The 72,089-nt window shown below is 43.8% G+C and overlaps 1 protein-coding gene across 1 annotated transcript; it reads right to left on the bottom strand.

The window, feature by feature from the left end:
* Nucleotides 1-11,907: 11,907 nt before the first annotated feature.
* Nucleotides 11,908-68,568, bottom strand: RFX8 (regulatory factor X8). The gene is made up of 11 exons (XM_063078864.1): nt 68,497-68,568; nt 34,871-34,981; nt 34,245-34,298; nt 31,776-31,889; nt 30,699-30,849; nt 27,869-27,927; nt 26,332-26,485; nt 23,623-23,717; nt 20,539-20,653; nt 16,877-17,187; nt 11,908-12,238 (listed from the first exon to the last, which is right to left on the bottom strand). Exons 1-11 carry the CDS (start codon nt 68,566-68,568, stop codon nt 12,062-12,064), a joined length of 1,413 nt encoding a protein of 470 aa, XP_062934934.1. The 3' UTR covers nt 11,908-12,061.
* Nucleotides 68,569-72,089: the final 3,521 nt, after the last annotated feature.

The following is a 72,089-nucleotide window of genomic DNA, read 5'->3' as shown; positions in this document are numbered from 1 at the left end:
TCTGATATTAACCAGTAAAGGTCTAACACCACCAAAGAACACCTATAAAACCTAGAAGAGCCAGAAGCCCCTCAGGCTCCCAAGCCGGGGTGGGAGGAGGGCTAAGGGCCTCAGCCATGCCCCCCAACATCTGCATCCAGGCTAGTGATGAGCACCAGGCTGTTGCCAGAAGCACCCTGGGCTTCCGGACCCGGGCAGTTGGGGGCCAAAGGCCTCAGCCACATGCCCTGACATCTGCATCCAGCCCAATGATGACCATCAAGCTGTACCCAAAGCGCCCCAGGCCCCTGAACTGGAGTGGTGGGGGACCAAAGACCTCAGCCACACACCCTCAACATCTGTATGCAGCCCAGTGAGAATCATCAAGCCACTGCCAGAAGCACCCTGGGCTCTCAAGCGAGGGTTGGGGGTGACTAGGGCCTCAGCCATGCTACTCCAGTGTCTTCATCTAGCCCAGCAATGACCACCCGGCCACCACTGGAAGCACCCTGGGCTCCCAAGCTGGGGCAGTAGGTGGCCGAGGGCCCCAGCCATGCCCCACAAAGTCCACATCTGGACCAGTCATGATTGAGCTGCCACTGGAAGCACTCCAGGCCCCTGCGATGGGGGTGAAGAGGGCCTCAGCCATGCCCCCCTCGAAGTCCACCTGAGCCACGGCTAGAAGTCCCCTGGGATCCCCTGCTGGAATGAGGGGGTTGCCACAGGCCTCGACCACACCCCGCTTCCTCCTCCTCTCACTCTATCCTCCTTCTCTTTCCCCTCTCCCTTCCCCGACAACTGCTCTGCAACAACATCTTAGAATGTAAAAATAATAATAATAAATAAATTTAAAAAATAATTTATTCTGAAATTTTATGTATGTTTTTAAAGCAAAATGATTCAAGCATTTATCTTGCTTTTCCTTTATGAATTATATTTCAAGGTAACCAAATCATCGATGAGGGAAAGATTTGTTTTATAGATGAATTCCAGCTAATATGTCTAGAAGGAATTATACAATTAGAAAAATCATTTTGCCACTTCTAATGAAACAATCAGGGAAAAATCTTCAGTATAGAAAATTACCAAGTAAACTATTGGTGTGGAATCTTATAACAGATGGATCAGTCTGGCAATCCTGAGTCTACCGATTAATCTTAATTCTTTAATTCTTTGATTAATTCTTTAATTCAACTCTTTAGATTGAGAATTAAAAGTGGAACAGTGACTGTCTGTCCCTCTTTTAATTCTCAATCTAAAGTAAGCCTAGGCTGCTATAACAAAATACCATAGACTGTGTGGCTTAAACAACAGGGCTTTATTTCTCACAGTTCTGGAGGCTGGAACTCCAGAATCAGGGTGCCTGCAGAGGGCTCTCTTCGTGGTTTGCAGCCAGCCGCCTTCTTACTGTACACTCATGTGGCCTTTCCTTGGTGCTTGTGCGTGGAGAGAGAAAGAAGAGATCACTTTCTTCCTCTTCTTATGAAGTCATTAATCCCATTCATGAGGGCCCCGCCCAAATCAACTAAACCTAAACCTGTTCACCTCCCAAAGGTCCCAACTCCAAGCACCATCACATTGGGGATTAGGGCTTCAACAGATGAAGTTTGGGGAGACACAAACATTCAACCCAAAATAGTGACAACAGGTATTTTCCTAATGTGATGTGATACAGTAGGATGTGGTAGGAAGAGCACAGGATTATCTATGAATTATTTTACAAAAAAGAAAAAAAAATTGAACTGGAAACTACTGAAGCCTTTAGATCTAACTTCTAATTTACAGAAATACAGAAAATAATGGCATAAATTATATGATTTAGAGTATGAGATATTCCAAAGGACAATAACCTAGCTTCTTCAACAAATAAATGGCATCACAAACTAGGGCTGCGTGGTTATAGGTATAAAAAGACTTGAGATATAAGGCAAAATGCAATGTACGGGTCAACTGTAAAAAGCCATTTTTGAGGTAAGTGGAGAAAACTGACTATGCGCTAAGTACTAGATGATATGAGAGAATATTTTTACTTTTATTAGGTGGGTTAAAGGAGTTCTGGTTAGGTAAAAAATTCTGTTACAGAGCCATACTGAAGTACTTAACTGTTGTAATAATTTGCAAATCATGTACCTGTCAAGGGATTTGTATCCATAATATATAAAAACCATTTACAACTCAGTAACAAGGAAATAAATAACCCAATTTTAAAATAGGCAAAAGACTCAGATAGACATTTCTCCAGAGAAGACATGCAAATGGCCAATAAGCACATGAAAACATGCTCAGCATCATTAGTCGTTAGGGAAATGCAAATCAAAGTCACAATGAGATGCCACTTCACAACCACTAGAATGGCTGTAATCAAAAGGCAGGTGATAAATGTTGACGAAAATAGGGAGACTCTGGAACTTTCAAATATTGCCGGTGGGAATATGAAATGGTGCAGCCATTTTGGGTAACAGTTTGGTAGTTCCTCAAAAGGTTAAGTACAAGGTTACTATACAAGCCAGAAAGTTCACTCCTAGGTGTATACCCAAGAGAAATGAAAATGCACGTCCACACAAACACTTGCACACAAACGCTTAGAGAAGCATTATGCATAACAGCCCAGAAATGGAAACAACCTAAATGTCCATCAAATGATGAATGGGCAGATAAAATGTGGTCTACCCGTACAATGGAATATTAATTGTCAATAAAAGGAGCAGTTGCTAGAGGCTGGGAGAAAGGGGAAGAGGGAGTGGCCGTCAGTGCATTTGGGTTTCTTTTTGGGGTAATGCAAATGTCCTAAAATTAGATCATGGCTGTATTTGCCCTTTTCTATTGCTTATAACAACATACACGGAACTGGGTGATTTATAAAGAAAATGAAATTTATTGCTTACAGCTTCTGAGGCTGGGAAGTCCAAAGTCCGTCTGGTGGTGGTGACAGTGGCCCAGGGGTCTCACACTGCAAGATGGTGGAAGCAGAGAGAGCAGAGAGAGAGAGAGAGAAAGACAGACTCTCCACTTCTTCTAAAGCCCTCAGAACCACACCCCTGACCACCATTTCTAATCCATTCACTGCTGCACGGTCCTACAATCCAATCACCTCTTCATGGTCCCACCTTTAATTACCATAATAGGATTTCCCATCCTCAGCAGTTACAGTGGGGATTAAGCTTCAATGATGCTGTGGGGGCATCCAGTCTACAGAAATGGCGATAGTTTGCACAACTCTAAATATGCTAAAAATCATTGAATTATACATTTTGAATAGCAGAATGTTGTGGTATTTATATTATATCCTTAAAAAAAAGTCTTCAGAAACTGCTCTGGGGCAAGCTTTTGGTTACAATTTCTCAGGACGGCTTTCCCTCACTCTGATCTACTCAGCAGCTTCCTTTGTCATCCCCTGAGGGGCAGGTAGGGGCAGGTTTACCTCTGACTCACCCTTTCCCAGAGTGCAGCCCTTTGGGTGTTCTGATTTATGATGGGGAGGGTCTGCTATTCCACTTCCCCGCCCTGGGAGGGTTCTGGCATTTGACGGCTGCCCTCTGCACCCTAAGAGATCAGCAAAACAGAAGCTGGGATTTGTGTGGATTGGAAAAAGCAGCCCTGCGGTTCAGCTGCTCTCACTGTATCCCACTTTCTCTTAGGTTTTGACCAACATTCTTTTCTATCTTGCCAGCTTTTTGATGTTAAGAAGATATGATATATATAATATATTTTTATATGGTAATGTATATGATATATAATATATTTTATATGATTATATATGATATATATATATTTTCTATATATATATAATATTTAATAGAGAATATTTAGTAGGTTCCAGCTGATGAGTTGGTTCAAATAAAGTAGCTGTTGTATTTCTAGAAACCAATAATGACTTTAAGTCTTTTAATCCCTTTAAATTCATGGCCATTAACTTCAAGGGGGACACTGGGGCTGCCTGACAGTGTGACCCACTTCTCTGATTCCTTCTCCTGCCCTCATTAGAAGCCTCACACCTTCCCTTTCTCCTCCTTTCTTCAGATCTCTTTACAAATTACACCTTGCAGGAGAGGCCTTGCGTGAAAGCCCTGTGCGAAGCAGCGCCCCCATCGTCCCCTCTCACTCTATCCCCTTTATTGTGTGTTATTTTCGCTGTAACACTTATCCCCACCTAAGACATGTTGCTTTTATTTACTGATCAGTTCGGTGTTGGTCTTTCCCTACCAGGAATATAAGCTCCCTGAGAGCAGGGATTTGCCTATTTTATTCATGGATGATGCCTACTGCTTAAAGAGCACCTGGTAAAAGAATAAATACATGTCAAAGACAGTACTTAATTTTGGAACACATCGCTGTAAGTTTTAGATCAAATATCTGTGTCTGGAAAATCTGTCTGCTGCCAGAATGTTGGTGGGCTTCCAGCTTCTCATCATCATGACTGAAAATTGATGTTCCAAGATCTATGTGGGTGTAGCTGTTATCACCGGGAAGAAAAACGTGACATGCTTCTCCTTCTGCAGGCACCATGCCGCCAGTCAGTCCTATGCCCTGGAAGTCTCTGTCTGTACAGGGTCTCATGATCATTCCTGTTGCAGAAATGCTATTGCCTCTGTGCATACTTGAGGATCAAATGTTTATGTTTCGTATCAAGTTAAGGTGTATGGAGGAAGTGCTGTAGTAATGTCCCAATTGATGATGCCATGGGGGTGACTGTGGAATCTGCACAGATGGTCAGGGTCTCACTGCTGCCTGATGACCATGAGCAGGTCATTTCCACTCGAGATTGTCTCTCTAATGATGTAGACATTATGTTGAATGAATTGAACTTGATAAGATGTGTGGCAGAGTGACTTGATTGACGACTCCAGTGGTTGGACACCTCCTTGGGTCCACACCTGTTAGTAATCCCCTCTCTCACTGACTCTGAGCTTGGCAATGTGACCTGCCTTGGCCAATGGGTTAGGAACACACATGATGTTCTTAACAAGCAGAGGTGTGAAAACATGCTGTGTGTTTCCACTTCTGCTCTCTTGGATGCCCCCTCTGCCATGAGAACATGCACGGGCCAGCCTGCTAGAGGGAGGTGGGAGCCACACGGAGGATCCCCAGGCATCCTAGTCGAGTCATCCCAGACCAGCCAGCCCCCGTCCAACCTATTAGGGACCTGGGATGGCTGAGTGAGCCCAGATCAGCAGAACCATCAAAGTGACTGTGGATTAGTGAGGAATAATAAGTAAATGGTGATTGCTTCAAGCCATTAAGGATTAGTTTGAAATACCATGATAGTGAACTGATCCATGGTATAAATGGAAAATAATTTTGCAACCTGCTCTGTAGATTATTTCTGGCTCTTGGATAAAAAACCAAGTTTGGGGGAGGGAGGGAGATTTCCTGGTCGGGTTTATGTTCACTTTCAAATAATAGACCATCAGTCACTTTCAATCACAGGAGTCATCTCTGTTTAGCAACTAAATATCCAGTGCAGTGTAATCATCAAAACATCAAACTTTATTAAAGATCAAACTTCTCCTCTCTCCTGGCTGAGAACTGCTTTTGGACTTGAGGCCTGTGGTGGGAGAGGTGGAGGTGGTTGGATTCTCTCTGTCCCTGCTGGGCCTCCTGTCTCAGCTCATCAGGAAGGGGCACTGGGAGTTAAGAACAAAGACATACCCATTGCAGTTGCAGGTCTGTTCTCACACCACTGCTTGTTGGCCCTGGTGCCTTTTTGAACTGAGTGTTCACTCTTGCGAATCCTTCTGTGTGCTTTTTAGCTCTTCTCCCACCAGGAACCTATAATCCAATCCCCATAACGTGGGCAGTGCCTTTTATTTTTAAGACACATTTTCATATGTAACATTTGCAGAAAAGTAATCAAATTGTCCACTTTGAGACATTTTCACAAGGTGAACATGCTCCACTGGATGGCTGTCTCCCAGACTGAGAACTGGAATACTGTGAGGGTCCCTGTCATAAATTTAATATGGCATCCATCTTCAGGCCTGATGTAAGTTGTTTGAAACCCAGTTGCACGTCATCATCTTTGACCTAAAATTTCTATTCCCTGTGTGGTTGTGATATGGCCAGCTTGTTCCTCATCCCACTGCCCCAAAACCCAACACAGCCCACAGCTGTTGACCACAATGAAGTCTAATGGTCAACACCAGAGTCATGCAGATAAGTGCCCCCCCCCCCCCCCCCGTTCGTATGTTTCCTTTAAACTATTGAATCCACAGACCCTGAGGGGAAGCCTGAGGGGTAACGCCCATGAACCTTGATAAAGGCTGGCCTCACAGGTCCTCCCTCCCTCTTACCTCCAGCCCTGGTTGAGCTCCCTGCCACCTTCAGACCTCTGGTTGGCCTCCTGACCGCCTAGCCTCTTGCGGGGGGGTGGGGGGGGGTGGGGGGGGTGTCTGTATGTAATAAACTTTTTCTGCTTCATGCATTTTGGTTTCACTTCCTCATTGTGTCTCCTGACTGACACACCTAACTCTCCTCCCCCACCCAAAATGGGCTCTCCTAGAGAGTGGCTATCTTTGCCACTTTAAAAAAAAAAAAATTATTGAAACATGATTGTACATATCTGTGGAGTACAGAGTTGAATATCAATACCTGTGTACAATATGTGATGCTCAAATCAGGATAATTAGTATATTCAAATTATACAATGTAATTGTTTTTATGGCCCTTTACCAATTCCTCCCATACTCCCTGTCCCACTCCCCCCTTTCCCACCTCTGGTAACCTCAGTTCTGTTTTCTCCTTTTGAAAATTCAACATATTATTGAGATTGTTGTTTCTTCCTTCCTTCTTTCATTCCTTCCTTCCTTTCTTTTATTTTATAATTCCCATTTATGAGTGAGGACATTTCTCTTTCTGTGACTGGCTTACTTCACTTAACATAATTTTTTCTAAATTCATTCTTGTTGCTGAGAACGGCAGTATTGCATTCTTTATTATGGTAGTATTCCATTGTGTAAATATACCACATTTTCCTTATTCATTTGTCTGATGATGGACATTTATGTTGGTTCCAAGTTTTGGCTATTGTAAATAGAGCTGCAATAAACATGGGACTGCAGGTATCCCTTCAACATGATGATTTCCATTCCTTTGAGTATATACCCAGCAGTGGAATTGCTGGATCACATGGCAGTTCTACCTGTAGTTGTTTTAAGAAATTCCATACCATCTTCCATAATGGCTGCACTAATTTACAATCCCACCAACAGTGTAGAAGAGTTCCCCTTTCTTCACATCCTTACCGGCATTTGTTATTGTCTGTCTTTTTGATAATGGCCAGTCTACTTGGGGTGAGATGATATCTCAGTGTGGTTTTGATTTGCATTTCCCTGATGCTGTGTGATTTGGAGCATTTTTTAATGTGTCTGTTGGCCATTCGTATGTCCTCCTTTGAGAAATGCCTATTCAGCTCCTTTGCCCATTTTTTAATCAGGTTACTTGTTTTTTTACTGTTAAGTTGTTTGAGTTTCTTTTATATTCTGAACATCAATCCTTTGTCAGATGCATAGTTTGCAAATATTTTCTCCCACTCTGCAGGTTGTCTTTTTGCTCTGTTGTTTCTTTTGCTGTGCAGAAGCCTTTTAGTTTGATATAGTCCCACTGGTTCTTTTTTCCTTTTGTCACCTGTGCTCTTGGGGTCATACTCATAAAGTCTTTGCCTAATCCTACTTCCTGAAGTGTTTCCCTTATGTTTTCATTTTAGGAGTTTTATAGTTTTAGGTCTTATATATAAGTCTTTAATACATTCTAAGTTGATTTTGTTATATGGCGAGAGGTATGGGTCTAGTTTCATTCTTCTGCATATAGATGTCCAGTTTTTCCACCACCGTTATTGAAGAGGCAGTCTTTTTCCCATCGTATGTTCTTGGTGCCTTTGTTGAAGATCAGTTGGCTTTAAGTATGTGGGTTGATTTCTGGGTTCTCTGTTCTGTTCCATCTGTCCATGTGTCCATTTTTATGCCAGTACCATGCTGTTTTGGCTACTATAGCTTTGTAGTATAATTTGAAGTCAGGTAGCGTTATGCCTCTGGCTTTATTTATTTTTTGCTCAGGATTGTTTTGGGTATTCATGGTCCTTTGTTTTTTCATATAAATGTTAGGATTGTTTTTTCCATTTATGTGAAGAATGTCATTGGTATTTCGATGAGGGTTGTGTTGAATTTGTGGATTGTTTTGAGTAGTATGGACATTTCCACAGTGTTATTTCTTCTAATCCAAGAGTATGGAATGTCTTTCCACCTTTTGTGTCCTCTTTAATTTCCCTCAACAGTGGTTTGTAGTTCTTGTCATAGAGATCTTTCATCTCCTCAGTTAACTTTATTCCTCAATATTTTATTTTTTGGGTGACTATTGTAAATGGGCTAGCTTTCTTGATTTCTTTTTCTGGTGGTTCATTGTTGGAGAATAGAAACACTACTGATTTTTGTGTGTTGATTTTGTACAACTTTACTGAAATTGTTTACCAACTCTAAGAGTTTTTTTGTAGAGTTTCTAGGCTTTTCTATATATAGGATCGTGTCATCTGCAAAAAGGGACAATTTGACTATGTCTTTTCCAATCTGGATGCCCTTTATTTCTTTCTTGTACCTGATTGCTATGGTACTAGCCATACAATGTTATGGTATGGCTATAACATTATATGTTACCTGGTATATGGTACTTCCAATACAATATTAAATAGTAGTGGTGAGAGTGGGCATCCTCATCTTCTTTCTGTTCTCAATGTAAAAGCTTTCAGCTTTTCCTCATTCAGGATGATATTGTTGGTGAGTTTGCCATATATGGCTTTTATTGTGTTGAGATACTTTCCTTCTATACCTAATTTGCTGAGAGTCTTTACCATGAAGGGATGTTGAATTTGTCAAATGCTTTTTCTGCATCTATTGAGATAATCATATGATTTTTCTCCTTGATTTTGTTGATGTGACCTGAATATGTTGAACCATTCTTGCATCCATGGGATGAATCCCACTTGATCATGGTGTATAATTTTTTTTAATGTGTTGCTGTATTCTATTTTCTTATATTTTATTGAGGATTTTTGCATCTATATTTATCAAAGATATTGGCCTATAGTTTTCTTGCTTTCTTGTATTTTTGTCTGGCTTTGATATCAGGATGATGCTGGCCTCATAGAATGAGTTTGGGAGAATGGCCTCTGTTTCAATTTTCTGGAATAGTTTGAAGAGAATTGGTGTTAAGTCCTCTTTCAATGTTTTGTAGAGTTCTTCAGTAAAGCCATCCAGTCCTGGGCTTTTCTTTGTTGGGAGACTGCTGATTACTGCTTCAATCTCATTGTCTGTTATTGGTCTGTTCAGGCTTTCTACATCTTCTTGGTTCAGTCCTGGTAATTTGCATATGTCCAGAAATTTATCCATTTCCTCTAGGTTTTCAAATTTATTGGCGTATAGTTGTTTATAATAGTTTCAAATGATTCTTTGTATTTCTGAGGTATCAGTTATAACATCTCCTTTTCATTTCTGATTTTTGTTATTTGGGCCTTCTCTCTTCTTTTTTTAGTTAGCCTAGCTAACAGTTTGTCTATTTTGTTTATCTTCTCAAAAAACCAATTTTTTTGTTTCATTTATCCTTTGTATAGTTTTTTGGAGTTTCTATTTTATCTATTTCTGCTCTGATCTTAGTTATTTGTCTACTAATTTTAGGATTGGATTGTTCTTATTTTTCAAGTTCTTTGAGGTTTAGCATTACGTTGTTTATTTGAAATGTCTCTATTCTTCTGATGTATGTGTTTATTACAATAAAATTCCCTCTTAGTATCGCTTTTGCAGTGCTCCACAGGTTTTGGTGTGGTGTGTCTTTATTTTCATTAGTTTTGACACATTTTTAAAATTTCCTGTTTAATTTCTTCTTCGACCCATATGTCATTCAGGAGCATGTTGTTTAATTTCCATGTGTTTGTATAGTTTCCAGAGTTTTGCTTGTTATTGATTTCTAGTTTTAATCTGTTGTGGTCTGAAAAGATACTTGAAATGATTTCAATTTTTAAAAATTTGTTGAGATGATTTGTGACCTAACATGTGGTCTATCCTGGAGCATGTTCCATGTGCTTATAGGAAGAATGTATATGCTGGTGTGGTTAGATGAAATCTTCAGTAGATATCTGCCAAGTCTGATAGGTCTAAAGTGTGGTTTAAATCCTGTGTTTCTCTGTTGTTTTGTTGCCTAGATGATCTGTCCAATGCTGAGAGAGGTGTGGTCAGGTCCTCAACTATTACTGTATTTGGGTTTATCTCTCTCCGTAGGTCTAATAGTGTTTGCTTTATATATCTGGGTGTTCTGACGTTGGGTGCATACATATTTATAATTGTTATGTTTTCTTGCTGGATAGATCTCTTAATAATTATATAGTGGCCTTCTTTGTCTCTTTTCATAGTTTTTGGTTCAAAGTCTATTTTATCTAAGAATAGCTACTCCAGCTTGTTTTTGATTTCGATTGTGTGATATATCTTTTTCCATCTCTTCACTATTAGTCTGTGTGTGTCTTTACAAGTTAGATGAGTCTCTTGAAGACAGTGTATAGTTGGGTCTAGCTTTTTAATCCAATCAGCCAGTCTTTTTAGTGGGGAATTTAATCCATTTACATTTATGGTTGTACGTGAAAGGCATTGTCTTACTCCTGACATTTTATAGATTTTCATTTGGATGTTTTAAGTATCTTTTGTTTCTTTCTCTCAGATTATGGACACTTTTGACAGAGAGGCCTCAAGACCAAATTAAAAAGAAACCATTAACAATAAAAATCACAACTGTCCCAGAAGCCCCTCCCTCTCCTCTCTGTTGCCACCTACCCTCATCCCTACCCTAACTTCTAACCTTAGAGAGAAACAATTGAAATTGTTTTCTTTGATGAACCTGGGCATTCAAAGACAGAATGCCTAGAATGACCTCTGCTAGCTCTCAGCTAATCAGTTTACCCCAAAATATACAACCAAAATTCACTGTTCCCAGACTTACAAATCCTGTGGTTACCTTTGTTCCACGACTCAGCCACCAACTGTCTACTTACATGTGAGCAAACACATAACACAACGTCACTAAACAGTGAGCAAAAGAATAAAGTTCTCAGAGCTATTCTCTGACAAAGAACAACTACTCTCAGGTAGCTAAAAAAAAAAAAGATATTATATCAAATATAGTTGTAAAGGGCTCTAAAATAGAATTACCTTTTTAATCATAAAAATGAATAATTCTTAATGAATCTAGGGACATTCAGTTCCTGTTTCTTTCAAATTTTCAAGCTTTTAGGGAAATTTAATTCATTTCACATGTGAGTTTAATTCATTTCCTATTTGAATGTAAATTAAATTTAGTTCATTTCATATGTAATATAAGATCAATAAAATATTCTCTATTTTCAATTATATCAGAAATCATGTTAAGCATTATTTTAAAATTCCTTTTAAATATTATAATCAGTTACATAAAATGGATCTGGTGTAACAATGGTCTATTCTTAGTTTTAACAGTTTTTAGGATTTTGCTACAGAAAGTGAACTGAAGCAGGACATGAACGTTTATTGCAAACACTGTTGCATTCAAAATTCTACCTCACTTTAAGGAAATTGGGATGGTGAACAAAAAGTGTTTAATGGATGAGTGAGTATGTATGAGTGATATCAAATTAGTTTTTTTGTTTCTCACTGCCTGAGGAAATCTTTCTACAAACTTTATTTGTATTGGGGCCCTACCAAGGGGAAGAAAAATGTTCCCACTGGCATTTTACTACCTGTACCAGTTTGTAGTCTTCAAATTTTATCTTTCTCTGGAGACTTAACCATTTATTTACTCCCAGCAAGATTTCTCAAATTTCTCTTCTGTTAAGTTCCAAAATAGAAATACTTTGGAAAGCCCCAAAAGAAAGCAACTGAGGCAAAAATTATTTTCCCAATCACTTCATATGTTTAATCAACCCAACTCTTTGAAATACATTTACACGTAAAATAGACAATGCATCTATTGTGTACATAAAATCTTTCATATTAATACAGAAACTTTAGCATTTAATATATTTTTAAGAATGCAAGTCTACCAGTTGTCTCATGCCCTATTAAAATAAACAATCTTACATATTAGCATTGTTTTCTCTGAAATAAATATTTTCAGAGCTCTGGGGTACATCTGATACATGAATCACAAATTTTTGTCCATCTTTCAAGGTGACAAGGGCTTCTTGCCCCACAGGAAGACCGAGTTCAATGGTGCTTTGGGTGGCCTTGTCTTCCAACAGTATCTGGATGAACTGCCAGGGGAAAAATGTTTAAAAGGATAAGATTAAAAAGAGAAAGTTATACTATTCCCTGTTGCAGGAACCACTATGTGAGTTTGTCTACATACTCTTGCCCCCACCCTTGAAGATCATGCATTTATTCCTACTAGGGGAGATCCTAACTTCTCAGGGGGACACTCAGGCTCTGGTAAGGACTTCCTGGGATGACTCACAATCTTGGGATGATGTGAGAGGGACATGGGGAGCAGAGCAGGTGGGCTCTCTTCTGGAAAAGGAATGCGGACCTGCAGTGTGTGAGAAACACCCTTGAGGCCCCGTGAAAGCAAACCAACACTTCCTCACAGACACGGAGAGAGCAGGTCAGTTGTGAACAATGGGACGGAGCTGGGGACAGGCACCACTCTGGCTGCCTTCCCTATGGATCCCAGTCCCTGTGTTCTCACCAGTATCTGGAGCCGACACGGTCAGCTCAGGTTCCCACATAGACTCTCCCTCCACCATCCATCAAATACACCATTAGATAAGGGGAAAAACCTGTTAAAACAGTCATCTGATATTGGGTAGTAACAGATTTGAGAGATTCACAGGTCCTAATTTAGCTTAAGTGCCAAGTCTCACCAGGAACTTCACCTGCCTGAGCAAGTCTTCCTATCCGAGAACCAGGGATAATCCGCCACCTTTCTTTTAGCTCTGGGGGAACTTGGAAGACTTGCAAACCCTTGGACATGATTACTTTATAACCAGTAGAAATGAATTTTCTTGGTCTGATTTTATAAATACTCCCCCCCACCAATTAACGTATTTTGACAAAGATTTGCACACGATAACTTCAAATGCAAGGTTAACGAAAGTTCATTTCTCATTCTTTCTCTCTAAGTTTGACAATAATCAGCACCCAGAATGATGTTTATCATCTTTCTCAACAATCGTCTTCACCTTTACCCTAGAGCTGAAGAGTCCCTATTTTTTTAAAGATTTTTTGCTCTGCTTTAATCCTTGAGTACATGACCTAAAGTGAAAGCCATGGTTTGTTCTTTAAAATTATTATTTAATATCATTATATATTTTTACTTTATTCTTTTTTTAAAATTTATTCTTTGACCAGTAAGGGGATTGCAACCCTTGGCACGGTGTGGACTGCACCACGCTCAGCCAGTGAGCGCACCGGCCATCCCTATATAGGATCTGAACCCTCGGCCTCGGCGCTACCAGCGCCGCACTCTTCCGAGTGAGCCACAGGGCCGGCCCAATTTTTTACTTTATTCTTAAGCTGGCCTTGGCATCTTACTATTTTGAATGTCGCTAGACTGTAATGAGGGACAGATGGATATGGTGATCTGGAACGATCTGGAATGCTGACGAGTTGTTATGGTAGGTGCAGGGCTGTGCTACTCTGTTCAAAGAGGCTGCTGTAGATGTGTAGCTGAGCAGGGTGTTAACTTGAAGCAGATGAATGCAGATGGGGCACAGAGGGTGTGCTTTATTTGTTGATGATGAGTGCAAATGCCAAATAATGAATGCAACAAAAATTAGAAGAGCTAACTTTTTGGTGTTTAGATTGTTTAAGTCATTATAGCTAATTCAGCAGGCATGAATGAACAGAAGCAGGTTTAATTAATCTCTAATGTACATTACCTTCGATTATCCGACATTCATCTGCTTATATTGCTTTAATAGGCAGTTCAATTAGGTATGTAATATCTTCTCTATTGTTTCCACCAATTAAATATAGGTCAAATCCCATTGCAATGAACTTCAGAGAAGCTAATGGATTGGGTGGAGACTGTTACGGGAAGGTGCTCAGATTAGGAGGTTTTGTTAGAGAAATAGTAATGATGACTAGTAGTTATTGGTACTAACCATTTCTAAGAAATATTCTAAGCACTTTACAATGATTAACTTATTTAAAGCTCACACCAGCCCTACGGAAATAGATGTTATTTCCATAGATTAAGCAACCTGCCCAAGGTTCTCAGCTATTAAGTGGAAGAAGCGTAATTTGAACCCAGGATTTATATACCCAAATTGCCCTCTTATCAGACTTGAAGATATTTTTAATATATTTCTAAGTCACCACTTTTGGAATTAAAGCACATGGTAGAACACCCTACGGGGAGAGAGGGGGTGATGGGAAGGACAGTCTCGGAAGATCATCTGTAGGGTGAGTCCCTGCTCCCCCAGTTATTAGTGAGGTGGCCTCAGGAAAACTCCTCAACCCCTTTCTGAGCCTCAGTTACGCTATGAAATGGGGGCAATGCATTCACGTGCCCCACACGGGAGACTGTCAGGGTCTGCTCTCCATCCCCTTCTTACTGGCCGAAGAGGCAAAGGTTTACTCGTGGTTACCTTGCTGACTAGGGAGCATGTTAAAGTCAACAAAGATTATCTGCTTGGCCAAAATGTAGTCGGGCTCCTGAACCCTCTCATAGGCCCGTCTGTGTACTTCCTTATAAAATCCAGTTTTAACAAAGAATCCTGCTAAGTCAGTTGACAAGAACCCCCCATCTTCCATATCTGATCACCCTCCATATCTAATCCGATTCCTCATCCCTCACCACCCCCCAGGTGATGTCTGATCACCCTGGCCTGTCTTCAGCAAGAATCCTGTTCGGTTGGTTTAGCCAGAATGCCCCCTTACCCCTGATGCTTCCTCCTAGTAATTTCTCATCTGCTGACCCCCACCCTGCTCCTTGGCCACAAATTCCCACTTGCCCATGCCCAATCTCCCTCCCCCATTTCAAGACTCTGTTGCTGTATCCCTGTACCTATCAAAATGGTCCTGAAATAAAGTCTTCCTTACCGAGCTTTAAAAGTGTCACTGAATTATTTTTTTCCTTAACGAATTGGCATGCTACAGTCCTGCCCCAGCCAATGGCGGGGAGAGAGCTTCTCACTTGTAGTTGAACTAACGCTGGTCCTGCTGGGGCTCCATAAACGCTCCAGAGCACACTCAGCTGGGTTTGCCGCTGGCCAGCCCGCAAACGGCTCTGCTGCCAGGCCTGGATTTATTCTCCAGAATAAATCAGGGAGCAGGGAGAGTCGTTCTCCTGAGCACAGCCTGGCTGAGCGGTCCCTCCTTCAGATCTAACTGGGCCTTCTTTCTGCCAACTGCCCTGAAACATGGGCCCCGTGAATGATGCCTTAACTGCCCCCAGCTGTTCCCCTTCCATGCAGGTCCAGCTCCCACCCACGCACACATCGGTCCCTGATTTGGGGTCACTGTTTCACTGTTTCATGCCTCACTTGTCACATCTGCCTCATGTACACACTCACAGAGGAGGCGTGTTTCTCATTTACAGGCATACATCTGAATCTACTGCACAGAGAGCCCTGAATGCAGGTGGATGTGTGAATTTTCTATCCCAAGGTAAGAAAATGAAGACCAAATACGGCAGACAGAAAGAATTTGTAAATTGGAGACATGCATTTCTTTGGCTCCTGCTCATATTGTTTTTGTCTAGCAGACTGTCTCATCCGAGCAGTGCTCAGTAACTGTTTGTACAGGATCTCCACATTCTGGAGAACTTGGAATGAGGGTGTGTTCAGGAAGAAAGGGTCCCTGGAAGGTTCTGGTTATTTTGAGGACTAAAGGGCATGAACGGTTTTAGGCTGGGAGTCACTCCCACGGCTGTGACCACTATTGATCTGGATTGAGGGCAACGCACCTGCTTCTAATGGTGGCCTACTAAGCACAATTCATCTACTCAAGAGCAGACCTTGTGGGCAGAAAAGAAGACTGTGTAGTGGCTGAAAATCAATGAGGTGTGTGGAAGTTTTAGAAATTAGTACTAACACAACTGCTGTCACCTTATTATTATTTTTTTTAACCAGCCCACTCCCCCCTCCTCAACAGAGGAGTTTCAGCTGCTTCCTACATCAGTCCGGCTCCTCTTCCTGGCACTCAGGGCCTCATCCCGACCTCTCCAACCTGCGTCCCACCCTTCTCGGGACAAGGACCTCCCTCCTCGTCTGGTGCTGTGAGCTAAGAAAGGACCTGGGATCAGGCAGGCACAGGCTCCAATCTCTGTTCTACTGTTGTCTTGCATTTACTTGCTCTGTGACTTGGTGCAAGTCACTTAGCTTCTCCAAGCCTCAGTTTCCTCATCCATTGGATGACGAGGATAAGAACAGATATTCTATGGGACTGTATGGCTTTGAGATTATGTATATAAAGGGTATGGAGTAAGTATTAGATAAAAAGCAACTTTTACTTTTATATCTTTCAAGATGTACCCCAACTCAGCCTTTTCAAAATCCTTTGTATTCTGACTATTCAGAGTTTCCTTTCTATGAACACTGGAGGCATTTTCTGTGCATGCCATTCAGTCCAGTGGTTAGTGGTGCTCTATTGCTCAGTTGGTCTCACTTCGCCAGGTAAGCTTGGGGAAGGCCAGACTCAGCTCACTCAAATAACCCACACATCTAATCGTGCCAGGCACATAGTGATGCAACACAAACCTGAGCCGACCAGCAATTGACAGATAGGCTATTATAATCACCCCTGGCAAAATCATCTAAAGCAAAGATGTAGAATCCTTTGTCATTGTTTGGACAAGGCGATGTTTATGGGTTTCCTAACCACCTGTAGTTCTTATTTCCCTTGAAACAAGGGTGTGGAAGGCAGGGGTGCGAGTGTCCTGCTGTCTCTACCTTATTGCCTGTGGCAGTGTCCACCAGGAAGCCCAGGACCCTGAGAACCACGCTGCTCATATCCACAGGACATCGGCTCTGGCCCATGTGTTTCAGCATCGCCCCGGGGGACTCCACACTGGGGCATGCATACTCCTGAGCTGGTGAAGAATCTGGAGGGTGGAAAAGTGCCTGGTCTGGCTGGACAAAAGACTGGTCATCTCCTAGTATCTCCCCGAGAGTCCCCACGTCCTCCTCTTCCTCTTCTATGCATGACTGAAGTCTGTGAGTCACATATTCCGAAAGCAGCAAATGAAACAGATGCCAGGAGCCTACATTTAAATGACAACCAAATATGAATACATCTGATAGACAGACAAATAAATCACTGTAAAATGAACAACTTTTCTGAGGCTTTTAACTCCTGCGTATCAGAGCCTGATTCCCATAGCTGACCCCAAAGGGGCCTAGGTAAGACCATCTCGTGTGTAGCGATCCATACTTAGAGAACTCCCTCAGGGCAGCTTTTGGACAGAAAGGACAGAGAGCTCAATAGCCTGAGCCACAAAAGGGAACTTACTCATCTAGCTTGAGATGGGAGCAAAGCAAATCCTACTGGGAAATGGGTGCCTTTCCCAGAGCTGGAGAATGTGCCCCTGGCCTCCCAGCACCCCGTGGTTGGCACACAGTGCAGTAAAGAGGGGGTTGGGGGAGAAGTGGGCAGAGTGCAGGAGGGATCCTGCTGCTGCTTGGTTGTGTCTGAAATGTAGCACCTCCCCTCTCGCAGTGCCTGGGGCTACATCTTCTTGTGTGGGAGGTGGGTAAGGAGCTATCTTCTCCAGAGCCCTGCAAGTGCTGCATTAAGGAGGCTAGGGAGATGGGGGACAGGAGGCCTTGTGACTTAGTCAAGTGCTGCACATCCCAAGGCTTTTGCTTTCTCAGAAAAGAAAACAATCACTAATGTTTGCCTGAGAAATGGAAGGGGAAATCTGGCCCACTGCAATTATTGAAAAATAATTGTTAAATACAGCGGTCCCCCCTCATCTGCAGTTTTGCTTTGAGAAATAAAGGTAGCTTAGAACAATCTCAGGAGTGCAAGTTCTGCTAAATTGAACAGGCCCAGAGGGAGATGTGCACAGGGCTTCTGTCACATTCTCCACACCCTTTTCTGGGTTAACTGCTAAAAAAGCACATTCTAGTGGCCGTTTTAAGACTAGGTGCTGCCTCCAATGGGTAGAGATATCCAAATGTTTTTTTTTTTTTTTTTGTCTTTTTTGTGACTGGTAAGGGGATCGCAACCCTTGGCTTGGTGTTGCCAGCACCGCGCTCAGCCAGTGAGCGCACTGGCCATTCCTATATAGGATCCGAACCCACAGCGGGAGCGCTGCTGCACTCCCAGCGCCGCACTCACCCGAGTGCGCCATGGGGTCGGCCCTCCAAATGTTATCACTAGTTGTCCAATGTCACCCTCACTCTTTCTTTGTTACAAAGTCCCTGGAATTTATGGTGCAAAGAGCAATGTATAGCCGATGAGTAGCTCACGTTATTTTAGTAAACCAGTGTCTATTCTTGGCAAACAACTCTGGGACTGCCCCTTAACTTCTCCCGTTCTCCCTTTAAAAGTCTGTTCAAAACTGCTGCCAGGTGGAGCACATTTTTCAAGGTAACTTGAATTTGTCTTTTCCCAGGCTGTAGTCATAAAATTTGGCCCAAATAAACTTTTTTTTTTTTTTTGCCTCAGTTTCTTCCTTTAGGTCAATGCTTTCCACGATTTCAGTTACAGTACAATAAGACAGGAGGGTATTTCAAAAAGTTCATGGAAAAATAGAATTAAAATAATACTTAAAATATTATTATCTTAATAATAATTATTATTAAATTATTAAAATGTTATTAAGATAATAATTAAAGTTCCATGAACTTTTTGAAGACCGCTTGTATTTTGAGAGAGAAACCACATTCACATAAATTTTATGTGAATTTTGTATCTTGTTATAATTGGTTTTTTTTATTAGTTATTGTTGTTAATTTCTTACTGTGTCTAATTTATAAATTAAACTTTATCATAGGTACATAGGTATAGGAAAAAACATAATATAGATAAGGTTTGGTACTATCCCAGTTCTGGGTATTCACTGGGGGTCTTGGAAGGAATCCCTCACAGATTAGGGGAGACCACATAAAGGTAAAACCCTTACTCATATGATGAACACAAGTCAAAGATTTTATCTAATTCATTAATTAATGAGGAAACTAGTAAGATGTTGCAACTGGTAGGAAAGAGAATTCAAAGCACTAAATACACACAAGTGCAGGGAATGAAGAATAATGACCTTGATTTACAGATAGTGCAAAATGAATCTGTCTTCGTGGCACGAATCAATTGCATCCACCAGACATGACTCATTTGCATTTCTGGGGAGGAGAATCATTGGCATTACTGTTGCTCCAACTTACAGAGTTGTAAAATAAGTCAAAGACAGTGAAAAACGGGGATAACCCAGAAGGTGGGGGCTGAAACTTTCATCCATTTCAAAGCTCTTCATCATGTCCCCTACACAATGTTCATTATTTGACAGATCTGGGGTGAGAGATACTGCCTCTGCTGGAGGGAGTGACCTGGTCTGCAGTGAGTTTGACCAACCACCCCTGGCCTAGTTAATCTTGCGAAAACCATAGTCCACGTGAAGGGGAAAAACTACTGGTGTTAATACTCTGACTTCATACGGAGGTCCCGAGAAGGTAGAGTGGGAAAAGCAACCCCCAAGACAGGGCTGGATTTTGTTCCATGACTGCACGTGAACTCTGCTCTCTTTGCTCTGGAAGAGCATTGGCACAAAACAGAGTCAGTCTGGACTTCACTAGAGGCAGGGCCTCATTATAAATGGGTTCCACCATATGGCAGCTTACAGCAGCAACCCTCAAAAAAGCCCCAGGGTGTTTGCAAAACCGATCTAGAACAGGGCTTGTCTTCTCTTCCTTGTTCTTCCTACCCACCGTGAGGACATCTGACAGCCTAGGGACAACTTGCCCTGACTAGTGTGTGAACTCATAGGGGTGAAGACTTTGCCTGTCTGCCCAGTGCCCAGGAAGGTGCCTGGGATATTGTAGGGACTCAAGAAATACCTGTTAAATGAACGATTCATCCCACAAAGCTGGAGGGTTGAGTGGTGAACTTCCCTACCTACAGTCCTCTTTATGCTGCATTTGCATCAAAGATAAAACCTTCCCCAACACAGGAAGACAAATTACTGGACCAGGTAGTTTGCAAAATGCATACTACCTCACTCTTTCCATCCTCTGCATACAGTGGTGACTTTATCAATTGTTATTCCTGAAAGTTAGTATAGTTGCTCCAAAGAACCCATTTTTTCTTTCAGTTGTCTCCCTTGGTGCTTTTCTCAAAATGTCAGAAAGCTCATCATTCGAAAACACGGGGAGGCTTCCTACACATCCTACAATGATGGAACAGGAAATTGAAATACAGTCCAGATGGTTTGATGGACTATCACGTTGCCATTAGAAAAAAAGATACCTACGGTTTTGTGTGGTTTTCTGTACCTATATTGTATTTTACATAAAAAGGTTAACAGAAGATACTGAATTCTACATAGCAATATACAAAATGCTGTAATTACATTTTTAAAAGGTAGAATACAAAATATTTTTGTTCTCTGACTTACCAAAACTGTCTCTGTGGCAGAGGGTCATGGCTTTGCTCACGGCCGTGAGAAGGAAATTCCATCTCAGCTGGAAGCTGGCGGCCAGTTTGATAAACTCCTCTCTGCTTCCGCTTGGCTATTACATTTTTGTGAGGAAAAAATGCTGGGGTTTATGATAAAATCAAGAAGCATAGCACGTTTTCAAATGCATACATTTGTCATGCTCAGGCATTTCAAAAGGGCCAAATGAGAGGGACGAAATGATAAGGCTGGGGGCTGAGGCAAGTGCCGGGCTATATCTGGTCTCGCTCTTTCCCTTGTGCAGAGAGTTCCTGGGCAGAACCCTTTCAGCTGGTGGAGGCAAGAACAGAGGTGGAAAATTGGCCTACCTTTTTTTGTTTAGTCACCGTGCAATTTTAAAAAGACGTCACTTGTGAAGCAAGACAGAAAAACACAGCAGAGGCGGCCTCACTGTGGTCCACTCGGGAATGGCTGTCCCAAGGGTCGGGGGCTGTTTCCCATGGGCATTTCTGTGTGCGAGTCAATGGTGGGAAGGGTGCCCAGAATCCGATGGTAATGAAGAGCAATAGAGCTTATTTGGGAAAGAACGAAGCTGGCCACTGCACTGGGCAACTGATCGCAGGCTGGAAAGTCCTCGCCCCTGGCTCCAGGGGAGCCAAGGTCATCCGATGGCCTGAGTCGCCCTACACTGGGTACCAGTAAGATGCTGCTGCTACATGCAGACTAAGAAATTTCCTCTGTCTAGATGGAGAGCAGCCTTGGGCCGCACTGGAAGTGATCTACAAAGCAGGGAGTCCTATGAATTTCAAATGCGTATGTCGCTATGAATGCTCCAAAGCCTCTTCTAAGTTTGTCAGATGCCATGTGGCCCACCCACTGGCTCTACCCATGTCTTTGAAGAAGGGACAAGACTGGCTAGAAATGACTATATGCCCTTTCTTGTCATCGGTTCTCTTCCCTTCTGGTCCCATAAAAGCCCCCAACACAGTACAGGGTGCCCTGAGCTCTGGGTGGGTGTCTACGCCCCTCGGTAGCCACGTTTCTCACCATCTGAAACAGGGCTCTTGGAAGCAATTCCTCCCATCGGTGTTCGATGGGGATTTTAGGGTGAAGGGACAATGAGAGTACAAAGAACACAGGCATACTTTCTAAAACTTCAAGAGAGGTAGCTCTGGGAGACCAGAACTGTCTCTGCACGAACGTCCGGACATCAGCCATAAACACTGTCGAGCTTTCCATCCGTCCCCACCACCGTGTGCTTTCCATGTTCCTCCCTTAGAAATTATTCCTGGGCCCACACTGCACGAGAGCAGTGAGAACAAAGCACGGGACGAAGTCAGACGTTCCCCCTGCCGGCAGACCACCAGACGGTGACCGCTGAAGCCATCAGTCATCCCTGACCAACCCAAGCAAGGCCTTGCATTTTAACAGTCTGTTTCATTGACAATAGTCTGTTTTATATCAGCTAAACTACTTAACAAAAACAAGCCCTTCAAAGGCACATGGTTACAAAAACAGCATTTTCTAACACGCCTCATTTGTGAAGGCTGAAGATACGATGATGGAGACTTGGAAAACACACAGTGTTACATGGTTTACACAGCAGGACGTGCCTCTCGTGCTGCTTTGAGGCAGGATTGGTATTAACGATCTCAGGGGTTAATGATTAAAGTGGTTAAAGTTGGAGGCTGAGTGAGTATCCAAAATAAGGGACAGACTGCTGACAGCTTCTATCAGTGACGACATATCGAATGAATGTGTCTCAATAGCAATGCAACTCTGGACATGCTCCTGCTGCTATAAATAAGCTTCGCCTAAGACCAACAAGTAGGAATAAAAACCATACAGATTCTGGGATGATTATTTTCAAGAAGCAAACGAAAACAGACACCTGCCGAGGGTTGGAAATAGCTTTCCAGCTCCTTCCTGGGGATTTTTCTGGTTCATCTCTAGGAAGTTTAAGACCCCAAAGTCACCTGCAGTCTTTGTGGACTAAGTTATTATTTCTGCCCTTTCTCCTTGACTGAGAGGTCAGGGATGTGGACAAGACCAGGTGGGGTGGGACAGGGGAGTGGCAGTGATGTGTCCAGAGGCTTAAAGGAGAATGCCCAAAGCGGTGTTCCTGGTCCCCAGACCCCGAGTGTCTCTGCGGTCTGCACCGGGTTCTGTTCCTTCCTCCCTGAAGAGCCCTTTGTTTTCCCACACAGCCGCGCTTTTCGCTGCTGAATGCCTTGTCTCCCCGTCTCAGCTGTGTAAATCCTACATCACATCCCAGTTTAAGCCCAACTCCCTCTTCAAGGTCTTTCCCAGCCACCTCGGCCTTTGGGAGCACTATGTCTCCAGTGGCGGGAGCCCTGGGCTGCCTTGCTTCCATCTGGGTTTTAGTCACAGCCCCTACTTCCCTCTGCCTGCTGTGGGCCCGCTGGTGAGAGGTGCTGTGGCTTCTCTGACGGCAATCTCAGCTCTTCATGGTGACTGCCCATGCAGATGATGATGAAAATCAAACACAGGTCCTACTAAAGTGACCACCAAAAGGCACATCTCCCAGGAGAACCAAACCCATCCACATCCACAACCAAGTCATCCTTGAGTTTCTGAAATCAGGCCAGACACTTTACTGGGACACATCTGCAAAACACCCAAACAAGTGCCGTTCTCCCCAAACAGACCACCTCTTCTACTCCTCCACACTCTTGCTTGGTGCACACGCATGCTCACACACATGCACACTCACCCACACAATGCACACACTCACACTGCACGTTCACACACATGCACACTCACCGGCATACGTGCATACACAGAAACCTGCACACACTCAAACCCCCCACATGCTCATGCACACATGCATGCTCACCCACGCACACACACACACTTGTGTGACGTGCCCCCCCCATTCTCTGCCTTGCTACAGAGGTGAGAGGCCGCTCCTCTTTCCTCATACCCATGCCAGCCTCGACACATTTCTGACCAGAGCTTGTGAAACCTCTTTTTCATATCCCCAGGTAAATGACACTCAGGGCTATAATTTAGCTAGAATGATCAACACCTGCTTCTTTCTTTCTAAACATCACAATTTTGTACCTGGAAGACAAATGCTTCGAGATTTGAAGACAAACAGTTCAGGAATACACTGAGATCCTTTGATGTTCCCAGCAAAGAAATTAAATTGCTTAGACCTACAAAGAAACAAAACAGAACAAACAGAAAGATTGCACATACCGCAGCAGAATTTCTCTGCAGATATTTGTGTACTGGGTAACCTAGGGGACAACGTGCGAACAATAGTTCAAAGGGATTCCCCAAGGCCTCGCTCTCATTCTGAACACAAAGTCTGAGCTCTAAGGCTGGATTTGTCACCTCTGCAGTCATGCAGCACAGAGTCATATGGTCATGTGGCTTATGAACCACTGCCACCACTTGTTGAAATGGAAACAATAACTACACCTTGTAATTACACATACCCTGTATTCAGATGAGCTCACTGCACCATACAGACATGACCTCACCTGTCCTTGCCATCTTCACAAAAGGGCTAGGTTATTAATGTCATTTACATGATGGTGGACATCAAAGCCACTGAGAGATGGTAAGCACCTCACCCCGGGTTATGTGCTCAGTTAGGTGGATCCCTAGTGAGCGTGCGTGATGTCAGGTCTTGGGTCCTCCACCTGCACAGGTAGCATTGGCAGAGCAAGAACAGTCTTTGGCCTTCCCACCTTCCTGAGTGCCATTGCATACCAAGTAGAGTTTAGAGAACCAAGTATGTTGCTGTGGCCCCAGCTGAGGCTTGTCAAGGTGCACCTGGACTTTGGAAGCACTGCCTGCCAGGTATTGCTTTGGTTATCAGTGTGCTCAACTCCACATCCTCTTGGAGGGACACATGAGGATGCCAACAGGAGCACAGGGGCCCTGGGTAGGCCAGCGGGCAGCCTTGCAGGCACCTGGAGGGCCTCATGCCCTCCTGGGACTCCCTGAACCCAGGCTGGGACAAGAATGGAGTTTGAGTGGCCACCTGGGATTTCTGGGGGAGATGCTGTTCTGGTAGGGGGAACTTTTGGGTTCCTTGTAGGCAGAACTGCTGTCCATAGCACTGAAGCCTGCTGAGTTACATGTTAACCTTTTAGTTGCTTGATTGGTGGGAAGAGGAGTGCCCTAGGGGGGATCTTGGGTTTGGGACAGCCAGGGAAATAGGGTAGGGGACACAATCAAGGGAAGGATGGTGGAGGGGTAGGGCAGTGGGTATTCACCAACAAGAATGCATATATTTCAATATTTTAATAACAAGTACAACCCTACCAAGTTCAGCCCTACTTCAAGGTCAAAGAACAAGGAGGTGAACATGTACATGTGATGCTTTTATGCATTGCTGAATCCATGTACCCATTTAGTTATGAAATACTGCAGTGCCACTATGTGCCAGCACTACACTGGGTGGCCCAAGATGCATGAGACACAGCTGACACCCCGAAGGAGCTCATGGGAACTTAGCAGTTAGCTTTATACACAGATGAATGTGCCAGAAAGGGGTTATGCCCACAGAGGGAGAAGCTACTACATCTTCCTGGGGCATCCTGGCAGGGAGTGTTTCGAGAGGGCACAAATGGGGGGCCTGGCACTCACAGCACCTTCCTGGTAACCCTCATACATAGGCCTAAAAATTGTCCATAATCTATAATCTGGGGAGGGGGTATAACCATTCTGCAGGCCCCCTCCTGAAACAGCTCCTTGGTCCTCCCCCTGAGTCTCGAGGGTTTCTTCTTCACTATGTTCACATCCCCCCTACCCCCAGAGATATAACAGTGCATCAGCCAGCAATCCCAGCTCTTATGGAAGGAGGATTTTTTTCTTACAACGATCAGATAGCAAATGACAAGAATATCCATACGCTTAATATCACTTGTTTGTAAAGTAATAAAATATGGTGAAAGCACCATTGTTAAACTTTGCATTGTTCAAAATAATACAGAGGCAGAGAGGGCTCAGTCCAATTCAGACATGATCGAAGAGACACTTGCATCTGTGCCGGTACCAACAGATGCAGAAATTAAATTGTTTTCCCAAAGGAGATACTCCGGGAGGAAATGGTCAGGCAGTAACTATGCTCATCTGTTCAATCATTTTCTCTATGAACATGCATTAGCACTGATGCCCCATTCCACACTTGGGTAGGTCCGGGAAGCACAAGGCCACAGGGTGTTCCCTGGGGAGTTCATCGCCCCCTGCAGGAAGAGATGTGTGAGCAGATAGTAGTCTTACATTAAGGAGTAAATAATGATCCACCTTTATTAAGAAATTCATAAATTAGTATGGCCATTGCTGAGGATTGGTTGAATTGGGTTCCCCAAAGTTTATATCCCCACTGTAACTGTAGAGGTTGGGAAGTCCTATTATGGTAATTGAAAGATGGGGCCTTGAAGAGGTGATTAGATTATAGGACCATGCTATGGTGAATGGATTGATAATGGTGGTCAGGGGCGTGGTTCTGACGGCTTTAAAAGAAGAGCCCATGAGAGTCTCTCTCTCTCTCTCTCTCTCTGCTCTGCCATTTTCTGCCATGGGAGATCCCTGCATTGCTGTAAATCCACCACCAAAGAAGGCCCTCACCATAACTGTTCCCTGGACTTTGGACTTCCCAGCCTCTGAAACTATAAGCGATAAATTTTGTTTTCTTTATAAAATACCCAGTTCCGTGTATTCTGTTATAAGCAACAGAAATGGACTAATACAGCCATGGTAGCCCCACATATAGATCAAACATTCCAACAAAGAAAGCTGCAGACAGAAGATTACATTTCATCTCTGTGTTCTCCAGCTCATCTGTGTGGCTTGGCTCACTCGTCAGGACTTTCTTAGAAATGTCCCAAGTGCTTTGATGGATGATGGCATGTAGATCTGACTTCAAAATGTTGACCCTCCTGTTATCTTTCAACATTATTCTCATAGTCTAAACACAATGGGAAGTACAATACTTAATTCAGTCTTGTCTTATCTTTGCCTAATCCCCCTCTCCAAATTGCTGAGATTCTTTTGTTGTTGAGGAGAAAGAAATGTGGATTTGGGCATTATCCATTAAAACCGAATCCTAAATGACAACTAAAATGTTAAAATTTCACACATTCTAGAAGTCCCTTTCTGGAAACCAGCACGTAGGAGGCTTCTACTCTGAGGTAGATGTGTCTGGGCACTGCTTTTTCCTGTTCTCTGTGCCCCATCGGTAGCTACATTACTCTCGAGAGGAAAACAGTGGGTGACTGATAATCTGCGAGGACAGTGTGGCCACCGTGGCCACCGATCCTGAGGGGGTGACTGTGGGGGCCCAGAAGCTGTCAGTGTCCTTTTCTGTTGGGAGCCTTGGATAATGAATTTAGCCTCCATGAGCTGATTTCCTCAGCTGTCAAATGGGGAAAACCTAATCCCTTACACTTTTGGACCGTGTAGGATGCGTACTTGGTCATCCTCACATCGTAACACCTTGACCTTACAGAAGAGGAAACCAAGGGCACTTGGGGTGTTGAGTAAACTTTCCCAAGGGATAGTAAGTGTAAAGATTGGGTTCACAGCAGGGGTGTCTGCAGTACCCAAGGTACCATTGGGTCGGATGGGGTGAAGGACTCGCTGCAGGGCCAGTGCCAGACGGACCTGATCATGAACATTAAAGTGCTGGAGGAAAGCACGGGCCCTGAGGGCTTACATGGGTAACAACCCTGACAGATTCAGGGTCTAGGAATGGCTTGTGCTGGAGGGATGGAGACTGTTCAAGGGAAGACCCACCTGAGCTCCTCTCAGGGGGAGACTGATTTGGAGCAGAATGACAGTCCCCAGTTCTTCCTGATCTGCTGCCCACAGGATTTCAGAGCAGGCTCCTGGGTGGCCCATGTGCTGAATGCCGGCACTATGTTAATCTTTTCTTTTTCTCAACCCTCCTCTAACACCGAAACTATATAATCACTCCAGGAGCTGAGGACACACAGCCCGGACACCCCGAGTCCACAGGGCCATGCACAGCACTGAATGGGTATGTCTGCCTGTCTGTCCTAGGCTCTGCTATGATGCCCTTTGCCTCTGACATCACCAGTTCCAGGTCGGTACCTCCATGGGGCCTCCCTTGGGTATCTTTTACATGTTGACCATCTTTCTCTCCTGCCCAGGAGAGCTGAGGGGATCAAGCCTTTCCAGGGCTCCCCAGCCCATGGCCAGCAAGGTCGCCCATCTGCCCTCTGCCCTCTAGGGGGACAGAGCGACACCTGCTCTCAGGAGACGCTTGCACCTTTCACTTTTGCTCCAGGACACGGCTTGGTTCCCTCCTGTCGGGTTAGCTGAAACCTACCTTTGCCATGTTGGAAAGGTATGTCTTTCTTCTCAGTCTTTTGACAAACACAGTAACTTCTGTTAAGAACAATACACATGGCCATTACTGATACTATAACTCCAGGTTCTTATGGGCGGTGGTGGGGAGGCATGGCAGCTAAGCTGCACTGTCACCGTCTGCCTGTCCACCAGCCCTTCCCCGATGGCCAGAAACGTGTGTAATCCCAACACCTGACACGGGTGTGCTATGGTCTCAATGTCTGTGTCTCCCTGAATTCATATGTTGGATCCTCATCCCCAAGGTGACGGTATAGGAGGTGGGATCAGCGCCCCGATAAAAGGGGCCCCAGAGAGCTGCCTCGCCTCTTTCCACCACGTGAGGACAGAGTAAGAAGGAGCCATCTACTAAGCAGGAAGCAGCCTTCACCAGGCACCGAGTCTGCCGGCGCCTTGGCCTTGGACTTCCAGCCTCCAGAAGTGAGAAACAGATGTCTGTTGTTTATGAGCCACCCAGTCTGTGGTATTTTGTTATAGCAGCCTGAACAGACTAAGACGTGTGCTCAAAGGAGTTTCGGGTTTTTGCCCCGGGAGCCTGGGTACCCCTGACCTTCCCATCTCTACAGCTATCCTCAGAAAATGATCAAAGGAAGGCAGAAAAGAGAAAACAGGGAGAGGAGGCTGCTGTCCTCTTGGATGTATCATTTACTCATGTGGCAGATATCTAGGAGGACACGCGTGCAGGGTTTGCTCAGTAAATGCTTACTGGAAGTTTGCCGAATGGACAGACAGAGGAGGACAGCCTCCCCCTTCTAGGGGCTCATCCTCTGGAGGGTGGGTCCCCGATATGCAGACCTCATCCCAGTTGCAGGGTGAGTGCTCCTCCCGAAACATGAGAGCAAAGAAGAAAGTGAGGGGCCCGGGAAGGGAGAGGTCTGTTTGGAAGGAGGTATCAGAGGAGGCCTCACCGAGAAGGTGATATTTAATCTGGGCTCTGACGAGTAGGGAGGAGTTGGCCAGGGAAGTGGGGTGGGGGAAGGCAGTCACGCACAGAGAATGACGGAAATAAAGGCTTTTTGGGGACAGCCCGTCTTGTGTTGCTGGGGCGCACCAGTGGGTCATGCAGGTCCCTGGGGAGATGGAGACAGGGATGGGGCCAGAGGTCAAACAGCGAATGACTGTTCAGCAAGTGAAGGAGAGTGGAATGACTGGGCAGAGGGGAGTGTGGCTGGAGGGAGGAGGCTGGAGGAAGGTCAGTCAACTAGGAAGCTGCTGAAGTAGCCAAGAGAGTGATAGAGAGAGATGGAGGGCTGCAACTCAGGCAGGTGGCCACAGGAAAATGAGCAGGTGTCTGCTCCCCTCCACAGACCCCCTTCACAGGGTGGGGAGTGAAGAGTAGACGTGGTCCCTCCTGTGGGCACTTTGAGGAGACAAGACCCCCCACCTGCACCACCCAGGAAACCACTGCAAGGGGAGCAAGCCTTATAGAAACGTGGGGAAATAACCGGGGCTCACGTGGGGAGCGATGGCCCCGTGCTGGCCCAAGGAGGGCAGGCTGGGTGAGGAGGGGACGTTGGTGAGAGCTGTAGGCAATGCTGGGGAAATGTCACAAGGTGCCAGGGACTGTCGGGCATGACCACACAGCAGGTGCGTGCTACTGTCTAAAGGGCCATGGAGTTGTAGGGGGCCAGAGGCCAGGTTCATGCAGTGCTGGGACAGCCACAGAGCAGCTCAGGATCGCAGTAGGAAGCCCCCGCAGGCCCCGAGCAGACACATGGCCTGGTAGAAGCAGTAATCAGACTTCAACCTGGCAGCAAGACGGAAGGGAAAGCACTCTAGAACGTCAACGGGGAGGAAAGTTGTTGGCATAGGATAGAAGAGTGGAGTGGGGACTGGGGGAGGTGTGGAATAGTGAGGGGTTGACCAACGTATACAAAATTCCAGCCAGACAGGTGGAATAAGATCTATAGCACTACAGGGTGACTGTAATTAACAAGTTATCGTATAACTTTCTATTAGCTAGAAGAGAGGATTTTGAATGTTCCCAACATAAAAAATGATAAATGTTTGAGGTGATGGGAAAAAAAAAAAAAAAAAGACCTCACCGCCATATGATGATGGTGTACTCTAATTGCAGGAAAAGTACCAACAGGGGCAAAATGCTATGCTCTAAGTCTACAGAGACAGAAAGCAGATGAGGGGCTGCCAAAGGCGGGGAGGTGGGCTGGGGCAAAATGGGGAGTGACGCTAATGGATAGGGTTTTTTGGGGGGGGGTATGAAATGTTCTGGAATTAGTTGTGAAGCTTACACAACTCTATGAACATACTAAAAACCACTGAATCGCACACTTTAAATGGGTGAATCTTGTGTTATGTGTAGTATATTTCAATAAAGATGTCTAACAATTTTTTTATATTTTAAAAATAAAAAGATGAAGCAGGCAAAAAAAAAAGAAACAAAGAAAGAGAGAAAGTCAACAGGAAACCGCGTGACTCAGGTGTGAGGCCTGGAGGTGAGAGGAAATTAAGGCTACAGGAAGAATTTCTGAGGAGGAAGTGACATTCTCTGCATGGAGCAGACAGAAGTGGAAAAGGTGCTGGAGCCAGAGCCCTGGTCAGCCTCAAGCCAGTGAGCAGGACTGGCTGGAGGCCCGGACAGGTCCTCCCTCATTACTCATGAGGGGCAACAAGTAACATGGGAGTGGACAGATCAGCACCGGAATTCGTCACCAGCATCCCAGGAAAAGTCAGAAAGCCTGAGCAGGCCAGGGGAAAAGCTGAAGGGCGCGCTGGAGTGAAAGTTAGCTACTTCACCTACTCCTGCAGGATTTATTGCTCTCATTGACACCTACCTTTCAGCTTGGAGACATGTAACAGGGCTGGAAAACCCTCCAAAGCATTAAGAAGCCACAGCTTAAATTTCTTACTAAATAGCCGGACAGATTTCAGGTACTGAATAGAAACATCTTCTAAAAAGTCATGAAGGAGAACGTCCTCGATTCCCTACAACGAAAGCGTCAAGACATGGTGACTGCCAGCCAGTGCAGGGCCTCTGGCTGCGAGGGAGCAAAGCTCGGGGGTACACAGGGACAGGGCGGGGCCCAGAGAGAAGGCCCCACCCGGTCTCAGCAGCAGCAGCCTCGCTGCCCCACTGAATATTTTTTCAATGATTTAGAAATATTAATAACTGATTCAAATGTTTAAAAACATGATGTGTCAAACCAAACGTGTTTAAGGAATGAACCCAGCCTCCAGTTTTCCACCTTTTGTAATAAAACTTAAAAGCACTAGATTGTTTCCTAAAAATCATAAAAGAGAAGGTCTGTGACTCACTGAAGGAGAATGCATGTTCACCCCAGAAACCATCTATTCTTGCAATGACCACTCTAGAGATAGTTTCAAACAAAACAAAACCCCTGGACAGTTATGCATATTCCAAAGCGATTATTCCAATTACTCATTTTCAAATGTCTTCTTTGGTTGAAATTACCAGAGAAAGAAATTTAACTCAGTTCAGGGTTCAATGGCACTGGAACCACAGGTCACTATATGCACTGGCTTTTTCCTCACACGAGGTCATTCAAAAAGAAAAACTGAGTTTTAGGCAGAGATCAAAGGCTCTTGGGGGCCGAGCCCGTGGCGCACTCAGGTGAGTGCGGTGCTGGGAGCGCAGCGACGCTCCCGCCGCGGGTTCGGATCCTATATAGGAATGGCCGGTGCACTCACTGGCTGAGTACGGGTCACGGAAAAGACAAAAAAAAAAAAAAAAAAAAAAAAAAAAAGGCTCTTGGTCCATCAACCCCACTACTTACTCCCTGGAGGACCTGAAGCCCACGAGGACTGCAGAGAGGAAGTCTCCGGGTCTAACCTCAGCATCTGGAATCACCTTCTGGAAAGGATACAAACCAGAGCCTCAAACGTCCTCCTACCTTGTACAGCTGTACATCATAGCACTTAAAGAGCTGGCACACGTCAGGCAATGACATAAGTATGACTGTGTCTTGCTCCAGAGATTTCCAGAAGGAAGTAAGCAAGTCCTCCACCTGATGGAAGTAATAGAACATATCACCAAAAACTCATTTTGTACTTTGGGTGATTAATCCTCCCTATATACTTAATTATCCCCAGATGATAATGGGATGAATTTTGTTTCAATGAATGTGAAGCTTGCCTATCAGCTTTTCCAAGCTGGGTTATGTAAGTATTCCTTCCTGTAACCCATCAGAGAGCAGCTGCCAGCACGATGAGATAATGTGGAGCACATTTTCCTGAGGACGTTTTCTAGGAGGAGAGTTGTTTCTGCCCACAAGGGGGCTCCGGCTGATTATAACAGGATGCGGATTGGGCCCCCAGGACACAGTCGAGTTTAGAATAAATGTTCATTGACTGACTGACTGACCACCCCATCATTTTTCAGCTCAGAAAGAGGTGTAACAGTATTTAGTCTAAGGGACCTCCTCCTTGACATCGAGGTAGAAGTCACCTACGGACTGTGTCAAGCCAGAGGGGACTGGTGTGACTCCACATAGGTGTGTTCTCTGAAGACTTATGTGGGTGACTTTGTAGAGGAACAAAATTAAACGGCAGCTTCCTTTCTTCTATTCTCCCCCGTGTTGACTTTTGAGATTCCATTCTTGAGCCTGGTGGCTACTCTGTGTTGCCAGCTCATGAAGACTCTTGCTTTTCTGGGATTTCCACAGGCTCGGACAGTCTGAGGCACACAACCCTGCTGTGTCTTTCCTGACACAAGAGCTGCTCCCACATGGAGGTCGTCAGGGAGGTTAGGGCCAACTCCTGAGTTACATGGTGATGAGCCCCTGACTTGAAATCCTGTTATCAGGGGCATTCATTCTGGAGAAGACCTCCAAAGAGACTCATAGAAAAATTCAACACAGGGCTTATGAATCCTGTTACTCTCAGGTCGGTAGCTTTAGAGCATGGCCCTTGGGGTCAGTGGGTCTAGTGCAGACAGCAGCCACAGACCATCCATCTCTGCTGACCCCCTTGCTAGCTGTGTCCAAAGTCACCAAATCCGGCTGCTCCTACCTCAGAAGCATTTCTCCATTCTGTTCCCCTTTCTCTCTCATGTCACCATCCCTGCCCCAGATCTGACCCTCATCACTTCCTTCCTTGACTGTGATAAACCTTGTGTCACTGCTCTCCCACTGTCTTTTCTCAATCACCAGAATTCTTCGTGGGGCTTGTGAGGCCCTTTCTAGTGCCAGCCGGCTTTCCCACCTCCCTCTGGCTTCTCTCCTTTAGAGATAATAAGATTAATCATAGATTTGACCTTTGTGTCTTGTCTTGCCTATGAGCCTCCTGTTGCCTTTGCCTGCATGATGGATTCTGCCTGGAATCCCTTTCCTGCCTTGCTTTCCATCTGGTGAATCTCTGCTTTTCCCACCAGTCAGCAGCAACATGGCCTCCTCTGGGAGCACACCCCAGCCTTCTCTGTTACTCTTCTTTGAAAACCAGAATATTTGAATCATACAGCTGTTCTAGAACTTGCCATATTGTATCATATTTATTGGCTAATATTGCTCCTTTTATTACTAGACTAAGCATCTCCAGTCTTACGGAGAATACTTTCCCAGTCCCAGAAACGGTGCCAATCACTGTGTACAAATTAAGTAAATACTTGATGAGTGAGTGAAGGAAGGAGGGACAGGTGTGTCAGATATCCGTGGATGGATTCTTACAACATTGTATTAATAGGGCAGGGGCTATTCGGAAGGCATTTTGGTCTCTCCCTTACTATAATGCTTTACACTGAGTAGGTAAGAAATGCACTCATGCTAAATGAGTATTATTACTCAAAGTTGACATACTTAGAATACTAAAGCATCGGGAAAACTTTCACTTGGATGTACATTGGTTTCCCTGGGTTTTCATTATATACTATAGAAGATAAAACTTAGAATACATAATTAAAAGATTTATTCAGGTTTTCTGCAGCCAATTCTAGAATAAAATCCAATTGTTACAATACCCATGTCAGATCACTCTGCTTCAAAGTCCTGCTTCTTTTCCAGTTAGCATGTAGTATCAATAAAAGAGCTCTTTAGCTTTATTGAAAATTCCAGGGCAAATTATATTACCAACACTCTATTAGAAATCAGCTGGAATTAGAATCTAAAAAAAATAGCTGAATTTGTATTTAAAGCAAACAGTTATCCTTATAAGCACCTTGGAGAATTTCCAAATGATTAAATTGAATACCAGTGTCATCTTCAAGAACTCACCAACTACGAAAGTGCTGTATTATAAGCCCTTCAGTGCAATGGATTACCACTAGACATCCCACAAAGGGTCTACTCAAGTAAAATGTTTAATAATGAGTCATAAATGCTTGTATTTTATAGATAAAATCCTACCCTCTCAAGTTCTCGGTTCCTCACAGTCTGTAAAATGTCTTGACAATAGGTGCAGTATTCATCAGCAAGAAAGCTCATCTAGGAATGATATGGAAAATTATTTCAGCGTGCAGCCACTTCAGGAATGAACAGATCCTCAAAGACCTTTCTGAAGCTCTCAGAGGCTGCTCCTATTGTAGCTCTGGTATGAGATTAGCCGGGCTCTTCAACTGGGCCATAATGTTTTCTATTTCTATGGAGTAATGCATACCTTATTGGCCTACAGTTCATGTGGCTTTAATTTTGATATTGTAAGTCATATATTTCCAGGGTTTGTTTCACTGCTACAAAGGCCACCAACCTTTGACACCTTTCTCTTGAAATCCCATTTTCCCCCGTCCATATTCCCCCCGTTTCCATGTATGTGTTCCCTTCTTCTCATAAGAAGGAAGCAGTCCGGATGGAGCCTCTCGATACTACGTGAGGGGAAGACCTGAACTTGCTGGCCACCACCTAGCTCTGGAGGGAATGTTGGTCCTCATGGGCCTGGGAAGAAGCAAGTATCACTCCATGTGGCACAACCATGACCACAGGCAAAGTAAGAAGGTATTTACTGCCCTAAGTATCACACAGCATGAAAAGCTACTCTGCCCCCAGGAGTGCAAACCCACCATTTTATAGGAGTACTTCTTTGCCAGTTCTTCCTCCCAAGATGTATGTCTTCTGAATTCAGACAAAGGGGATTCACCTGGTTCTGTCTTTATCAGTGAGTGACATTCACACTAGAAATCATTTAAACAAAGTAATTATGATTTGTAAGGATGAACATGCTAATGATTTGATCATCACATACTGTACACAAATACTGACAGTCAACTCTGTACCCCATAAATATGTATAAATAAAAATTTAAAAAAAGAAATCATGTACACAGTAGATTATTTCTTTAAAATAAAATGCATATTCTGGCATATAAACCAAGTAATAATCACATCGCTACTATATTTTTCTTCCTCTCTCTCTCTTTTTTTTTTTTGCAGCTGGCTGGTAAGGGGATACAAACTCATGACCTTGGGGTTAGAAGGCTGCACTCTGAGTTTACCGGCCAGTCCACATTGTCACTATAGGTTAATGTTCTATGTAAACTTTCATCCACACTCTGGACACATTATTGATTGATTCCAGCGACTTTCCCCCCATATTTCATTCCAAATAATGCTAACCTCTGTCTATTATTCTCTCAACTGAAGCCATGATTTAATATATTACCCAAACATACCACTATTGGGGTCCCATATTTATAAGTGCCATATAGCAATGTACAACAAAAGTATTATCTATGAATAATATTATCAATGTCACAAATACATTTCTATAACCCTTGTCCATAAAATTGTCCCTCCTCAAAATAAAACATGTCCTGCCTGGGTCCACACACACCTGTATTGTAAAATTGATTAGCTGTATCAGATATCTCAGGGCCACAGCCAACAAGGAAAGTGATGGGCAAGGACTTGCCTTTAGAAGGACAGATTACAGAACGGTAAGGAGGAAGAAAAAAGGTAACATGGCAGAAAGCAAATCGGGCATTACTCCTTGTGTCACCCTTGCTGCTGTCCCCTCTGAGCAAGGGGAGGTGTGACCGCACCTGGTCCGAATAAAGGACATCAATTTTACTTAAAATGATTTTTTCAAGATTTTCCTGGACTTATTTTGAATAATCTTACAATAAAGTAGGATGAAATCATTCCGGTGAATTGGAAATTGAGCTGCAAAGCGAGCCATGTTTGACTGTGACTTTTTCTTCTCTCTGTGTGCTCTGTGATGGTGCAGCTCCAAGGTCAGTATTTCATCCTTAGCCTTCTCCGAGCTTATGTGCCATCGCCTTACTATGCTGCTCACGTACAGAGTTCAGAGTCCTTTCTGTGGGTTTTGGTAAGTTCCTGTCTATGGGATGCGTGAGGTCAGGGCAGCTCCTCTGACACCTGTGTCCCCTTAGGGAGGGGAGCGGAGCTCGGCCACCACTGCACACAGTACTCACAGCACACGGCACTCACCGCACACGCTAGAGAACAGCACTGCTGGCCCCTCTCCCTAGTGACGCCCTCTTGTTATCAACCAGGGTCACACTGAAGATCAGGAGAGTTTAAGAGTCATGCTTAACAGTATTCTCAGTGTTCCCAAATCTGCACTTCTTAACTCTTTTGTGGTTTTGAATCCCTCTGCGAATCTTATGAAAGCAACTGACCCTCTCCTTGGAAAAATGCATACTGTGCGTGTAACATTGCAAAGATACTGGGTTAAAACTGCCCCAGACCAATAAAAATAAAGGAGATTGAAGCTGTTATCAGAAGGCTCCCAACAAAGAAAAGCCCAGGACCAGATGGATTCACAGCAGAATTTTACCAAACATTCAAAGAGGAATAGACACCAATTCTTTACAAACTATTCCAAAAGATTGAAACAGACACAAATCTCCCAAACTCATTCTACGAAGCAAACATCATCCTGATACCAAAACCAGGTAAAGATACAACCAAAAAAGAAAACTACAGGCCGATATCCTTGACGAACATAGATGCAAAAATCCTCACTAAAATACTAGCAAACAGAATACAGCAACACATACGTAAAATTATTCATCACGATCAAGTGGGATTCATCCCAGGGATGCAAGGTTGGTTCAACATATGCAAATCAATAAATGTGATACACCATATTAATAAACTCAAACACAAGGACCATATGATCATCTCTATAGATGCTGAAAAAGCATTTGATAAAATTCAACATTCATTCATGACAAAGACCCTCTATAAGTTAGGTATAGATGGAAATTATCTCAACATAATTAAAGCTATATATGATAAACCCACTGCCAATATCATCCTGAATGGGGAAAAGCTGAAAGCTTTTCCTTTAAGAACAGGAACTAGACAAGGATGCCCACTCTCACCACTCCTATTCAACATAGTGTTGGAAGTACTAGCCAGAACAATCAGAGAAGAGAAGGAAATAAAGGGCATACAGATTGGAAAAGATGAAGTCAAACTGTCCCTGTTTGCAGATGACATGATCCTATATATCGAACAGCCTAAAACCTCTACAAAAAAACTCTTAGAATTGATAAATGATTTCAGCACAGTAGCAGCATACAAAATCAACACACAAAAATCAGTAGCATTTCTATTCTCCAATAGTGAACATGCAGAAAGAGAAGTCAAGAAAGCCTGCGCATTTATAATATCCACCAAAAAAATAAAATACTTAGGAATTGAGTTAACCAAGGATGTGAAAAATCTCTATAATGAGAACTACAAACCACTGCTGAGAGAAATTAGAGAGGATACAAGAAGATGGAAAGATATCCCATGCTCTTGGATTGGAAGAATCAACATAGTGAAAATGTCCATACTACCCAAAGTGATATACAAATTCAGTACAATCCCCATCAAAATTCCAATGACATTTTTCTCAGAAATGGAAAGAACTATCCAGACGTTTATATGGAATAACAAAAGACCACGCATAGCCAAAGCAATGCTGAGCAAAAAAAATAAAGCTGAAGGCATAACACTACCTGACTTTAAACTATACTACAAAGCTATAATAACCAAAACAGTATGGTACTGGCATAAAAACAGACACACCAATCAATGGAATAGAATAGAGAATCCAGAAATCAACCCACACACCTACAGCCACTTGATCTTTGACAAAGGCACCAAGCCTATGCACTGGGGAAGAGACTGCCTCTTTAGCAAATGGTGCTGGGAGAACTGGATATCAATACGCAGGAGAATGAAACTAGACCCATCCCTTTCACCATACACTAAAGTCAACTCAAAATGGATTAAAGAATTAAATATACACCCTGAAACAATAAAACTTCTTAAAGAAAACATAGGAGAAACACTTCAGGAAGTAGGACTGGACACAGATTTCATGAATATGACCCCAAAAGCACAGGCAACCAAAGGAAAAATAAACAAATGGGATTATATCAAACTAAAAAGCTTCTGCACAGCAAAAGAAATAATTAACAGAGTTAAAAGACAACCAACAGAGTGGGAGAAAATATCTGCAAAATATACATCTGACAAAGGATTAATATCCAGAATATACAAGGAACTCAAACAACTTTACAACAAAAAACAAATAACCCAATTAAAAAATGGGCAAAAGAGCTAAATAGGCATTTCTCTAAGGAAGATATATGAATGGCCAACAGACACTTGAAAAAATGCTCAACATCACTCAGCATTTGGGAAATGCAAATCAAAACCACACTGAGATACCATCTCATCCCAGTTAGGATGGCTCATATCCAAAAGACTGTGAATGATAAATGCTGGTGAGGTTGTGGAGAAAAAGGAACTCTCATACATTGTTGGAGGGACTGCAAAATGGTGCAGCCTCTATGGAAAATGGTATGGAGGTTCCTCAAACAATTGCAGATAGATCTACCATATGACCCAGCTATGCCACTGCTGGGAATATACCCAGAAGAATGGAAATCATCAAGTTGATGGTATACCTGTTCCCCAATGTTCATTGCAGCACTATTTACAATAACTAAGAGTTGGAACCAGCCCAAATGTCCATCATCAGATGAGTGGATACGGAAAATGTGGTATATCTACACAATAGAATACTACTCTGCTATAAAAAATAGTGAAATATTGCCATTTGCAACAACATGGATGGACCTAGAGAGAATTATATTAAGTGAAACAAGTCAGGCACAGAAAGAGAAATATCACATGTTCTTACTTATTGGTGGGAGCTAAAAATAAATAAATAAATACACAAAAAAATTGGGGGGTGGGGGAGAAAGGGAAGAAGAAACAACAATTACAATTCCTTGAAATTGATACGACAAGTGAACAGATATGAGGTTGTTGGGAGGGAGCAGGGAGAAGTAGGAGGGAGGGAGGTTTTGGTACTGGGCCACAATAATCAACCACATTGTATATTGACAAAATAAAATAAAATAAAATAATAAATAAATAAATAAATAAATTAGTTTATCCCCAAACACACACGCACACACAAAAAAACTCCCCCTGCTAATGTTTTTGGAATGAAGTACGGGTATAGCTGTCTAAATAAACACATAGAGCAGCAGCACAGGAAGGGGACAGCTCAAAGGGGCCTTTCTACCACACTTCAGAACGCTGGCTTCACTGGGAACCACCTGGCGGATGGCACTTCGCTGGTATGTGGGTGTAGGTGATGCTCAGGCGGGCCATCAAGAAGGATGGGGCTACTTTGTAGGGCTCACTGGCCTGACCACCAGTGCTTCTGTTACAGAAGAGCTGAGGAACGCCCAGTCCCAACTCTGGGCCAGCCTCGTGGACGGCAACCCCCCAGGCTGCGTGCACTTTCTCCAGAGCATGCTCTGACCTCCATTGCATCACCGTTCTATGCACGTTTCTGCCATTATTCCCGATCCAGTGTGTCTCCAAGTGTGGTTCTGAAACCGTCCATTTCAGAATCCCTTACGGTGCTTGGGACCCATATCCTTAGGTCCCTAGTGAATCAGATAAGGAAGAAACCTAGAATTTTAACCAGTTTCTCAACTGAGGATTTGCATGCTACATTGAGGAGCGCAGCCCTAGGCAGACTGTCCTTTGTCCAAGGCTGCAGAATCTCTCCATTTCAATATGGCAAATGTGCTGCAGCTTTACCTGTTCCAGAGATCATCTAACAATGCATTATTGGGATATTCAAGAAATGATTACAAGGAGAACGTGAAAGTGTGTTATTACAAAACATAATAAAAAGCACATTTATGAGTTCCTGAAGTCAATTCCCTTAGGTCTCTTCCTTCACAGAAATTACTCACAGCCATAATCCTTTCATTACAAACTGAGAAAAAAACTGGTCTTTCAAAAAAAAAAAAAATGTTAAAAGAACAATCAGAAATCTAAAGTAAAAGTACGGTGCAGAGCTACGAAAGTTTGAATATCTGCAAGAGATTTTCTGCAAGAGGAGGCGTTCAGGAGAAATCAGAGGGATTCCGGTACTGCAGAAACGATTCAGCAAAATAACCAAAAAAAGTGAGAAATTCCATTTAGATTTCCCAGGCATATTAAATGCAGTTTGGGATTTTCAATAGACCCAAGGAAAGTCATTGGAATTATTACGATTAATTTATTCAACCTTTAGTGAGCACGTGCTACATATCAGCCCCTGGGGAGATGATGCGGGCACCTTCCTGCCATCACCTGCCCCTCCAGGAACCATCTGCCTCCCTGACTTGCTCCATCCATTCTCCTGGATGCCTTCTGTCCTTCCTGCCTCCTTGAAGACTCTGCTCCCAGGATTACAGCCCTCAAAGCAAATGCACCCTTGTCATTCTCCTTCTGAAGATGCCTCAATGGTGTCCTACTGTCTCTTGGGTCAAATCCAGGTTCCTCAGCCCAGCGTTGACAAGTTCTCTACCATCAAGACCTCTCCACCTACCTCACCCAAACTCTGCTACTCCCCAACATCCTCACTCCCAGTCCCTACGGCTGCACGCTTTTGTTTTCGCCTCCCAGCCTGAATGCAAGGTACGTCATCAGGATGGATGCCGCCCTTCTAACAGAGGAGCCCAGTGACACTCCCCCACCAGCCAGGACCAGCTCAAGGGCAGTGTGACGGACAGAATAATGGCTCCCTGAAGATGTCCACATCCTAATCCCCAGAACCTGTGAATTTGTTAAACTTACATGGCAAAAGGAACTTCGCAGATGCAATCGAGGTTAAGGATCCTGAGATGGAGAAGTCACTTTGCCTTATCTGGGTGGCCCCATGTAATCGCAAATGTTCGCATTAGCAGGTGACTTTTCCCAGCTGCAGAGAACCAGAGAGACGGCAGCATGCAAAGGACTCAGCCTGCCTTTGCTGACTTTGATGATGGAGAAATGGGGCATGAGCCAAGGAATGTGGGTGGCCTCTAGACTGGAAGGGGCAAGGAATGGATTCTCTTCTAGAATATCCAGAAAGAACATAGCCCTGCCAACACCTTGATATTAGCCTGGAGAGAACTGTCAGACTATGACCTCCAGAACTGTATGATAACACATTTGTGTTGTTTTAAGCCATTAAATTTGTGCTAACTTGTTACAGCAGCAGCAGGAAATAAACACAGGCCACCTCCTCCATGAAGCCTTCCCCGATCACTCAAGCCCACCACTGCCTTTCTCCCTGCACCCCACTTTGGAGCTCCCAAACCACACACAGCCAGCACTGTCCATTCAACACCATTCCAGTTGTTTCATGTCTGTCTTAGCTCCCCAGCTACAAAACTACATTCTACTCACGTACGGGGGTATTTTGTTTTTGTTGTTTTTTTATTGGTCTTTCACATCCCATTCAGCCCTCAAGAGTGCTGGTCACATAACAAGTTTTTAAAAAGTTTTTGTTCAATGCCACTTGTCAACAAGACAGTATCTGTTATGGACAAAATATATGTGTCCCCCCAAATTCATATGTTGAAAGCCCAATGTGATATGATGGTGGGGCCTCTAGGAGGTGATTAGGACATGAGACTAGAGACCACATGAATGGGATTAGTGCCCTTAGAAGAGGCCAGAACAGGCTAGCTTGCTCTCTCTACACCACATGAGGACACAGGGAGAAGGTGGCAGTCTTCAACCCAGAAGAGAACCCTCATCAGAACCCAGCTGTGCTGGCACCCTGATCTTGGACTTCCAGCCTCTGGAATTGCTTGTCGTTTAAGCCACACAGTCTATGGTAATTTGTTATAGCAGCCCGAGCTAAGACAGTATCAAAGTACTATCAGGTTTTTCCAGCCAACTAAACTAAAATTCAACTCATAATGTCATCAATTAATGTATCAGTCTGTTTCTATTGCTTGTAACAAAATATCTGGAATTGGGTATTTTATAAAGAAAATAAAATTTATTGCTTACGGTTTCGGAGGCTGGAAGTCCACAGTGCAGGGAACATATCTGGTGAGAGTCTTGGTGGTGGTGACAGTGACCCAAAGTCTCATATGGCAGAAAATGGCAGAGCAGAGAGAGACCAGCCTATCATGTGCTCTTCTTTTAAACCCCTCAGAACCATGCCCCTGACCACCATTATTAATCTATTCGCTACAGCACAGTCCTAGAATCTAATCACGTCTTCAAGGCCTCCTCTTTCAATTACCATAATAGGATTTCCCACCCTCAACAGTTACAGTGGTAATTAAGTTTTAGGGGCCATTCAACCCAAGGCTATTAATAGTTCTGGTGCCCTAATTCAAAGAGCTATAACTTAATATAGAGACACTTTCAAACAAATTTATCGCTAACAACCTAGACGTGTTTTTAAATTATGGCTAAAAAAACACAGTTAAATAGCGAATGTACAGCTAAACAGTATGCCCCTTGAGGACAGGGACCACGTCTGTCCCAGCATTATGTGTGGAACATGGTGAACGCCCAGCAGTCGTGGTCAGATGGGTGAATAGCTAAGCACTATCCTGAATAAGAATATTCCATACAGGAAAGTAGTTGCATCTAATTAAGCAATTACTGAATATTCCTGGTTCTATTATAATAAATCTGTTTTATTCAACACTCACTAGTCCTTCTTGTTGGATAATGCTACTACAATCAGTAGATTCTTCAAAGGTTATGACATCTTCACTGCAAAAACAAAAAAACAGAAAACAGAGAAGTAACTTTAGTAAAACACCTGTCTCTGAGCACAAGAATGAAGTCTCTTTTACAGTGAAGTTATTTGTTTGGATTATAACTTTTATGCCAAACCCTCCTCCAAGTTTCTATCCACAAATTATCCTGTGCTTGGGGTGTTAAGAAACCAATTTCTGTAACTGGAACAATCATGTATTTATTTTTAAAAGTTTATTCCCTTCAGAAGCAAGGATATGATATCATCATGGTTAGAGCTTGCTCCTGTGGGAAAAGAAAAATCATCATGAAAATGAAATCTTATTACTTTCTGATTTCAGTGCTTTTAAAATGATCAGCCCAGAAATGACAATATCCTCTGAGTCGATGTATGTAGCTGAGCACCTTCACAGAACAAGGAAACTGGTAATCAATAATAGAGATATAAGTTCCATTTCACCATGCCTCTTGGAATCACATATTTTAATGGAGACATTTATACATAAAGGAGAACAGATTCAGTCCTATCCACGTGGTGAGGCACACCTTTCCTTTAATGATGGGCATTTGAGAAACTGGGAGCCCAGGGACTCCCGCTTGCACCAAGGAATGTGCATTCTCCGGAGGCCAGAAGAAGTGGTGGCATGTCCTTCCCAGTTTTTCCCAATTTTCCCCCATCAGCCCCACAGCTGTGGCTGAGCTGGCGGCAGACACAGCTGCAGTGGTTCTGTCTACCCCAAGTCAACGCACATGCTCATGCCCGATGGTTCCTGCTCTACATAGACATGAAAACAGGAGAGGAAGGCAGCAGTTATCACAGCTTCTGGAGCAGGGCTGCAGCTGTCGCGGTGGGGCTGGGAAGGGTGGGATTGTGAAGAACACAGCTTTCATCTTTCATCCCACACAGGAAGATTCTACATCCCCACCCAGCCTCTCAAAAGCCCCAGGAGCTCTCTTCTGAAGATTTGTGTGAGTCCATTCTCCAAACCAAATCACGGAATTCTTGGTGCCCATCTGATAAATGTTTCTATGTAATACTCTATTTCAAAACAGGGCACAAAAATTCAGGGTCTGGATACAAACCACTAAAAAGCCACTCTCTTCATCTTTTAATAAGAGTTGTTTTCAAAACATAATTCTTACTTTGGATTTTCCAGTGGAAACAGGTGTACGGGACATGGGATCCATTCAATCCAGAGGGACATATGCACAAACCCTGCACACAGGATGATGGGCAATGCCAAGAGGGCCAAAGGGGAAGAATCTGAAGTGTCAGGAATTCTACTTGTCAGGTATCGTGGACTGGGTGGTGTCCCCCCAAAATTCATATGTTGAAGTCCTAGCTCCCAAGGTGACTGTATTCGGACATAGGATCTTTAAGGAGATAATCAAGGTTAAATGAGGTCATAAGAGTGGGGCCCTGATCTGATAGGATTGGTGTCCTTATAAGAGGGAGAGACAACAGAGAACTTGCTCCCTCTCTGTTTCTGCATGCATGCAGAGGACACGGCAAGAAGGCAGCCATCTCAAGCCAGGAGGAGAGTCCTAACCAGAAACCAAATTTTCTGACACCTTGATCTTGGATTTCTAGCCTCCAGAACTGTGAGAAAATAAATTTCTGTTATTTAAGCCACCCAGTCTACGGCATTTTGTTATGGAAGCCCTAGCTAATACATCCTGTCTCAATGATATCTTGGATAGGTGTGACAGAGATGAAGTTTTTCCAGGTAAAATTTATAAACAGCTCATTGCCACAGATTCTGGGACATATATCAGCAAAAACAAGAAACAAAAAATAAGGCTCGTAATAAAGCCTAGAATGAAAGAAGATGGAAGAAAATGTTGAAAATGGAAGTTCACTAAATGAAGGTAATAAGGAAGGAATTTAATCAGAAAAATATGCTCGTCTCCTTTAAAGAGGTCTTAACAATCACTTGCGAGGCTTTCTTCAACAAACTTAGAGGGAGAGCAACTTCTTTATGATTGCACATTATGTCAACAAACTACTGCTAGTACATTTTCTTTGGAAAATAAGTGCAAGGCCATGGGATGGATACACTTAGCTCCATCCCTCTGACCATCTGCCATTCATCCATCCATCCAGCCATTCATCTGTCCATCCATCCATCCATTCCTCACTTATTCATCACATGTTAATCGAGCGCCTGCTATCTGTTGGGCATTGTGCTAGGCTCTGGCACATACAACTGTGACTGAGGCAGACTAAGTCTCTTCTCACAGAGGTCATAGCCTACAGGAGAGGAAAGATGGTACACAAACCACTGCAAAGATGTTGAGTGAGGGTCGTGATGGCTGAAGGGTAGGTGTTAAGGGGAGGTACGTTGAGGGGCCCTTCCTGTTCTCTTGTTAGTTCAACAGTCCACATGCCTGTTAATTGGTAGCTTGATAAGCTCAGGAGATCTTCCTTTGTGATTAGTTAGCCTGACTTGGCTGGTACTTGTCACAACACCATACTTGGACAGCACTTGTTAAACTCTTTTGACGATGACAGTGATCTTCATAGGATATTCCTCTGAGTATTCTGAAACAAGAATCTGGACACTAGAAGGCCTGGTTTCAGACTTAAAGGAATGACAAGGGAAACCCACAACCCTGACTGTTAGCTTTGGGGTGTCAAGTAATGCTCATTATGACTGAGTAATGCTCCCCACTATTTTACATTTTTAAAGGATGCTCCGAGTTTCTGCCAGTGTTCAGTGTAGAAGATGGGCTTAATTCAACAGTAACTGAAAGGAGAGGGGTGTCACCCTCCTGACCTTTACAAGAGGGACTGAAGGAGCTGCCTGCTGTACAGGGGCCGGGTGTGGCAGGAATCCTCACTGGGGGAGCTATGTTCCTTTCTAAATTGGGGGACTTTATGTACTGAAACAACAATACCGGGTAAGAGAAACTATTTCAACCTCATGGAGAGAGGAGGTCATCTATAAAAAAGTCCCCATGCCCACCTGGCCAGAGACAGCTTGCTTGTTCAAAGGACTGGTGCGGCTGTCTCTTTCCACCTCTGGAATGCCCTAATCCAAGAGAATGGCTGCTAGCATGGGTCAACACTAGTGAGATCACATGTATTTATTGTTTTTAATCACCTAATTTTAGAGGCCTTATGCAAGCAAAGGCTCATAACAGTATGCATGAGTTAGCGGGTGAGTAGGAGTCAGCCACAGAGTTGGGTTACAAGGCAGGCAGGCAGTGTTGGCGCCCTGAGGACGTGGCAGATTCCACCGAGTGACTGCAGCAGGCACTGGCCATGCTTCAACCTGCAGCAAGGTGGGGCTAGGCTAGTGAGTGAGGCTGTGGTAGACCAGCGCTCCCTCCATCACAGGTACCTTCCCCACACTGGGCTCCACCACCCACGAGCAGGTACGGTGAGGGTGAGGTCCAAGCAGGCCTGGAGGGAACTGTTCCAGATGGAAGCTCTCAGGGTGCCAGCCAGGTCAATCTCTGGGCTCACTGTCCCCTGCATCATTTCCTAAGTGTGGTTCTGAGTCAGGCCTTTAAGACATTTATTAGGCTGGGATCAAAGCACAGTTGTTGCTAAAATACAACTCTCCTGAAACCACAAACAACATCCAGAGCTGACCTTGCTGGGATGGAAGGGCATCTGGTCCGAAAGGAGGTCTTCTCCCACCTGCTCTCTGAGGCCTGAGATGCTTTAGTGGTGCTGAATCATGTAGGCAGAGCAAAAGGCCAAAGGCAGTGGCGCAGGAGTGACCCTAAGGCCAGGCCATCCCATGAGGTCACTTGCATTCCTTGTGAGCTGCATCTTCAGCCTCTGCTCCAGAGGGCCCAAGCCAGGCTGGGCCTAGGATATTAGGATTTAATTTAACCATGGTGGAAGGGCAAGGTCAGCTGGGAATGGAGGGAGGAAAGAGGAGACGGAGAAATCCAGGAGGGAGGCAGGCGGAGAATGCCCACAGTACAACAGAATGGGCATCCTCATTCAGCTCTGCAGCTAACTGGCCCCGAGCAAGTCACTGGAGCTCCAGGGCCTCAGTTTCCCACCCCTACAAAAGGAGGGAAGGGGATCTGATGCCCTCTAAGACCTTGTCCAGCCCACAGAGCCTGCAACCTGCACTAAGACGTGGACTCGGAGCCCCTCCAGGGCTTGCACAATGGTCAGAAGTTATTTTCTGGGTCTCGCTGGGGATGGCAGAGGAAGGCCTCATTTCTTCTGGGAACTAGCAAATTGTCCACATCACTCAGGGCAGCATTGACGCAGCGTGCGAATGACATTTTACTTTAATTTTTATGATCAATTTGGCTGAAAAAGAGCCGGGCATAAAGAGGTCTGAGACACACTGACATGGCACACAATTCATATTCTTTTCTTATTTTTTCCTGTAAACTCTTTCAAATGTGGTGCTAGCCTCATGCACGTTCTGGCCTTTAACCGCCTTTCCGCCTAGCTACAATCGCATTCACATTCTCAGGTTTTGACATCATTCGTCATTAATTCAGACTTTCATTTACATCATTTTGGCATCATAATTTGCCCTCGCAAATCACCCTAACAGCAGTGAAACAACCTGAAGCAATTACAAAGGTAAGAGAATAAAAATGCAATAAAACCTAATTCATGTACCGAACATGTTCAGGGTCAGATTTCAGAGCAAAGGCGCCTCATCTTCCAATCACGGAAGGATCTGATCTAATCGCAATTCTTCCTCCAAGAACACGAAGCTATTATTTTGGTTTTGATTAGGAGAAGATACACTTAACTTGAAGAATATTTTTCTATATAAAGTTAAAGTTGTAAATAGATAAATTCATATAAGGACACATGTCATTATGATTACAAAAAACTTTAACGTAATTCTGATTACACTAATATTAATCATGGAAATATACTGAGCACTTACACATTGCTAAGTGCTTTATTTGTTTTACCCTAATTTTCACAGCAACCCTATTAAAAAGGTAGATAAGAATTTGTTATTGTCCCCATTTTACAGATGGGGGAAGAGAAACAGAGTTCACAGAGTTAGACCCCAACTCCTGAATTCAGAGTAGAATATCACCTAATCTACTGCTCTGTCTAAGATACACGTGCGTAATAAAAAAATAATGTACTCAAGAAGCATAAGATGTAAATGTATTGAAACTTCAAATGGACAAGAACCACCTTCTCTTAAAAACTGCCTCACTGGCTTGGTCACTGTCTGCATCAGGGGCTGTTGCTGTTACGCTACTTAACTGTATCCTGACCCATTAGATTTTATGAACAACTTAATTGCAAAATGATGACCTCGGGAAAAACCTTAGGAAGTGCAGAAAGTATAAGTTGTCCACATTCTCTGTCTGGAGGCAACACTAGTCCACAGGGGCAGGCTTCCCTGGCAGACTGTGAACAGCACCCCGCTGGGGTGGGTGTCTCTCTGCGGGAGCTAGTAGAGTGCCTGGACAAGTGATATTGTTCCCGCTGTTAGGGGGCTTAGGAGAGGTACCTGCTGTTAAAATCTTTCCCAAGCAAGGGAGTGGTCTAGGGCGTAATTTTCTACACGTATGTTGTTAAGTTGCTAGACAAAAACCAGGTAATGCATCTTTTTAACCTTAACAAGTTCTAACCAGCCTTGAAAACCATAGGGTGGACAAGGCCAGAAAGCGGGTTCCAACTTGGACACCTTATTAGTAGCCGAGAGTTTGGCCCTCCTGTGCTCATCAGAGGCCTCCTGGGCGGCCGTGGCCCCAGAAAGCCTCAGCTCCCACCCTCAGTCTCGCCTGGGACGCTGGCTGCACAAACAGAAGGGAAAGCGGCCCTTTCTTGGGGCTGGAGGGACTCTCAGAAGGAACTGTGGGGCTGTGACTTCATTAGGTCGTGGCGCCCACACAGCCAGGTGGGCTGCCTGTGACGAACGTTCTTTCCTCAGGGTGGCGCAAGCTGCAGGGTGAACTCTGCCTCTTCTGCTAGGTGGGCACAACTGGCTGCCACCGCCCCTAACCCTAACCCTAACCCCCCCCCCCCGAGGTCACGAGCTGGCACAAGAACAAAGAAGTGAAGGAACAAAGGCGGGGAGTGAAGGCACAGCTGAGAAGATTTTCGAAGGCCTTTAATGTGTGATGCTGGAAAAGCTGAGTGAGAGAGTGCGTGTGTGTGTGCGTGAGTGTGTGTGCACATGTGTGTGTGCGTGCACACTGCGGGAGGGATGAGGGCAAGGGTTAGTTTCCATACATCCTGGAGAGAAACGTGAGACTGTACAGTTGATTGCAGAATTTCCATTAGATAGGATGGGGATTCATCCACTTGGGAAATGCCAAAGAAGTTTTGTTAACCAGGGATTTTTTTTTTTTTTTTTTTTGTCTTTTTCGTGACCGGCACTCAGCCAGTGAGTGCACTGGCCATTCCTATATAGGATCCGAACCCGCGGCGGGACCGTCGCCGTGCTCCTAGCGCGGCATTCTCCCGAGTGCGCCACGGGCTCGGCCCTTAACCAGGGATTTTGCCTAAGAGGTAGAGAATAAATCTGTTTCTCTAGATGTGATAATAATACGCGCACACACACACACACACACACACACACACACACACACACACACACACACACACACACACACACACACACACACACACACACACACACACACACACAGTCTCCTCCACCCCCAGACAATAATATTTTATGCTTTGGCCTCAATTCTTCAGTGAATTTCTAGGTCAGCAATTACCAGGTCCAAGTCTCAATCTGGTTGGCAGCTAAACGAGATTGGAATCTTGGGAGCGCTATTCCCTGTGAAGTTATGTTACCCTTGAGACGGGAGCAGGGAGGGAGAGTGTTCTGGACTTGGCGAGAAGGTTTTTGTACAGTGCATACAGCACATTTATGGTCATTTTCGTTTTCTTTAAAAAAAAAAAAAACAAAAACAAAAAACCCAATAGCCTCAAGCTGTTCGTTATTTTAAAAATCAAACCTTGGTCTTTCCTTGGTTCAGGGCAGATCTGCCTCAGCAGTTTTTGGTGAGACTCACCACAACCCCTGCCCCACCCCAGGGAAAACCAACACTGTTGGCCCCACAGATACCCCCATCTGCTCCTTGGCCACCTCTTCGGGTGTCCAATTAAGTGGACCATCGGTGCCCTGTTTCTTGCCTGGGATCATGACCTCCTGCTGTTTTTGCATGAGGGAGGAAGTGGGATGGGTGACTTCAGGGACCTTGGCATCAGAAAGGGAGGAGAGAGGGGCTTGATCTGAGACTACACTTACTTTAATTACATTACATGCTTCTTTGGAGTGCTCAGTGGTGGCAAGAAAAGTCAAGTCCCCCAAAGCCACCCCTCTGCTACCAACCCTGGTCTTGGCCAAATCTCTCTATGTTGCTGCTCTTACTGGTGTTTCCGATTCTTTCCTTAATGCAAGGTACAGAAAGAAAGAAAATAAGACAAACAAGATGCCCCTGAACAGCCTCTGCACAGCTCAGTGACACGGAGAGTTGCTTCTAGAGAGCTTGTATATTCCACTCCAAGATGGTCCTAGCGAGGCAAACTCTTTTTAACACCTCCCGCCCCAATCAAATTCCTCTTCTTCCCTTAGGCAATTAGGAGAGTTTTGTAAATTTGTCCTTAATCGCTGCATGCATAGAGAAATGCCTGCTTCACCACGTCATGCAACTTTGGGGAGCAACTAAAATACTAATTTGCTGGGGGCTCCCCTTTAAGTTTTAAACATAAGAAAAGCCGTTTGTGAGAGTGTGCCCTGAGCAGGCACAGCTGCATGCCGCTGGGACTGATGACTTCCAGGTACCTGCACTCAGTCCTCCTCTGGGGACTGGCCTCCCAGTGCTTGCGAGCCGGGCTCCGGTTCTGTTAAAGACGGACAATGTGTGTCTCCAGAGAAAAAGTGACTGTGCCTTTCACTTTTCCCACGGATGGAAATGCCGGGAGAACCCTTTGAAAGAAAGGAAAGATGTGACTCCCACCATGAGAAGAGGCAATGGGTGTGAGCGGAAGAAACACTGAGACTCTGGACCACCCTGAGAAGTGGGCGGGGGAAGACTATAGGGATACTTCATGGGATACTTCTTTCTGTATTACAGAATCGTGTTTGATTTATTATTTTTAATTGGAATTTTTATGGAGACAATTATAGATTTTTATGCAGTTGTAAGAAATAATTCAGAGATATCCCTTTTACATTCTGCCCAGTTTCTCCAGTGGTAACATTTTGCAAACTATAGTATAATATCACAACTTCGATATTGACATTGATGCAATCCACTGATCTTACTCAAATTCCCCAAGTTTTACTTCAACTCATTTGTGTGTGTGTATGTGTGTGTGTGTTTAGCTCTGTACAATTTTATCACCCGTGTAGGTTCATGCATCCACCATCACAGATGAGATACTGAACAGTTAAATCTCCCACCACAAGAACCCCAGGTATTGCCCTTTTATCACCATGCCCATCTCTTGCTCCTCCCACTCCCAGGACCCTAACCTCTGCAACCACTGATCTCTCTTCCATTTCAAAGATTTTGTCATTTCAAAATGTTTTATAAATGCAATTGTATGGTATATAACCTTTTGGTACATATGTATACAGGTTTTTGTGTGGATGTAAGTTTTCATTTCTCTGGGATAAATGCCCAAGAGTCCAGTTGCTGGTTTGGATGGTAATTGTATATTTAGTTTCATGAGATGCTGCCAAACTGCTTCCAGAGTGGCTGGACCATTTTACATTCCACCAGCAATGTGTGAGTGATCCAGTTTCTCTACATTCTTGCCAGCATTTGATGTTGTCACTATTTTTTATTTTAGTCAATCTGATTGCTAACAGTTCTATCTCATGGTGTTAATTTGTATTTCCATAATGACTAATGATGTTCATGTGTGTCTTCACCATTTGTATATCCTTTTCAGAGATGCATGTTTGTGTCTTTTGCCCACCTTCTAATTAGATTGCTTGTTTTTTCACTGTTGAGTTTTGAGCATTCTTTCTATATTCGAGATACCAGTCTTTGGTCGGCTATGTGATTTGCAAATATTTTCTTCCATTCTCTAGAGTGTCTTTTCATCCTCTTCACGTGGGCTTTCTCACACCAAAAGTTCTGATTTTGATGAGGTCCAACTTGGTTTTCTCTTTTATGGATCATGCTTTTAGTGTCAAGTCTAAGAGCTTTTTGCCTAGGTCTTGGTCCCAATGATTTTATCCTATTTTTTACGTTTAATATTCCTATATTTTAAATTTAAGTCTGTGATCCATTTTGAGTTAATTTACGATATAAGTTGTGAAGTTTAGGTTGAGGTTCGTTTTTTGGTATGTGAATGTCTAATTGTTCCAGCACCATTTGTTGAAAAACTACCCTCTTTCCTTGAATTACTTTTGTACCTCTGTCAAAAACCACTTGTACATATTTGAATGGGTCTGCTTCTGTACTCTCTACCCCGTTCTGCTGACCCATGCGTCTGTCTCACCACAACCACACCGTGTTGAGCACTGTAGCAAAGCAGTAAGACGTACTGTCAGGTACAGTGTTTCTTCCCAGTTAATTCTTCCTTGTCAAGATTGTTTGAGCTAGTTGCCTTTCTTTTTTTTTTTTTTTTTTTTTGTCATTTTTTCGTGACCGGCACTCAGCCAGTGAGTGCACTGGTCATTCCTATATAGGATCCGAACCCGCGGCGGGAGCGTCGCCGCGCTCCCAGCGCAGCACTCTACCGAGTGCGCCACGGGCTCAGCCCTGAGCTAGTTGCCTTTCTATATCACTTTTAGAATAAGCTTGTCTGTGTTTCCAGGAAATAACCTTGTGGAAATTTTTTTTTTATAACCTCGTTGACATAATTCATATACCACACAATTTACCCATTTAAAAAGCACAAATCAATGTTTTCTTGCTCTGTTCACAGGGTATGTGACTGTGCAGAAAGAGATAACACAGCAGGCCTGAGCTGGCTATCCTCAGAAAGCCCTGCTGGCAAGGCTGGCCCTTGGCTGGCGCCTGGGAACTTGGCTTTTGGAGTGTTCCCAGTCAACAGTTAACCGATAAGAGTAGTTCACTGTGCCTAGACTGTTTTTACAAACAATATGGTTTATGTCAAACACCTGCTTTCCTTTTAGTAGCCTATACTTTTAGCACGTGTTCAGCAGGAGGTGCTAACGTGACCAGCTCCCAATAAAAACTTTGGGTGGTGAGCCTCTAGTGGGCTTCCCTGGGTACAAACATCACACACATTGCTGCATTTTTGTTGCTGGGAGAGGGTGTGCTCTGTGGGACCCCTCATGGGAGGGAGAGGGCATAAGGAACCCTCTATGCATTTTCCAGACTCCACCTCTTTTTCCCTTATGAGCCGACTGGGTATCTTTATCATGTCACCATGATAAGTCTTAGCCATGACTTCGGTTACATGCTAAGTCCCATGAGTCCTGGGATTCCTGAGAGTGGAAGTGGTCTTGGACATCCCCAACACAGCAGTGACAGTGGAGAGATTTGCTAGAGTAACCCCAACTCATTGAAATAGGGCTATAGCATTACTTGGGAAAAAGAAATAGTGTGGTTGTTCAGTGTGCACACATTTAGGATGTTATATTTGCCTGGTGGATTGATCCTTTTATAATTATGTCATGTTCCTTTGTCCCTAGTAATGTTCTTTGCTCTTAAGTCTACTTTATTAAATAGTAACACAGCTGCTACTGCTTTCTTTGAATTCATGTTTGCATGTTATATCTTTTTGCATCCTTTACTTTCAATCTGCCTATGTCATGAATTTGAAGTGGGTTTCTTGTCAACAGTATAAACTTGGGTCATTTAAAAAAAAAAAATCCACTCTGCCAATTTTGTCTTTGATTGGTGTATGCAGATAATCTACATTTAAGGTAATTACAGGTATGTCGGCACTTACGTCTGCCATTTCATTACCTGTTTCTATTTGTTTCCTTTGGTTCCCATTCCTCTGATGCTCTTTTCTTGCCTTTCTGAGAGTTCCATCTTTTATGATTCCATCTTGATTTCATATAGTGTTGTTGAGTGCATCTCTTGGAATAGTTCCCGTAGTAGTTGCATGAGTATGGTGATATACCTATGTGACTTATGTTTGACCACTCTGAGCTATGTGTGAGAATCTCTTCCTTCCCCACTTTTAAATATCATTGTCTTGAGTATCAGATGCAGGTATAACTTTAGTTTCAACCATCAAATATGATCTGCAAAACTCACGAGGCAAAGGACAATATGGTATGGGCCGGGTTTCTGCTCTCTCCTGGTTGGTTTCTTCATTCCTGATGCTCCTCGACACCTTTCTTTATAATTTCCTTTCTCTGTGAAGAACTTCCTTTGACCAGTCTTTGAGAGTAAGTCAGCTAGCAACAAATTCTACAGTTTTCCTTTCCCTGAGATGTCTTTGTTTCCCCTTCATTCCTGAAAGACAGTCTTCCCAGATATGGAATTCGTGGCTGACAGCTCTCGAAAACTGTTGTGCCGCTTCCTCCTGGTCCTCTTGGTGGGCTGTCTGCCAGCTGAACGGCTCTTACAGGCAATGTGTCATCTCTCTGGCTGAATTCAAGATTTTTTCTCTGTCTTTAGATTTCAAAAATTTAATTTTCGCCTGTTGCTGTGTTGGTTTGGCCTAGTTGGTTTATCTCTGCTGGTGCTTCTTGAGGGGCAGAAAGGTTTCCCCAGGCCGGACTTGGAAACGTCTCCATGGGGGAGGCGTTCCTCCTACCACGCTCCGCAGCTGCCTCTACATGGGCGAGAAGAGTCTGTGGGGACAAGGTTTTCCCAACCAGGAGGCTTGCTGCAGCTGGGTCTCCCCTGACAGATCAACTCACACTCCTCAGTATCTCTTGGTGGAAAAGGGGTATTTCCCCTGGATGTTTATTTTTGGCAGGGCTCCCTATTGACCCCCCCTCTTGCCTGATATTGTTAGAGGAGCCCCAGGAAAAAGAAGCCTCCCTGCCTGCCTTGTCTTGCTCGGCTGAGGCTGGGGAACAGTGGGTCTGGGTATATGGGTGTAGGGGAGATGCTCAGTGCCCTGCTACTCTACTGGTCGTGTGGTACTGGAGTCCCAAACCAGCTCACTTTTTTCTCACCACCTTGCAGAGTTTTCCTTTGTTTGCCTCTTGCATTATTTCCAGGGTTTATAGTTGTGCTTAGCGTGGGGGGACACAGAGACATGGGTCTATGCCTTCTAGTCCCAACTGGAAGTCCTCCCCATCATGTTTCTACTCATCATGTTTTAATTTGTTAGGCACCATCATATGACGAAGCATTCCACTCACTGGTAACGTTGGTTTAGAATGCACATATGGTTTGCCCTCAAAAAGTATCCAGGGTAGCTTGTATTAAAACTCATATATGGGGAATAAGATGGTGTAGATTCGCTTTTTCTTGTTCCTGCCAGCCAATACAACTAATGCATGGAAATTATTCAACAGACAATGATAGAAGGGGGGTAAAAAAAAAAAGCTGGAAAGAAGAAGGTAGACTGGTTAGGGACCACGGTAGTAGAAAAATGACAATGTGGTGAGTTCCCTGGATTTTCTTTTTATCTCCCATATACCCCTGGACTAGGAACTGGTGAAACTGGCAACCCAGTGTAGTCAACAGACATAGACATACATTCCAAGAAAAGCCTGCATTCTCTGGCCCAAGGACTAGGAAAAGGAAGAGAAGCCCAACGGAGACCTAGCGGGGGCTGCAACCATCGCTGCACAACTGGGGCATGGGCTGGGACCTGATGTGCACACAGTAGACCTGACCTGCACAATGACAGCTTTACAGTCCTGTAGGCTGACCCATCCCCCTTCCACACCCAGGGCACTGACAGGAGGGACGGTCCACCTGCATGGTAAGTAGCCCCCAGGCCAATCCAACATCCTTTCCACTCTTGGAGCACCTGAAGGGCAGACTATGCTTTATGTCAGCAGGACCTGGGGTCTCCTTCTCTACACCAAGAGGTATAAGGAGGCCCAGACCCAGCCACTCTGGCTTTCCACACTTCCAGCAGAAGGTGGTCCAGAGACACCAGGTGACCCAAGAAAAGTGAGTTCAGTCTTTGTAGTGGCACCAATAGGAATTAAACGAAAATGCTGGAAGTTGCCAAAAGAATGAAGCAGACCAGAAAAGTATGCAAGGGCCGGAGAACTAAGCTGCCATTGAAACTGCAGCCCGTGAAAGTAGGCCAAAACCTACATGGTAAACCTGAACAGGGCGACAGCCTTCTATCCAAAATGGAAAATTGAAATAAGATCAAGAGTCTCCTAATATTGGAACCAAAATGCCCAGGATACGACAGAAACTCACTAATAATCCCGAGTCAGGTAAACCACAATTTGAATGAGAAAAGAAATCAATTGATGCCAATACTTAGATGAATCAGATGTTAGAATTATCTGACAAAGACTTTCAAGAATTTATCACAAAAATGCTCTGACAAGTAACTATGAATTATCTTGAAACAAATGAAAAAATAGAAAACCTTAGCAAAGAAATAAAAGTCACACAAAAGAACCAAGTGGAAAGTAGAGAACTTAAAAATACAATAACTGGAATAAAAATCATATATAAATATCACAAAAAAATCATGCAGGCATGATAGAATAGATACATCACGGTCCAGAGCATTATGCTTAAGAGCCTTACTGAATGTCTACTATGTGCCAGATGCTTTTCTAAGCATTTTCCTTGTATTAATTCACTTAATCTTCACAACAGCCCTAGGAAATAGATACTATTATCTACTAAGATAATACAAGGATGACGATGATATCTACGAAGATAATATCTATTAAGTACATTAATAGATATTAATATTAATATAATAATAACTATTAAGTATCTACTTGATAATATCTTCTAAGTAGATATTATTATCCTTGTATAATCGATGAGGAAACTGAGACACAGAGAGGTTGTGAGACTTGCCTAAGGTTACCAGAGGTGGGAAAGGGAGATGGAGGGGTAAATGAGGAATTGGTAAAGGGCCACAAAAAATGATGACGCTGTATAATGTTGAATACACTAATTATCCTGATTTAAGCATCACATATTGCACACAGGCATTGATATTCAACTCTGTATCCCACAGATATGTACAATCACCTATGTTACAATAAAAAATTTTAAAAAAATAATCACACAGCTTGCTAATGGTAGAGTCAGGCAGATAGTTCCAGTTTCTGCTCTTACCAACATTTACTATTGCACAGTATCATGCTCCCTCTTTGGGAAATTAAAGTAATTTCAGTCCTTACTCTCAATGGGCCATCCCTTCCAGGGCTGGTGCAAAAGCTCCTACTGGTGTCTGTATCTCATTGTTCCAGTTCCTCTTCTCCCACCCTCACGCTCATCTGCCCAAGTCCACCCTCAGACTTTCTTGCAGGTCTTTGAGCTCATCTCTGCCTCAGGCTCTCTGCACTTGCTCTTTCCTCTGCCTGGAATGCTTGTCCCCAGATCTTCACTTGGCTGGCTCCTTCATTCCTATTTCTGCTCAAATGGCATTCTCTCAGGGAGGCCTTCCCACGATTCCATCGTATTGTCTTCAGAGCACATCTCGCTATTGTTCCCTTTTTAATGTCTTTCTCCCAAACTAAAGCTCGATAACAGGAGGAGCCTTGTTTATCCTGTTCACTGCTTTATCACCAGTAGCTAGAACAGGGCCTGACTCAGTGTAGAAACTCAAATATTTGTCGAATGAACAAATAAATGAATGGAGGATGAGTTATAGAGTTTTCATAACCTGAAAAACCAGAGAAACCTAAACTTTTTTATTTTAAGACCTAATTTTTAAGAGAATTTGTTACACTGGCTCTTATATAAAAGATATATAATAAAACAGACATTTTCATCCATGTAGTCTATTGATTATTAACAACAGTGTACTACTTATTATATTTCTGCCTTCTAAAATATACTCTTAGTATTTTGTGAAACGTGGCACCAGTAAGAAAGTTACCCTTAAATCTTAATGCTTTAAAAAAATCTCTTAATTGGCCAAGACTTTAAGGTTTATCAATTATTAAATATTTCCTGAGCATAAAATACATGAAAAGCACCTGCCATGGGGCTTATCTCATGAATAAGCCAAGGTCACCCTTGTCCTCGTTTTTGTCCCCTGGTAGTCCTCCTTTTCCTCACTGATGATCAAGCCCATTTTTGTTCCCCACAAAGACCAGTTCTAGCCCCTCTCTGTGTGGCATCTGAAACAAACGCAGGGTCCTGAAGACACTAACGGCCTCTCACCTTTGCTGAGCTCCTGCCTGGTTAGTTGTTTAAGGATCTCCAAATAGTCTGTTGGTGGACTGACTGCTGGGTGCTCTGCGGCAAGCAAAGAAATGCAGGATCTAGGCCTAGCTGCTCAGGCGTGTACAGGTCAGCCAGTGAGAGAAGGCTTCTGCACAAGGCAAGTTCTAACAGCAGCTGAAACAGATCTCTCATCACAGCTGCTCCCTCTCCTAACTTCTCTATTTTTGTGGACGTGATTTTTCCATCTTTGTAACTAAGGGATGAATAAGAGATGTAAGAGGAAGAGCTGTTTTGAAGCAGAACATAATGACTTATTTGAGGTTGAGTTTGAGGTTTCGGTGGGGCAGGCTGGGCTGAGTCACCTCTGCCCCCTTCTACAGATACCGTCTCAACCAACTGCTGGATCCTGAAGACCCTGCCTCAGAGGGGTCTTTCAGACCTGCCTGCTTTCTGGTTCAGGTGTTCATCTGCAAGACTGCAGCACTCTGGGAACCATCTCCAGTGCCATCACCACTCCTTCCCAATCTATTCTTCTTAACCCCCAATTCCTAGTTTTCAGTTCAACAGCTATTTCACTGTCTCCTCTGACTAGGGATAGGTCTTAGTCTGTTCCTGCAGCTATAATAAAATACCCTAGACTCGGTAGTATATAAACAACAGAAACTTATTTCTCACAGTTCTGGAGGCTGGGAAGTCCAAGATCATGGTGCCAGCAGATTTGGTGTGTGATGAAGGCTCCCGGCATCCTCACATGGCAGAAGGCAGAAAGGCAAAAGGGACATATGGCGTGTCCTCACATGGAGGAACAGGTGCAAGGGCCAGGCAGCTTTCTGAACCCTCTTTTTTATAAGGTTATTAATCCTGTTGATGAGGGTGGACCCCTCATGGTCTAATCATCTTGTAAAGGACCCACCTCTTACTATTGTTGTATTGAGGATAAAGTTTCAACAAGAATTTTGGAGGGACACAAACATTCAAACCATAGCAGGATAGAAACAAGTAAAGCTCCACGGTTTCTGTCCTTGTGGACGTTTCAATGATGATTCCACCATAAAATCATAGAGGGATGATTCTACTTCTCAAAGAAAGCCCCCAAAGGACTTATACACACCCCCACCCCCAGCCTGGTGGTCAAGGTCCTCTGAACTTGCCTTCTAGGTTCATCTTCTGCTATAGCTCCACACACTCCTGTACAGAGGAAACCCACGCCTTCACATCCCCTCATCTTTGCTCACCTTCCTCCTTAAGCCCAGAAGTCCTCTGCTCCCCTGTCTCCCTCCCCAGCTCTACCTGTCAAAATTCAAATTTGTCCTTCATGGCTTAGCTCAAAGCCCAGCTCCCTCATAGGCCTTTCAAGATCCCCTGCCCAAAATGTATGCTCTCCCTCTTTGAATTCTCACGGGACCTTTTGTACATGTCTGACACCCATCATGTTACACTTGGCATCAAATTAAATGTATACCTTAGCTCCCGATTAAGCTAAAAGAGAGAAGAGTTCATGTCTCATCTATACTGGAGGCGTCTCATCTCTCCACCTTAAGCTTAAGCTGCCTTACACATAAAGAGACCATATTATTTGTTATAATTACTGCCCAAACTAGAACACTCCTGAGAGTGAAAAGGGCGCTATTAATAATTATGCTGGGCTACAAGTGAAACTGAAATCGTCCTTGGCTATTTGGTCATGTGGTCATCTACTTATGCCAGATGATGGCTTGGTAAAGTTAATGAATTAAGCAGAAATGCTGGTTGTGTAGACAGTGAGCAGCACGAAGAAGTGGAGGCAGGAGACTTTACATTGCTGGGGATGGTCCCACTGAGCAGGTGTTCCCGGAGGTATGTCACGAGGGAATGGACAGGACTCAGGAAGGTTCAATTGGACAGAGAGAAGGAAGGACATCATGGAAGGGAGCAAAGGCAGAGAAAAGCGAGTATGGCTGAAACCACGGTTTCTATAGGGAAGAGACAGGCAGCATGGGTGGAAGGTGGATCAAGAAGGAACCGGCTGCTCCCAGCAGGGGAAGTCTTTGTCCAGGAGGTGGGAGCAAGCACCCGAGTGTTTCTGAGCAGGAAAGAGACAAAGCAAATGCAGAATCTTAGGGAAACCAGTCTGGTGGCTGTGTTTAGAGCAGGGAAAGGCTGAGGAGAGGGAGGCCATATGAGATCCATGAAAATAGTCTCAGTGTAAAGGACAGTGGCTTAAAGGAAATATTGGTAATCAAAAAGCATGAATCAGGAGAACTGGAAAAAAAAAAGAATGAATGGACAGGGCTTTGTGATCCCAGGGAGTCAGGGTGGCTTTGGGTGACACTTCGTACAGACTCTATCTGTTGGAATCATGGATTGAAATAAGGAAGTTAAGAGGCAGTGACGATTTGGAGGAAGGTTATGAGTCCAGATTTCCACATATGGAGTGTGAGGTGCTGGTGGGTCATCTACATGGAAATGTCCCGTAGAGAGCCACAGAGGAATGCCTGGGATGGGAAGGGTCAGGGATGGGCAAAAGACAAAAGAGGATGAGGAGTCTTGGGGCCAAAAAGCAGGAAGATTAGATCTTGGGAAACACCTGCACTTAGTGGGAGGAGGAGAGATAAGGAGACAGAGAAGTCACTCCCTACATAGAGTCCTAAGGGCTAAAGGAAGTTTCGTGAAAACTGTGGCCAATTGTGTCAAAATTTGCAGAAACACTGAGAAGAATGAAGACTTACTCAGTGAAAAACGGCTTTGGTGACTAGAATGATGATCAAAATGAGAAGTATCAAGGAAATAACCCAGAAATGGATTTCTGTGGCCAGGGGCGTTGTCAGAGGCTGACAAGGTGTGTTGAAGTAAGTGTAATGTGTGCGTTTCCATCCTCAAGAAGGGCTTAAGGGCAAAAACAGCCAAAAAATCAGTTAGACATATTTTACTTGTGTAAAATATGAATGGTTCTAATAGCAACCAGACTTGTGACTGAAAACCAAACAAATCTGCTCTGACTAGGTCAGCTAAATTGTAGCCCCTTGGGAGATTTGGGATAAGTCAGTAGTCATGTCCCATGTCCTGGAAAACATCATTATAAGACCATATTTAGTTAGAAGCAGACTTAATGGCACCAGAAAGTCGTAAAATAACCTAGAATGCTTCTTGTAACCCTTACCCTAGATCCCTGCATGTAGGATATAGCCTAGTAACAACCCCAAATCCATGCATCATGTACAACCAATAGAAAGCCTGATAAAGTAATTCAGTGGGGCTGTCCTTATCTCTCTCTCCTTTGATCCTTTCCCCTTCTTGTGATTACAAAATGCTGAGCTCTGCTGGCCCTCTCGGGAGTGCATTTCTCAGGGTGACCTGATCTATGTGCCTCCCCAGTTGCAATCATCATATTGGCTCAATAAATTCTTGCTATACGTATTTGGCCTCAGTTTCTTTTTAAGTCATCACGACTCATGACCAAAGTACCCGAAAAAAAGATACTAACCTGGGATACCTCTTTTCACCCAGAAGGGAGCAATAGTGGGCATAGAAGAAAGAAGTTTTCTTGATACAGATTCCATCATAATGATACCTGAAAAATAAAGGTTGTCTTAAATATTATGTCAAACAACTGATGTGCTTTATGGAAGACACAAAGCAAACTAGTTAATGAAGACTTGGAGTTCTCTGGGTTTTATCACTGACTTCAATTACTAAGAAAATGGTAGACAAGCAGCTTCATATTATTTCATACACATCAGCCTTGAAATGGGCTTGCAGATGCTCTACTCTAGTAAGAGAGATGCACAGGGAGGGCTCCTGCCACCGCTGTTAATCTCTTTAAGATGAAGTGAAGCAACGCCAAGGTTCCCTCTCCTAACAACTGGACTCAGGTTCTCAGAAACCTAGTATGGAAGCTGGGCTCCCTCTCTGCAGCCCAGACCCTCCTCTGCTGAGCCCAGGAAACAAAGCAATTTGTCCAGGCTCAGAGCAGCAGAACAAAATTTTTTCAAGTTAATTATCGCCCAGGTTTGCCAAAGTCTTCTACTGTCTTCAATTCCTTCATGAGTGGCAGGCCCCTTTCTTAAGGTGGCTTCAATCCCTCTCACTGATTTTCTGTCCTGATTTAAAACAAACAACAAATAACACTAATAATTGAGTGACAATTATGACATGATGCACCTGATAAGGCTGGAACTTCCTTTTGCATTAAAAATATAACCTTGGGACCTCGCCTCTTGAATATAATTCAAACATGCTAATTCGGTAATACTTAGAAATCTTAGTTCAAAGAGTAATTAAAACATTTTCATTATTCTATGTTTGTAACTATTTAAATATTTCAACAATTAACGTTTACACATGTAAACATTTAAAGTATTGAAACAAAAAATACGTATGTAGCGACCTTTGTAATTTAACAAAATTTCTGATAAAATAGAGACTGATATTTGGTTCTAGCATTATCTGAATGACTTTCAGTCACTAGGCTTTAATTCGAATTATGGGCACTCTTCGGTAAGAGTTCTTACTTATAGTTTGTTTTGTTTTGCATTTTTTGTCACTCATTTTGTGACTTTTCAAATCTTTGCTTTTAACATTTAAAATAAAACAAAAACTATAAACCTACCTGGCACTTCCTCTCATGCCCAGCCTCCGGGTGCCAAGATCAGGAAAAACCAAGTGCACAAGCTGAAAGAATAAGCCAGATTTAAAGCTGCCATTCCAAAATTTAGACACAAACTTCCAATTTTTTCTCATATAATGCCTTAACTGTATTTCCTCTTTTCTGATTATAAAGAAAATAAATGTAAATAAAATTTGGAAAAGAAATTAGACAAGTATGAAAAAGAAAACAGAAAATTGCCATTAAACTGAAACGTCATTCCTTCCAGCCTTTTGTCAAAGCCCCAATATGTGTATGTGTTCATACCAAATTACTTATGAAATAACTGGCATCATACCATGAGCACGTCTGCAGTTCTGCATTCCACCTTCTTCCCTTAACATTACACCATAGACATTTCCTTTTCTCATTAAAAGTTCTCTGGAAACAGGGGATTATTGACAGCTGCACCACAGTCCATCCTGTGACAGTGCCATAATTTTACCCTTTTCTTCTTCTAACGTGATGGTCATTTTCGCTTTTAATTATTCATTTGGCAATCTAATTTTTTTCATATGCAAGGTTTTGTCAGTGAGTGCTACTAAACTCTTGAATAACATAGCTACCCCTGATTCCACCTCTCATCTCCCAGCTATCTTGCTGATGGCCACTTCGTTCACGAGCACTGATGCTTCTACCTTCACGGCTTCGTGCTGCCTCCCTCGTCCTCTTTCTGTGAGCTCCTGAGCAGCAAGACTCAACGCAGCATTGTGAAACATTTCTCCTCTGGTCTTTCCATGTCCGACCTTTTCCTACAGGAAGCCAGCACAAGCCCAGGTGTGGAGGAGCGGAACAAAAGAGCAGGGCAGGCCAGTCCTGCACACGTAAGCACCGTGGCATTAGGCAAACAGTCAGGGTCTTTCAGGGAAGGAGAACCCAAGTGTACAGAAGAAAAAATTAACAACAGGAGATAAAAGAAAACATTGGCCAAGTCTGCATGCAGAATCAGGAGCCAGAAATTCCTCTTTTCAACATGAGATTCTGAAAATTTCATCTTCTTTGACTTAAGAAAAGATTGTAAAAGATGACGAAGCTGACTGAGGCACACTGTGGTTAGATGACTTACCCGGGGTTATGACCGGAGAAGTCTGATTCTGGGCTTGGGGCTGTTAAAAAGGATACAAATTACATGCTGTCTGTCTGTCTATCTTTATCAGTTAGCATTTTATCAGTTAGCGCTTTGACAGAAAACAAATGGCATACTAAAATTAAAATAGTCGAAGAAGGGTTTAACAGAAGGAGTCCTCCAAAAAAAAAAAAAAAAACACCAAACAACAAAAAAAGGCGTTCTCAAAACAGGTGATCTTCAAGAGATCGTGCAGTACCCGAGACCCAAAGAGGAGAAAAAATGTAATGGGGCAGTGATGAAGTGATAAAGAAGTATGCTTTTCAAGGAGAGAGTCTTCAGAGAGAGTCTGTCTGTCTATCCATCTATCATCTGTCCATCATCCATGCATACATTGCCCTTTCAATCCATCCACCCGCATAGTGTCTATACAACACACAATGAGACAACAGACAGCAGATAGCAAAGTGAGTTGTGAGACACACACCCGAGAAGACCTGCAGCCTCAGGCATTTAGCTAAAATTTGGTTATCAAACTTTAAAAAGGCCCTCCACTCTAATCACCACACTGAAAGAGGAGGAAGTGGGAGGGGATTTCTTGCTGCAAGACCACCCTCTTCCCTGTGAAGGACGTGTGGGAGGGGGTGGTCCAATAAGATTTCTTGTGAGGCCCCTGCAGTTGGCCTCTGCAGATGGCTTAGGACATCTCATGGGCGGTGAGAGGAGGGCCAGCTGGTGGCTTTGGTGCCTAAGCAGACGAGAATGGCTACCACTCTAGGTTCAACTGGCATGGCCACAGTATGTTCAGGCCAAGACTGCATGAGTAGCTTTTGTAGCTAGAAGTTGGTCACACTTGAGAAAGAACTGGCGTGTGGCAGAGAGCCAAGACTCTACTCAGCAAGGGCCCCAGATGGGTAGGAAGCAAGAGACCACCAGAAACAAGTCATTCACCAAGCCAAGGGACACACGCTAGAACAGCTTCAAGGGGGTTCTGAAGAACCCAGCAAATTCCCTAGGGGATAAAGAGTCCACCTGGCCCCCAGAGCATGCAGCCATGAAGTAAGACCTTTCCAGCTGCTCTTACCTCCTTCCCTCCCTCCCAGGGGGGTCCAACCTACACTGGTGGAGCTGGGAAAGGAGGAGGAAGTGAAGAAGACCCCACCGCCAGTTCTCTGTGGCAAGATACCAAGCAGGAGGAGGTGGCGAACGACTCACTTCAAACCAAGTGCAGAGCTCTGGTATTATCTGGGACTGGACATTCTAAGCATTAGACTGATAATTTGGGTAAACCAAAGTGACAAGACTTTGTATCGCCCAAGGATTTCGAGAGAGGTCATGCTGCCTGCTTAGATGCTCTTTCAGGAGTGGGGGAAGGACCACCCAAAGGCACATGGGAAATGAAGACAAAGTCACCATGTGGTTACTCCCCCAGCTCCTGCTGGTGTGTGTGCACGTGTGCAAATGAACTACACACGTGGCTGTGTCTCTGGACCGTGAAGCTAAAGCCGGTATTTATTTTCTTCTTTCTATACACTTTTCTCTAATTTCCACATTTCCTATGAAGGAGATGTATTCCTTTTATAATCAGAAAAACATCAGTAAGTGTTATTTTAAAAGAGGAAGTCAGCCTTCCGGAAATTCCCTAATCCATGTAAGATATCACTTGCACCAGGACTCAGCATTACCCATCGTGTGCCCAGTATTGCCAAAAAGAGCAAGAAACATTCCAACATCTGCACAGGAACTTGGCGTGGAATCAACTCCATTCCCAGGAGAGGAGGGAGGAAGTGAGAATTGGATATTTTGTTGTTTCCCTTGTAAACATGCTTTGGGATCATATCCTTTTCCCCTTCCCCTCCCTTCTCCATTTAGTCACAAATTTGGCAGCACAGCGTCCCTTTCCAATACCAGCTCAATTGAACTGGTCCGTTCTTCAGGCAAATTTCAGACGAGAACTTACAGTTAGTACCTTGGCATCTTGGGGATGGATTCTAAAAGACGTATTAAGATGAAAAATACTAAATAAATGCACATTGTCACACCCCGGAGTCTCTTTTAACTTTTTCTTTGGAATACTCTGCAGTGGGACTGCCATAGAGGTGAAACAACCTTATAAGAAGATCTTTAAGAAGATATTGAGAAAAAATTTTTGCTATCTTAGAAAAAGAAGTACAGTTCATATGGAGCCAAAAACACGTCAAGCTACAGTCACCCACTTCCCACTGATAAGGCTGGTAGGTGAGGAGATAAGAAAAGGCTGTCAGGCCAGCATACCCGGAACTCAGCAAGGCCTTTGATAAAGTTTCCTAACATTCCGAGTGATGAAATGGCAAAATGTGGGCTGGATGATAACACAGCCAGGGGAATTCCCGGCTGGTTGGAAAGCCTTACGCAGTCACCCAGCGAGATGGAGTGATAAGAGACATGCTTTTCAAACACGTGTGCTTCACCAGCTTGGGGAGACTGGATGACCCACCTAGGATTCAAGAAGATGGTGATAAATAGACCTGCAGGTCAAAACTGAAGAGATGAAATACGAAAGAAATAAGGCAATAGCTACTCTTGGGTTCAAGTAGTTAATTGCATCATGGTAACAATTTGACAGCAACAACAGTAATAGTTTGCATTCACACAGAGTATTTCAGTTTACAAAGCAGTTTTAGGAAGCTTAGCTTAATTTCAACTCGTGAAAAAATACTTAGGGGTTATTTTTCTTGGCCACAAGCTTGAAGTGAAACCAACAGAATGACATGGAAGGATAAAAGCCAACAGGATCCAAAAAAAACAAACAAGAAAAACAAAAAAAATTAAGTGCTCCTGTCCTCTGAGCACACCTGGGCTCTGGGTTTGTGCCCTTGCGACCACCTTTAAGAGAAACATCAATAAATTGAAGTCATAACGAAACAGGTAGACAGTAAGGTGAAAGTTCGGGAACCAAGAGTATTCAGGGTGGAGAGGGAAGACAGGGAGGTGTGAGCAGTTGTTTCGAGTACTTGAGCAGCTGCCATAATCAGAAGATTCTACTACACGTTCTGTGATTATCATCAGCACAGAATTTCCACCAGTGACCAGAAATTTCAGGGATGAGGATTTTGGTTGGAATAACGAATCTAAACATTTAAATGTTTTGAAAAGAAAATTGTAATTTACAGAATTGGAAACAGTTTGGCCCCATCCCGGGATGTCACTTGGCCACAGACCCTCTGACTCTGCAGGTTCACTTTTGGACATATCATCCAAGATAAAATCTTCCCAGGCACACCAGGACACACGCACACGGATGTTCACAACATCTGGAAACAACCCACATGCTCATCAGTAGGAGAGAGGATGATGAGTCAGCTGTGCAATATTACACAAGTGAAATGAATTTGGATGAATATTAATAAATACTAAGTGAAAAAAGTCCCAAAAGATTGTGAGCAAGATATCCCTTTTAATAAAGCTAAACAACAAAAATAAAAATGGGCTTTTTAGATTGATTTGCTTTTTTTTTTTTAACGATCAGGATATGCATGCATCAGCGATGAAAGTATGTCATGAACCAATCCAATTCTGTCCACCTGAGAACCATTAAAAAGGAGAGAGGGAAAGAAGGGAGGAAGTACACAGAATTGGCAGCTTGTGGCCCAGTGAGTAAGCTCCTCGTCACCGTAATCACTTAAGCCCAAGCCAGATGGCCACCCAAAGCAGTATGGTTGTGCAGGTTGTGAACGGCACCAAGGCCCCTGATGAGGAGTGGGGCCCGTTTCCATCAGCATGTATTCTGCTTGCCAAGACCAAATCCTGGTATGAGTCTCTTTGCTCAGAGGAAGAACCACCTCACCCTTTGCAGAAATGTGCTGTCCGCTCACCCAGCTCTATGCCCCTGAGGCTGTCTCTGCTCAGAGAGAGCATTTTGTTCTCATAAAAAGCTCCCAGCCAGAGGTGTTTTAGAAGGGATCTTGCATTGGGTGTGGAGTTGGACTGGTGACCTCTGATGTCTCTTTGAACTCAAGCACACTTTTTGGAGAGTAACATGTGGAAAGAGCTCTGCAGCACAATTCAGGAGACTGGATTTCTCAACCAAGCCTTGCAACTAGTTGTGGGATCCTCGGCCTTAATCACTCCGGGTTTGTTTTCTTGTCTCCGTAAAACTGTACTCACGCTACCTGCCCGAGCTAAGTGGCTATGACAACTAGAACATACGTTCAGTGAGGGCAGGAATTTTTATCTATTTTGTTCATTGTTGTATCCCCAGCATCTGAGCAGTGCCTGGCACATAACAGCTGCTCAATTAACATTTGTTGAATGCAGAAGGTCTCAGACTATCCTTGTGCCTATGTTTGCTGTATATAATATAGTCTTAAACAAGGTTTCTGGATGCTGGTCTCAACCTCCAGAGGGAATCTGTAGGAGCCAATGAACCCTCTAAGTACAACCAAATTGCGGGAAGCATCAATTGTCTGAAACCACAAATGGCTCAGAGCTTGTGTGGTGCTGAACTCCAGCACTTCTATGCAGGGAACAGTGGCCCAGCAAATCTGGCTCCCTGAGGAGTGTTTGGAGCTGCCACAGTTACAGTCCCTTGGGTGCCACCTTTCCTGGCACTATGAGGGTGGACAAAGGAAAGTGGCTAACGGAATATGGCTTCTCCATTCAGATGAAGTGTGGTGATCATCTGGTTGGCTTCCCAGAATGAAGCCAATTAAACCCACTGAGAACCTGTGAGACCCAAATACATTTCAAAATTTCTTCAATTAATTCTGCTTTTTTTACTCAGTGAATACAGTATTGTTAATCTTCATGACTCACCTTCCCAAAGGTTGCTGGGTTGACTCTGTTCTCAGCATTTTTCCCACAGGTCTCCACATAAATCTCATACATGAGACAGCGTGGCACACTGTACCCTTCACAAATGCAGAAATTGTCAACCAACCTGGGGGGAGAGAAGAACAGGGAGGAGGAAATTGACAACTGTTTTTCCTCGAGGATATTTTGTTGGTTTGTTTTCTTTTTTTGGCGGTAGCCAGTACTGGGATCTGAACCCTTGGCCTTGGTGTTACAAGAAAGTGTTCTAACCAACTGAGCTAACCGGCCAGCCCAAGCAGGACATTTTGGCAGAACCAATGGTCAGACACATGTGGATCCAACTAGTTGAAATATGTCTAAGCTATTGACTGGAGACCTGCAAAGGCTCACATCCAGCAACAATAACGTATGCCTTTGTCCTCAGGCCAGTGTTGAATATATTGATCATGGGCTTTTATATTATCAACATGGTAGGTTTTTGTTTTTGCTTCTTTGGAGGCATTACTGGGCTCAGCAGACACTGTTTCACATACCCTTATAAAGGTTGCAGCCATGATCCACGTAACTATAAAGGGAAGAATTATTTACTCCACTTTACACATAAAACACAAAACAATACCCCAGGTAGAATCTCCCACCCCTGCAGGTGACCACAGGAGCCAGCTCAGCTTCCCAGTCCCCGTGTGCCTGGGGCATGTGTGCACAGCTCTTCCTCTCTGATCCCCTCTACTCTGAAGCAGTTGTTGGCATGGCTCTTGATCCTGTGCAGTTTAGGGCGGGCCACTATATTTTGACTCTTTGAATTGCAATGAGATGTAAAATGTAAGACACCAAGAGACAGAGGGGCAGTATACTTTCACTCTCTTTTATTTCCTGTTGGGTACAGACCTAAAGCAGCATTTAGGTGTTACTTGAAGAACCCAAGGCCTCGGTTCAAGGTGGGACCTTCAACTGCCCAAATGCTCCTGGCGCTGAGGCAGGTCTGGATGCCCTGGCAACAAGGGCCTCAGCCTGTACTTCACAGGCGACAGTCTGGCACGCGACTGTTCCAGCAGCATGAGTGTGTGGGTAAGGAATGAGGGCAACCTAGGTCAGAAAGTCTCCTTAGTGCCATCCGATCACAACCTTCCCTGTCCTGCTTGGGGATAGACTGTCAGGGTTCTCCTGATTCTTTTATAGAAATACACAAGCAAGCCAGCATGACTTAAACATGGAGGACTTGTTCTTTAGCAGAGAATTTACAGACAATACAACTCCTTTCTTACTGATAACATACAGCTTATTTTCTGGGATGAGGCACACTGAGGCCCAGATTTACTTTTCTTGAGAACTAAAGACAAATGTAACCCCATTTGCTTCCAAGAAAAAAAAAAAAAAAAGATATATAAGTGATGGGGGATCTCTGGTCCTGTACTGGCTTCCTGTAAATTACCACAGGCCAGGTGGCTGAAAACAACAGAAATGTATTCGCTCACAGTTCTGGAAGCTAGAAGTCTAACATCAAGGTTTATGCAGGGTTGGTTCCTTCCAGAGGCTCTGAGGGAGAATCTGTTCCATGCTTTTGTTCCTAGCCTCTGATGATGGCCAGAAACCCTTGGCATTCCTTGGCTTGTAGATGCATCACTCCAGTCTTGGCCTGAGTCTTCACATGGCCTCCTCCCTGTGTGTTTGTGTCTCTGTGTATTTTCTTATAAGGGCACCAGTGGTGGGATGTAGGGCCCACCCTAATCCAGTATGATCTCAACTTAACTAGTTACATCTGCAAAGACCCTATTTCCAAATATGTTCACATTTTCAGGTTCCAGGTACACATGAATTTGGGGAGGATGCAATTCAACCCAGTACAGGCCCAAGGAGGTGGATTTTCTGGAAAGCTTCCATAACATCAGCGTAAGAAACAGACACACTGATTTAAATATAGCTGCTATTGCATCAATTATTTGGCTCATCTATTGGTAGGGTGGGGTGGGGGGCTGGTAAAATAATATATCTAGGTGACATTTACATTTCTTTTTTAAGATACCACTTGTTGATATATGAAAAATCCTATATCCGAAGTATCACAAAAAAATGTTGGCTAAGTTTGGGGAGCTGCAGCAAAATGTGATATCATCAAATTCAAACTCACTTTTGTTTATTCAAGCTACTACAGATAGTCAGGGAACTGTCTTCTTCAAAAGAACTGCACAGGGCTGGCTGGTTAGCTCACTTGGGAAAGTGTGTACTGATAACAGCAAGATCGAGGGTTCAGATCCCCACACTGGCCAGCTGCCAAAAAAAAAAAAAAAAAAGAGAACTGTACAAAATACTAACTCCTTAAAATAAACTCCAGTTTAAATTTTTGCTAATTATTCTTCCTTGTCACAAATATTCATTTGTCTAGGCATCTATGAACTGTCTATTTCAGAATGACATTCCTCAGTCTCACTGTTATCCAGGAAGACAGGTAAAGCCAATAATACCACCAAGTAGGACAATAATAAAGGCGTTTGACCAAGAGTCCCTTCTGAGCCACCCGCACAAAGAAAGGGCTGCCTTTTGGCTCTGAGTGCTGTGTTGCTGCTCTGATCCTGGCTGCTCCAAGAGATGAACCCCATTTCTGACCATGTGCCTCGGGTCGTTTCCCCAGAGCTCCCGGCCAAACCGCAGGGACCTGCCTGTGGGAGGCACGCAGCGTGCATTAGCTGAAAGTGGGCTTTAGTCTGTCCCTTGAGAGCACCTCTCTCCAGGGTCATGCTTGTACTGCAGCTCAGACAGCTTCAGCCTGCAGTCTCTGCACACATGGGAAACTGTGAGTGACTATTACCGAGGGCTTTGAACCTCACAGCCCCAGGTTTAACATCTGACTCAGGGACACCTGAGAGATTCTGTGATTACAAAACAAGCACATGTTGTGCCTAGTGCACTGGCTGGCACGTGGAAGCTCCTATGATGATCATTTTCACTTTTACCACCAAAATCAGGAATGAAGCAAGAAAGACATCAACGTTGGTGGACTGGCAGCCCAGAGCATCTGCTGTAGGTGAGCCTGATCTCCAACGACATGTGGCTCCAAGGACAGCCTGAATGGGGAAGGTGCACGAATTCTTGGCAGATGACACTGGGCAAGTTTTACACTGTGCCACCAAAATATCCTTTGTTCACACGTGATTATAAAGCCTGTCCAAGTTTGAAGTGGATCAGACCAATTAAATTCCTTGCTTAGCTGAATTATATCAATTTTTCCCAGGTCTCACCATCAGACAAGATGGATCACTAAGATCTTCAGAACATTCATTATGTTCTCCTTGTTTTGGGTGATGAATAATCTGATAATCACCAACCTCAGCGCACACACACCTGGGAGGCCAGTGGTTCCCACATTTTCTGAGTACTTATTTTCATCATAAAGAAAAATGTCATGAGCTCCCCCAACACTAGGAATTATAGCAACTTTTGGTTCGGCCTGATTAAAAACTACTACGACTTTTGTACCTTTATTCATTTTTACCAGTCTGCAGAAATTTGAAAAAGTCTTTATTTATATGTGGGAAACAGTTTACAGCCAGAGCTCAGCATGCATAGGGATTAAGTGATGCTTAGAGTCTCCCCGAGGT

Source organism: Cynocephalus volans, chromosome 14, assembly GCF_027409185.1.
Source record: "Cynocephalus volans isolate mCynVol1 chromosome 14, mCynVol1.pri, whole genome shotgun sequence".
Taxonomy (NCBI): Eukaryota; Metazoa; Chordata; class Mammalia; order Dermoptera; family Cynocephalidae; genus Cynocephalus; species Cynocephalus volans.
This window is presented reverse-complemented; position numbering and strand designations above follow the sequence as displayed.

Bases quoted from the DNA above. Each gene is read 5' to 3' on its own strand.
- RFX8 (XM_063078864.1), bottom strand. From the start codon at position 68,568: ATGTATGAGATTTATGTGGAGACCTGTGGGAAAAATGCTGAGAACAGA. The intron at 26,486-27,868 runs GTAGGTTTCAGC...CATTGTGTTTAG, and splicing joins ACCTTTCCAACATGGCAAAG to ACTATGAGAATAATGTTGAA. The intron at 23,718-26,331 runs GTAATCTTCTGT...GTTTCTTTGTAG, and splicing joins GGAGAACACAGAGATGAAAT to GTCTAAGCAATTTAATTTCT.